General features: G+C 41.2%; 1 long non-coding RNA gene and 1 other non-coding gene across 2 annotated transcripts; one reads left to right on the forward strand and one right to left on the reverse strand.

Moving 5' to 3' along the window:
• The first annotated feature begins 18,834 nt into the window (after positions 1–18,834).
• On the forward strand, positions 18,835–18,941 carry LOC122129903. The gene has a single exon (XR_006151811.1). It is a non-coding gene; the product is annotated as a U6 spliceosomal RNA (small nuclear RNA).
• An 8,116-nt stretch (positions 18,942–27,057) lies between these two features.
• On the reverse strand, positions 27,058–40,797 carry LOC122129901. The gene is made up of 3 exons (XR_006151809.1): positions 39,621–40,797; positions 27,415–27,554; positions 27,058–27,278 (listed from the first exon to the last, which is right to left on the reverse strand). It is a non-coding gene; the product is annotated as an uncharacterized LOC122129901 (long non-coding RNA).
• Between the last annotated feature and the right edge of the window lie 21,187 nt (positions 40,798–61,984).

Below are 61,984 nucleotides of genomic sequence, written 5' to 3' on the forward strand. Positions count from 1 at the left end.
ACCATGCCACGAAATAGGTATGAGGAGTTATGCAGATACCTACCCTGTTCAAACCCAGGGATAGCAGACTCAGGTGACAAGCTTCAGAAAGTGAGACCATTACAGTTTTTTCCAATCATTTTCACACTTGGTTCAATACCATGTACACTTTCTCAAAACACTTAACACATCCAGCATATCAGTAGACTATTTGAACTAAATGGGATACTTTTCCATTGCTTAGATACAAAATGCAGTCAATGACCACTTCTTCTAAAATTCATGGATACCTGTCTCAGTCATTGTTCACCACCAGCAAAACGCTGTGCAACTACAGCATTTTTTCAGATATTTAGATGCTCTGTTCAAAACAGTTAACTTTCAGTTCAAAACCAGACACAATTTAGATGGAAAGATGCTGTATTTTCACAGACAAATTAAATTATACACTTGAAATGAGACAGATTTCGTTTTTTTTACTAATATTCATGAATGTATTTCGTTTCCATTTTTGTTTTGTTTGTTTGCAGCCTTGCTGCCAACTATACTGCAGTACAGCATTTGTGTTGAAATGTACATGTGTGTAAAATATAGATGTGTCACTGAAGACATTTTCCCACTATTACGGCTGCATATGAAATTCATGGGCCATCAACAAGACAAAGTTACCCAAAAAGGGAACTACAACAAACTTGTATCCAAAGTGACTTACAATATAATTTTTCATTGCCCAGGAATTGAACCCAGGTCAGCTACTTGTTAGCCAACAACACTAACCACTGTACCACTTGTCACACCTGTCAATCTTGCCACACAAAACTGATATCAACAAACCAACAGAAAAGTTTGTTCTTACGGTTTTTCCAATAATTTTTACTCGTCTCAACACATTCCCAAAACACTTAACACATCGAGCATACCAGTAGACTATGTGAAACAAACTGTGGATACTTGCCCCTATGCTTATATAGAAATGCAGTCAATGACCACTTCTTCCGAAATTCATGGATACCTGTCTCAGTCAAGGTTCTCTACCAAAACAAAACGCTGTGCAACTACAGCATTTTTTGCCGATGGTTAGATACTCTGTTCAAAACAGTTAACTTTCAGTTTAAAACCTAACTTACAGTAATCTAAATTACTGTACATGGAAATATGCTGTATTTGGACAGACAAATTAAGGTATATGCTTGAATAAGACAAAGTATTCTTATTTTAGCAGAAAGTTTAGTTAGCTAATTTTGTTGTTTTGGCTTGCAGACTTCTTACTATCTCTACAGAAGGCAAGCATAGATGTAGCTGTTCCTGAAGAGTTGTTTCCACTATTACAGTACTGCTCTATATGTAAGTCATAGGCTATCAGTGAAAGACAGTGATTGAAGAATGCAATTACAGTAAATGTACCCACTCAATAGTGACATCTATTGTGAGAAGCAAACTAACATATGAACACTGTCTTCAGATAGTTAGCTTGGATTGACGCATTTCCAAGATGCCATGCAAAGGAGAATGTTACCGTAAATGTGAAGTTCAAACATGTAAAAGTTTGACCCCAAATATAGGGGACAGAATGGATCAGCATTAGGGCTACAGTAGAATTCTAGTGGTATTACAGTACTTTGGTAGACTGTATCTTGTGTTGATGTATGTAAATATTGGAAATACTACAGTAAATACTTTTTGTTGTCCTGTAGTAAGCCTATATAGTGCAGTAACACGTGCAATTTTAGCAAATGACTGTAATGACACATATTGCAGCATTTTAGAATTGTTTGTTCACTGTAATATAACAATATTTACTGTAGTCCAAAGAAGTTTTTGCCTTTGTGTGTTTTTCCTCCTTTTTGCAATGCAAACCTACAGTAATCTATGCCAATCTAGAGGATACAGCAACATGTTATATATGCAATTGGCAATGCTTCAAGTTGTTAGTGTTTTTTAGGTCATTGTACTCTGAGAGAGAACATTTGCTAAAGTTACGGCAGCATGACTCACTTTTGGGTGAAGTATGAAGTGTTTTGGTGGTTGTAGTGCATTTTGCACCAAAGGTTAACTGATATGCTGAGGTGTGTGTCTGTTAAGCCCACTGTGTGAAGAGTTTTGGAAAAAGTGTACATGGTATTGACACAAGTTTAAAAGTGATGGGAAAAAACTGTAATGTGTGTCCTCCAGGAGAACGTCCTAAAACTTCTTCGACCATAGAAAAATCTCTCAGTAGGTGAGGCCATGATTAAATTTGACGCCATGTTACTTTGGAAACAGTATATGCCTAAGAAACATGTCAGATGGGGTATTAAGATCTGGTGTCTCTGTGACTCCCTGAATAGATACTGTTTAGCATTCAATGTATAAACAGGCAATGAGGGGTGTGTGGCAGATGATATTTGGTTTGGGATAGAGGGTAGTAATGGATCTTATGTCAGACTACCTATACAAACACCACCACTTGTATGCGGACAACTTTTGTCCTTCAATTCCTTTAGTGAGAAACCTACTCTGTCCTACTGAAGCTTCCTTACGCTCATCAGGCCTCTCACTGTTCCTCTCCCCCATGTCCTCACTCCTCTCTGCTGCCACAGCACCCTCACTCACTTCACTACTCTCAGATGAGCTGGAACACCCGACATCCTGACGCATAATTGCATAAAAGAAAAAACTATCCCATTATTGTAAGCCATCACAGTGGAAGTCATTAGTGTTTCCTCCATTTTTCTGTCAATTGTTTTCTGTCACATCATCGGCTCAATATCCCAGTGTGAACTACATACGGACTAGCTACTGCACATCTACTATAGATTTTATGTAGTATTGATGTCCTATACTATGGTCCTATATGAGCACTGATTTCATTGTGATTGGCTTTCTACAGCTTAACAGCTGTACCAGCTTAAAATTTAACATCACAACATACTAGTTGGTTGTCAAATAATCTGCTGAATGCCTTTCCAATATGAGGTTTTAAATATATTATAAATGGTTATCTTGCTATTGATTGTCTTTAGCTACTGTTGTTACCATGAGCTTACAGCTCAAAAAAGAATGGAGGGGTTTGAATAACTAGTAGAGACGAACGAAAAATAATTAGAAGTGAGAATAAAAAAAAAGTGACCCATTTTCAGTTTTATTTTTTAATATACATGTTATTTATCTGATCAGTTTAGTAAGTAATGAGGCTGATGCAGTCACTAGCTAGCTATCAACCAACTCCTGACTGGCTCGAACTCCTCAGACTTACGTTACCTCAGTCAATGTAGATAGCTAGCAAAATAGCTGGAAAACTAGTCATGGTTATTGAGATGACGATCCAAATTTTAAAATACATTTTCTTCTGACAAACAGAAAACACAACCGATTACCCATGTTGTCGTTATTTGTGCACAAAACAGCTCTCACCCATAGACGCAGGTGCTTGCTTCTTAGGTTGCGAAAGTCACAAATTGACCGTCATTTCCACAAGTGAGGTAACGTGAAAATAACGTCCCTCAAATACCAATAATGAAATGTTACATATCTCTGCAAATAAAAGTGTCATGGGTTTACAATCCATTCAAATTCCATTGATCTAGCTATGTCTTATCAATTTGGAGAACGATGAGGCTGGTGCTAGTTGTAAACCAACACTTCTCAGTGACCGCCATACGAAGACGTTACTGGAGAGTTAGCTAGTCAGAAAAAAACAGGAGGATACTAATATTACTATTTTTAATACGTTTTTTTTATTTTTATTTTTCAAACATGGTCGTCAATGTCATACAAACGCGATGAGTCGTCGTCTTTAGTGCACAAAAATACGGTCTCATCCAGTGAGAACAGATGCAGACGTCTCCGATTGCTAGCCTTTACTGCAAGAGACACTGTAATCCTGAGGCCATCTGTCAGTAGCGAAGTTTAGTTAACAAATACTTCAGAAAAGTCAATGACAGCATACCCAGTTTCCGGTTTCAAAATAAAAGTAAGATGTTCATGTATCCACTAGCGGAGTATTATTTCATGAATTAATGTTGTAGTATAAAAACTGTGTCTTTAAAAGTTGCGGCCGGCAGCGGCCGCTATGGTGAAATTCTAACATGCCGTCGGCGGCCGCTATGGTGATTAGAGGGTTAACGAGCCATGCCAAAGGAAGCAAAGAGCGCTGCTGCTAGCGAAGCTACAGCAACCCTATCACGGGCTTTCTCACCACAGCGAGAGTTCTGCTACGCCGAGCAGCACGTCTCTCTCGACGGCTACCAAGCAGGCGTCGATAACCGATTCTGTAACGAAAAATGAAGTCCTAACTGCGGAGGTAATGCGGGCACTGAAGGTGGCCAATTCGCATTATTCTTTTAAATCATCCGAAGATGCCAGCCTGTTCTTTCGACGAATGTTCCCCCATAGCCAGATTGTAACACAATTGAGTCATTCCATGCCAAACGTCCAAATTTAAAAACATCTCCCCACTCGACCATCTCAGATTTGGCTGAAAAAATTCAAGGATGTTCATCCTATATAATAGGTATAGTCCCAAATATTAGTTATCCCAATAGTTTTGTCACACAAAAAAATGTTTTAGTAACTAAGTTATGTGCATTTTCAGACGCTTTTTTAGCAGCGTTTTCTGAAGAGCCATTTTCGAATTGCTATAACTAGAAAAGTATTTAAGCTTAGCTAGCTCCTTCAAACTTTCTAGGCTTAAAATCAGCTACCATTACTTGAAGAATATGGACTTCCAAGGGTGTGGCTTGGGTATATCATAGTATTCGGGGTGCTTGAATTTGCACGAACATTTTACTCTACGCTCTGTGGCAGCATCTTTGAAGGAAGGATCTTTGTGGAAAGCTTAATGTTAAAGCTAGAGACTTGATATTATACACAGACCCCTTCCTATGTATGCTCTGTATAAAAAAAACCTCTCCCTATGTGATGAATGGTCTGGAAGATATTAAAGCTTGAAAATGGATGAAAACCCATTTTCTGCAATTTTTGGCATGCTATAGCAAAAAAATTAGAGCATCTACCAACATGAAACTAACTGTTTTGGAAAGATCAGATATTTGTCCTTAACATATAAAAAAAATTGTGATGGTGTTCTGCCTCATTTTCTCATTTTTTTAATTTTTTTATTTGGGATTTTTGTACACGCCCAGCATTCAATGGCCTATGGGAGCATATTCAAATGCTAACAAGTTAATGACACAGACACATGATTTGGGCTCATTTTAAGATAAATGACGACGACCGGAGTAAGGCACAGTGTAAGATCTGCACTGCTACGGTGTCGAGGGGCGGAAAGGAAAGTACTTTGTTTAACACAAGCAATTTGATTAAACATCTGAAGTAGGGATGGGCATAATTAATCGACGATCGATTAATTGATCATTAAGAATTTTCTCGATGAAATTATTTTTTCATCGATTAAAACTAATGCATGTTCTGTTGCGTAGTGTGCGTGTAATTTATTTATTTTAGGGCTGTCAAAGTTAACGCGTTATTCTATGAGATTATTGTGGCGGAGATTAATGCAATCAAATATTTGAACGCAGTTAACGCAACTTTGTTTACTTCCGGTGCGCGTTGACCCGTGGCACGAAACCGCCCCTTGTCTGCAGTCAGTTAGATAGAAGAGACCGAGACGGTAGTTGAAGATGGAGAGAGCTGAGGGATTGTTGGGCGGAAAGTTTCTGTTTAGGAGGCAAAATGACAGAACAATCGACAAAACTAAAGTTGTATGTAGCATTTGTCAAGCTGAATGTAGCTATCACAGAAGCAGCTCGTGTTTAAGTTATCACCTTAATGCAAAGCACCCGACAGAAAGCAGTCCCAGGTTAGATGGTCGCCAACCCACACTCCACGACTTCTCTAGGAAATTAACTAGACCAGTCCGTGAAAAGGTTACCAACGCTGTAGCAGTTTAGGTTGCGGGTGACTGTCGGCCCATCAACATAGTTGAAGACGGTGGGCTGACTGAGGTGATTCGAATTGCTTCAGGGGACAATTCTTACGATTTACCGTCGAGGGGCACCATTGTGTCTCGCATACATTCCTTGGCTGATGGCGAGAGAGCACGAACAAAATACAATTAAACAACAGTGTCTAAAATAATGAATGAAGTGATTACTCGTTAATTTATAAGATTTAGTCTTTAGAAGAAAACAAACTTTTAATCACGATGAATCTAGATGAATGAATTTCAAAATGTGAGATTAATTAGTTAGAGAGAAAAAAAAATGAAGGTCAGTTGTGTTTATGAGCACCGGCTTCTAGCTGTCGGCTCCGCTGCTTAAGAGTACAGCAGCGCATATTTTCAAGTGTAACCATTGAACGGATCCCGTTTAACTGCCACAAGAGTTGTCCATCTTGTAAGTTTAACTGCCACAAGAGTTGTTCATCTTGTAATAAATATCTCAATGAGGAAACACGCTGTGTTTTTTTCTATTTTCACTGCATTTTAATATAGCCTATAAATAGTGAATTTTAATATAAAAATATTAATGATTAATCGAAAATCGATCGTTAATTCTCCCGACGATCGATTAAGACAATTTAATCGAATGCCCATCCCTAATCTGAAGACACACCATAGTGCTAAGTACACAGAGTTCACTGATGCTAGTGGCGCAAGACCGAAGTAACCAATCTTAACTGACGTCTTGCAAAAGAAAAAAACTCGCACGCACACAGAGAGAGGTAGAGAGAAAGACTGTGCCACATAGGTTAAGTGATTGTTTGTGTACTTGAGCAGGAGATTCTTCTGATCCTTTTTTAACTGAAATGTGCTCTTGTGCTAATCCAGTAATAGTTCTGTTCACTTTTTGTTAAGCAGACTGTGTTGTTAACTATGCAGCAAATTGAATTGCCATCTGGTTATATTTTCATTTTGTCTAATGTGATGATATTGTCTGTTTGAAGGCTTTTTTTGTGTGTTAAAACCAGAAAGCTCTGTTTATTTTTGGCTTGGGATAGCCTTCTGTTAATTTTGTACTATAGGCTTGACATAATCTGCAGAGGATAAAATAAAATCTGCCTCCAAATTAATTGCACTTTCATGGAGACCAAATCTAAGAAGTATCGGTACTCGGTATCGGCAAGTACACAAATAAAAAATACTCGTACTCGTATCGGTTTGTAAAAAAGTGGTATCGGTGCATCCCTAGTCAAAATGTGTATGAACCCTGTTTCTTATATACCCCGTTGCAAAGATACCTTTTCTTATAAATCACGTGGCAGAGATATGTTTTCTGATAAATCACGTGGCAAACATGCCTTTTATTATAATCCCCGTTGCAAAGATACCTTTTCTTATAAATCACGTGGCAGCATAGGCGGAGATCCCGGGGGGGACGGGGGGGACGTGTCCCCCCCTACCATAAAGTTGTCCCCCCCAACAATCATTGAAAACTAAAAAAAAAAAAATATTTTTTGATTTTTTTTTTTAAATAAAAATACGACGACACAAGCGGTGCTAATTATAGACGTAAACAAAATTTGTTTTTTAAGTGTTGAAAAATCATGTTCCCCCTATTCCTCAAAGTGGTTTGGTTCACATGCTGTTTCCAACGGGCAGGGCTACCGGCAGCTCAGTGTTTCAGTTAATCAGCCCAGTAGCCTACACGGTCAGATTGTCAGACTGTTTCCTCCTCTGTCCCCTGTCGCTGCCGCTATGATACTCGATATGTAAAGAGATTTACCTCATTTTCGAACGCAGTAAGAACATGTAAAGAAGAAGTTTTTTTCTAAACTCCATTTACGAAGTTCCAATCGATATGCACAAGTATACATAAGCTTATTAATAGATTGGCATGACAACGTGAACGTTTGCAGATAACACACGCATGCCGGTAATTAACACAGTTAAGATAGCAGGGTTTTTCCTGGGTCAAAATGGGTCTTCGGTGCTCCAAAAAAAAATGTGCGCGCTGTGCGCGCAGTCTGTGTTACCATGTCACCTGGTAGCTTACATTTTACCATTTCATAAATAATGAGGATATGCTTCAGGAAATCATTTTGCTTCCACTTTAGATTCAAATAGATTGACAATAGTCCAAGCCCCATGGTGCTATCATGTATGGTTCAAAGATTATTAAGGTTTACCTCTTTACATATATATGCAAACTACTGAAATGTATATCAATAGAATCTAGAACTAACCAGTGGTCAGAAATGGAACACACAAATTATGAAAATCAAGTTTATCTATTATTACTATTCATTTTTATTATACAAACCTACATACCATTATTTTTGTTTTTATTATTAAAACTGTCCACAAATATGTTTAATAGTGTGTTTAACTTCTATTGGCCCACCAATGGAGGCTGCGTTGGAAATCAAACTTTTGTCAGCATTTTGAGTGGACATTTCATTTGCATTTGTACAGGTGTATTCGTGCACGTCTGGCTGGCCCTCGCAGCGGAACGACAGTTTACAACCGCACTGGTTTATCAATGATAATATTAATTCGAGATGCAACACTAATATATCCGCTCTCCTCCGAACGAGCTGAGCTTTCATTGATAAACCAATGCGGTTGTCTGCCTCTCCCGAGGACCCGCGGTCTACTGGTACTCGTTCAAATGGGTAAACAAATCAAATAATAGCCTACACCTGTGTAGGTCCTCAACATAGCAGATATTGTAATACATTGAAAGCCATGAATACTGAAAATGGAATGTTATGCTCAAAATCACCGCCGACTGATGAAGTCAGGATGCATACGCAAGTTGAGTGATTGGCAGCTTGCCGCTCTGTCCATTCGCGCACCTCACAGTTGCGTATTGTTCAGACAAGAAGACACGCTTATCAACTCGATTACTATTGATCAAAACAGAACGAGGTTTCGGCTGTAGCCTATACTTGAAACATACTATTGAGACCATATTCGAACATGCATTGCACGCGTGATGAAGGCGCATCCCACCACCTGAGTGAAATAATTCATATCTATAAATAACAGCTCACCTTTATTTTTTTAACCAGATTTGTAAACAGGTCGCGATCAATATTTTGCAGTACAATAGGCTACCTTGGTTAAAAATCGAATTACGGTAGATGCATGCTAGCATTGCGCTAAATAATTAGACAGCTAACATTAATTAGTGGTGTTAACATAAAGTCAGTTATTGTATATGGCATTAATATTATTCTAAAACACCTTCACTAGTTGTTTTAACCAGATTTGTAAGCAGGTTGTAAACAACAGTTTTGAAGCGCCTTGGTTTAAAACAGCTTAAAGCTAGCTACATTAAGTTGCTTGCTCAAATCTCAAATTCAAACCAACGTATTCTCTAAACTGGCAAGCTTGGAGCAGCCTCTTTTCAATGATTGGCTCAGGGGGTGGGAGGTGGGACAAGCTGCTGCCTTGAAATCGACGGTGAGGGCTCAAAACACCATTAAGCTGAATTGCGCCATGAATGACAGCTTTTTTTAATTTATTTTTTATCGCGGACTTTTTTTGGTGCCTTAGGCGCTCGGGATTTGTTGTAGGCGCTCGGGAAAACGGCTTAGGCGCGCGCCCAAATTTTCTCTATGCAGGAAAAACCCTGGATAGCTTGCTAGACAGTCTAGGACACTGTCCTGTCAGGGCAGGTTCATGCTAGACAGGACAGGTAGGCTAAACGTAGGTCTACATCTCAGTGCCTCTCCAGATTTGTTAAATTATCTGAAGTTAAATTAATGTCATCTTTTTCTGTGGTCCATCAACTACGCTGGTATTGCAATATGGAGTGACAGTGGCGTAGGAGGTAGAGAAGTCCTATTGTAATCAAAAGGTTGCTAGTTCGATTCCCTCTTGAGCTGTTTTATAACTTATTTTGAGCATCAAGTTCTCTTGAACTTTGGACATTATTTGTCTGTGAATAGATATTTCGTGTTAGTACATTTAATGCTGTTTAAATAATTCTAAAATGACTTCGAATTTCTGTTTGTAAATGTGATAAGAGAATTCGGTATTTAGCAGTTTATGCTAGCTCTCGTAAAAGCAATTTTTTCATGTCCCCCCCCCCCGGAATTACACTCTGAAATTTGACCATGTATTGTCCCCCCCCTACAATGAAATGGGATCTCCGCCCCTGCGTGGCAGAGATATGTTTTCTGATAAATCACGTGGCAAACATGCCTTTTCTTATAATCCCCGTTGCAAAGATACCTTTTCTTATAAATCACGTGGCAGAGATATGTTTTCTGATAAATCACGTGGCAAACATGCCGTCTCTGAAAAACCACATAGCAGACACACCTAGGCACTTTTGGGGGCTTCTGAGGGTTTTGACTGTCACAAGCCTCAGATAGGCGCTTCTAAAAGGCCATGCCAAGGACATAGCCTCCAGATGGGTGCCTCTGAGGGGTCATGGCGGGGTCACAGACTCCTCTAGACGCTTCGGCAATGCCACAAGACAGTTTTTTCCAGGTACAGTGTCTGGAAATTGTCTGAGACACCTGTTATCACAGGAAACTGTGCAATATGCACGCTGTTAAGATAGATGCACCAATTGTTCTCAATCTCGATGTAGTTAAGTCTGTTCTTCCCTGTTCTTGTTTACTTCATCAAAGAACAGGGTAGAACAAAGGGGGGCTAAATCTATAAAAAGGGGGCACAGGGACTTGATCTTCAGGTTATCTACTTGATCGCTCTTGCCATTTTGCTTAGAGTCTTTGAGATGCTCCATGGACCAGCTCAGCAGTAGTTAACTCCTCTGAATTAAACCGTTCAGTATATTCATACCTGTTTGCCTTGAGAAGTTTCTTGAGAACTCTTAGAATTTTCCACTACACTCTCCAAATTGAAAAAAATGTCACACAGTTCATGAAGACTATTTGTTCAGAAGGTTGCCGCTACCATAATTGTTCATATTTGTACGTCTTGTTATTTATATCATTTCATGGTTACACGGTTCACTGTTCATTTTCTGTCACGGATCATTATAACACGGTTCCATACATTGTCTATGCAAGGGGCATTCAATGTGCACAGACTATTCTATCACGGCTACCATGGCAATCCTTACTTGTGTGTGTAAAATAAATAAATGTTCTTACATTGTCATCAGGACTTTGACATCTCTGTTCTAACCGGACAACCTGTCGCGATTGGCACCTATTACAACGACCTTCCCGCCATAGATATAATTTGGGGATCCAGTCACGTATCACCCTCCTTTTCACTATTGTAGAGATTCTGCCCAGCACGGTGAGTTTTGCATCTTGTTAGAATTACTGTTGGCATATCTGTACTTGTAGAAGTCCTTTGTGCATGTTGATAATGCATGTTGGTTTAGGACATGTTATTCATTGTTGATTATGTCCCTCCGAGTGTCACCTCCCAGGGTCTCGTAGATGAGCCACGCCATGGCTTCCTCTCCCTACCCAGCTCCCGCGCCTGGGAAGACGGCCGCCCCGGCTCCCGCTCCTGCGAAGACGGCCACCCCAGCTCTAGCTCCTGCGAAGATGGCCACCACAGCCCCCCCTCCCGCTAAGACGACCGCTCCAGCTCCTGCGAAGACGGCCACTCCATCTTCAGCTCCTGCGAAGACGGCCGCCCCGAATCCTGTGAAGACGGCCATCCCAGCTCCAGCTCCAGCTCCAGCCCCAGCTCCTGCGAAGACGGCCGCCCCGACTCCTGTGAAGACGGCCATCCCAGCTCCAGCTCCAGCTCCAGCCCCAGCTCCTGCAATGACGGCTGCTCCAGCCCCAGCTCCTGTGAAGACGGCCGCCCCAGCTCCAGCTCCTGCGAAGATGGCCACCACAGCCCCCTCTCCCGCGAAGACGGCCACTCCATCTTCAGCTCCCGCGAAGACGGCCACTCCATCTTCAGCTCCCGCGAAGACGGCCACTCCATCTTCAGCTCCTGCGAAGACGGCCACTCCATCTTCAGCTCCCGCGAAGACGGCCACTCCATCTTCAGCTCCCGCGAAGACGGCCACTCCATCTTCAGCTCCCGCGAAGACGGCCACTCCATCTTCAGCTCCCGCGAAGACAGCCGCCCTGACTCCTGCGAAGACAGCCGCCCCAGCTCCTGCAATGACGGCCGCCCCAGCTCCTGCTCCTGTGAAGACAGCAGCCCCCGCTCCCGCTCCCGCGAAGACAGCAGCCCCAGCTCCTGCTCCTGTGAAGACGGCCGCCCCAGATTCAGCTCCCGCTCCCGCGAAGACAGCAGATCCAGCTCCTGTGAAGACAGCAGCCCCCGCTCCTGCTCCTGAGAAGACGGCCGCCCCAGATTCAGCTCCCGCTCCCGCAAAGACAGCAGACCCAGCTCCAGCTCCTGCAATGACAGCCGCCCCAGCTCCTTAGAAGACGTCCGCCCCAGCTCCAGCCCCAGCTCCTGCAATGACAGCCGCCCCAGCTCCAGCTCCCCCGAAGACAGCAGCCCCAGCTCCAGCTCCAGCTCCTGTGAAGACAGCAGCTCCAGCTCCTGTGAAGACGGCCGCCCCAGCTCCAGCTCCTGTGAAGACAGCAGCTCCAGCTCCTGTGAAGACAGCAGCTCCAGCTCCTGTGAAGACAGCAGCTCCAGCGCCTGTGAAGACAGCAGCCCCCGCTCCTGCTCCTGAGAAGATGGCCGCCCCAGATTCAGCTCCCGCTCCCGCAAAGACAGCAGACCCAGCTCCAGCTCCTGCAATGACAGCCGCCCCAGCTCCTTAGAAGACGTCCGCCCCAGCTCCAGCCCCAGCTCCTGCAATGACAGCCGCCCCAGCTCCAGCTCCCCCGAAGACAGCAGCCCCAGCTCCAGCTCCAGCTCCTGTGAAGACGGCCGCCCCAGCTCCAGCTCCTGCGAAGACGGCCGCCCCAGCTCCAGCTCCTGCGAAGACGGCCGCCCCAGCTCCAGCTCCTGCGAAGACAGCAACTCCAGCTCCTGCGAAGACAGCAACTCCAGCTCCTGCGAAGACGGCAACCCCAGCTCTTGCTGTACTCTTCCATAGGTAATGTTCTGTTTGAATTAATGATGTTGGTGTAATGAAATGAATGATGTCAATGAAACAATCTCCTCGATCCAAACCAGTCTGGATTCAAAAGCGGTCACTCCACCGAAACAGCCCTGTTGTCGGTGGCCGAGGCCTTAAAAACAGCTAGAGCAGCAGCTCAATCCTCGGCTCTCGTCCTGCTTGACTTATCAGCTGCGTTTGATACAGTCAACCACCGCATCCTTCTGTCCATACTGTCAAGTATGGGCATTTCTGGCAAGGCGCACTCCTGGTTTGAATCGTACCTCACTGGGCGCTCGTTCAACGTGTCATGGCAAGGTCAGCTGTCTGTACCTCACCGCCTCACCACAGGGGTGTCCCAAGGCTCGGTGATGGGACCACTTCTCTTTGCCATTTACACCACCTCGTTGGGCCCTATCATCCGCTCGCATGGTTTTTCCTATCACTGTTATGCCGATGATACTCAACTGTTTCTGTCTTTCCCTCCTGAGGACACCACTGTCTCGGCGCGTATCTCGGACTGTCTTGCTGATTTATCCACATGGATGAAAAATCACCACCTTCAGCTGAACCTGGCCAAAACGGAACTGATGGTCTTTCCAACCAAACAGGTCATCCACCACAACATCAATATCAATATTGACTCTTTATTTCTTGTTCCATCCAAAACAGCAAGAAACCTCTGCGTCATTATTGACGACCAACTGACCTTCACGGCCCACATCGCCTCTGTCTCCAGGTCGTGCCGCTTTGTGCTATACAACATCCGCAAAATCAGGCCGTACCTAACCCAGTATGCCACCCAGCTGCTGTTGCAAACCTTGGTGAGTTCCCGCCTTGACTACTGCAACGCCCTCCTAACGGGCCTGCCGGCTTGAGTGGTGAAACCGCTACAGATGATCCAGAACGCGGCGGCGCATCTGGTGTTCAACCAACCGAAGAGGGAACACGTCACCCCGCTACTCATTGAGCTCCACTGGCTGCCTGTAGCTGCTCACATTAAGTTCAAGTCACTTATGCTTGCCTACAGAGTGATTGCTGGTTCTGCTCCCACCTACCTAAATGCTCTTGTAAGGGCAAATGTTACACCCAGGATGCTGCGCTCGTCCAGTGAGCGTCGTTTGGCTCTGCCGTCTGTGCAAGCACGGCAATCCAGACTATTCTCATTTGTAGTTCCACGTTGGTGGAACGAACTGCCTAGCACTACCAGAGCAGGGGCGTCCCTCTCTGCCTTCAAGAAGCTTTTGAAGACCCAACTCTTCAGAGAGCACCTCCCTTCCTAAACTGGCACTTCGACTAGTGCTTAACTCGCACTTACAGCGGTTACATTCCTGCACTTTTCTTTTCTATTTCGTTTTTTTTATGTAAAGTAGTATTTATTGTTACACCAGGGTTCTAATGCTCGTAGCGTGACCGTTCCCTTGTACGTCGCTTTGGACAAAAGCGCCTGCTAAATGACTTACCGTATTTTCCGGACTATAAGCCGCTACTTTTTTCCCACGCTTTGAACCTCGCGGCTTAAACAACGATGCGGCTAATTTATGGATTATGATACCTGTGACTGTATACGGTGGCTTTGTGTTTACGGTGGCTTTGTGGAGCTAGGATGCTAGCATGGATGCAGCCGCATGGATGCTTAGCTCCACGCGATTTCTCAGTATCTCTCAATAACTTAACTAATGTCAAAATAACCACAGTCTACCAGCGTAGACAGAACACAACTCAAAACACTTTAGAAAATAAAATAAAAGTTTACAACAATACAAATCCAGTCTTCAAGTTCTTTAGCTCACTGGTTTCAAACTAGCGTCTGTCTTCAATCTAACGTTCTAGCTTCTGATTGACTCTTGCGACTGTGCGCTCTTAAAGCAACAGTGCACTTATCTAACTGGCAAAACTAACTATTGTATTAGTTTTGATATTCATTTTAGCCTGTGTAAAGTTAATTTGTTTCAATGTTGCGGTAGGCACCTGCGGCTTATAGACATGTGCGGTTTATTTATGTTAAAAATAATTATTTTTAAAAAATTCAGTGCGTGAGGCTTATATTCAGGTGCGCTCAATAGTCCGGAAATTACGGTAATGTAATGTAAATGTTCTGTACTCTTCTGTAGATAATGTTCTGTTGTGTGAATTAATGATGTTCTGTTGTTGTGATGCCGCTCTTCCTAAGCTCTGTTTTATTGTACCAATATTGTTCCGTTGTGGTAAGGTTTTCCATGGTGAATGTGACCCATAACTATTGTTGTTTTCATTATTTTTAAGGCCTGACTGAGTTCTTCTTCTTATTATTATTATTATTATTATTATTATTATTGGTACCATTTTAACTTTTGTATAATGTGTATTTCTTCTGACACATGACATCACCCCTGTGCTTTGGGCCTGTGGTGGTATGGGCCAATTAGGGAGAGTTCAGCTACCTGATAAAAGGGTTAGCTTGGGGTTAGATAATGTTCTGTTGTGTGAATTAATGATGTTCTGTACTCTCCCGTAGATAATGTTCTGTTGTGTAAATTAATGATGTTCTGTACTCTTCCGTAGATAATGTTCTGTTGTGTGAATTAATGATGTTGGTGTAATGAAATGAATGATGATCTGTACTCTTCTGTAGATAATGTTCTGTTGTGTGAATTAATGATGTTCTGTACTCTTCCGTAGATAATGTTCTGTTGTGTGAATTAATGATGTTGGTGTAATGAAATTAATGTTCTGTACTCTTCTGTAGATAATGTTCTGTTGTGTGAATTGATTGTGTTCTGTACTCTTCTGTAGATAATGTTCTGTTGTGTGAATTGATTGTGTTCTGTACTCTTCTGTAGATAATGTTCTGTTGTGTGAATTAATGATGTGCTGTACTCTTCCGTAGATAATGTTCTGTTGTGTGAATTAATGATGTTCTGTACTCTTCTGTAGATAATGTTCTGTTGTGTGAATTAATGATGTTGGTGTAATGAAATGAATGATGATCTGTACTCTTCTGTAGATAATGTTCTGTTGTGTGAATTAATGATGTTCTGTACTCTTCCGTAGATAATGTTCTGTTGTGTGAATTAATGATGTTCTGTTGTTGTGATGCCGCTCTTCCTAAGCTCTGTTTTATTGTACCAATATTGTTCCGTTGTGGTAAGGTTTTCCATGGTGAATGTAACCATAACTATTGTTTTCATTATTTTTAAGGCCTGACTGAGTTCTTCTTCTTCTTATTTATTATTGGTACCATTTAAACTTTTGTATAATGTGTATTTCTTCTGACACATGACATCACCCCTGTGCTTTGGGCCAATTAGGGAGAGTTCAGCTACCTGATAAAAGGGTTAGCTTGGGGTTAGATAATGTTCTGTTTTGTGAATTAATGATGTTGGTGTTATGAAATGAATGATGTTCTGTACTCTTCTGTAGATAATGTTCTGTTGTGTGAATTAATGATGTTCTGTACTCTTCCGTAGATAATGTTCTGTTGTGTGAATTAATGCTGTTGGTGTAATGAAATGAATGATGTTGTGTGAATTAATGATGTTCTGTACTCTTCCGTAGATAATATTATGTTGTGTGAATTAATGATGTTGGTGTAATGAAATGAATGATGTTCTGTACTCTTCTGTAGATAATGTTCTGTTGTGTGAATTAATGATGTTCTGTACTCTTCCGTAGATAATATTATGTTGTGTGAATTAATGATGTTGCTGTTAGAAATGAATCATCCGTACTCTTCTGTAGATAATGTTCTGTTGTGTGAATTAATGCTGTTGGTGTTATGAAATGAATGATGTTCTGTACTCTTCCGTAGATAATGTTCTGTTGTGTGAATTAATGATGTTCTGTTGTGATGGCGCTCTTCCTAAGCTCTGTTTTATTGTACCAATATTGTTCCGTTGTGGTAAGGTTTTCCATGGTGAATGTGACCCATAACTATTGTTGTTTTCATTATTTTTAAGGCCTGACTGAGTTCTTCTTCTCATTATTAATAATAATATTATTATTATTGGTACCATTTTAACTTTTGTATCATGTGTATTTCTTCTGACACATGACATCACCCCTGTGCTTTGGGCCTGTGGTGGTATGGGCCAATTAGGGAGAGTTCAGCTACCTGATAAAAGGGTTAGCTTGGGGTTAGATAATGTTCTGTTGTGTGAATTAATGATGTTCTGTACTCTTGCGTAGATAATGTTCAGTTATGTGAATTAATGATGTCCTGTACTCTTCTGATAATGTTCTGTTGTGAAAAGAGATGGAAAAGTTTGCTCAATTTTAATTCAATAATTTGGCAAGCAGTCAAGGGTCATAGTTACATTTCTAACTGTCATTGAAAGTGGGTGGGAACCTGGAAGAAGATATGTTATGTCATTGTAGGAAAGGTTTTTTTTTTCTTTTCTCAAAGATTTGTGTTGGAGCTGTTGATGGAGATACTGCCACAACAGAAGCAGTACCTGACCCAGTGGGAAAAGGCCACAAAGAGAATCGACTCCGGCCCTAATCATGGCTGCACCACAATACATGAAGATACCTGCGCAGACAACCTGGGCTTTTCAGATGGAATCAGCGATACTGGCAGGACGGGGTCACTCAAACTCAGCAGCCAAACGGATCCGTCCTGTCCTTTCATTCACACGGCTGTACAGTGTTGGTTTGCGCACGAGTGTCAGACAGACGGAAGTGCCATTGCGCCACCATCACCATGGTAACTAAGAGAGAAATAAACTCCATCCTGCTCTCTTGCCAGTTAGTGATGGTCGTGCAACAGTGCTTTTGATGATAAATCTGAAGTAGTTGTGTGTTGGTTTTTTAAAGGGGAAAAACTTGTGATTCCTGTCTTGTGTGATACAGTATGATGTCCTTGTGGCCAAGTATTGTAACAGGTTGTGTGTTACTTGACGACCCCTTTCCTAAAATATCTGCACTTACATATTTTTATATTTAGGCAAAAAACTACTAATTTGCTTCTTAATCAAATAGTTAATATATAGATGTGTTATATTTCAGGTGAGAAGACATGGGTTTTTAAAAATGCGTTTTTTGAATATCGCTTCAGAGTAAGCTACAGCCCTGGAGCGCCATCTGGCGGTGCATGTGCGTCACACATTTTATGAACTACGTTGATCAATTCGATACATTTACTGGTACTTCAGTTTGAAGTAGTCATTAGCATGTAAGGCAACAGAAAGTTAAAGTGACATGGAAGAAAGACCCGCGTATGAAGTTGAAGAAGAGTTAAAAAAATAGGCATAGTTTTGAAAATAAACGTTTCAAAGACTGCAGGGGAGGTAAGTAATGGAACGCGAGTGCCATCTGGCGGTGGATTTGTGCAGAGCTGAAGACGGAGTAGCAGTGTTCTCTTCATTTCGGACCGAAACGAAGATAAGGTATGCTAGATCGAAGGAGAATGATGTCCCTAGATATTATATTTACAACGGGGTATTACGAAAAGTGAAGATTAAGCGGTGATCGTAGACAGACGAAGTGGCTTAGATGACTTGTAGGCGATTAAACCGGAGAAACTGGATGCAAACTTTAAACGCACTTTTCATTAAAGGGTATATACATTCACTAGACAAAAAGTCTTACACAGGTGAAATACATAGTTGTCTCTACTACACTGACTGGAAAGTCATTTGAAAATATACTTGTTGGTGTGCTCGTTCCATGTCCGGGTTGTCGACTGGGTGGAGCTGGTCTATGCTATGAACCAATGACGACAGGAAAGCACGATATTTGTGTTACCCATAATGCAATGCACCGCTCTGCTAGACCGCATTTTTTACTATTTTAAAAGTATATGAGCATTTTAAAAGTTGTATTCAAACCATACCTAGATTAACGTGTTCATTGGCTTAGTTTACATTTTTTGTTTCACGAATGTGCTTGCTCGAGCGTATTTACGACAGAGAACAATGACACACCAGAGGTCCTGCGACCACGTCAGAGTAGTCCTATAAAAAGACCTCGAACATTGGTATAGTTTGTGCTCGCTTCGGCAGCACATATACTAAAATTGGAACGATACAGAGAAGATTAGCATGGCCCCTGCGCAAGGATGACACGCAAATTCGTGAAGCGTTCCATATTTTGAGGTTTTTTTGCCATTCTTCTCTGTTCTACTTTCTTTTGAAAACCGTTCTTCGAGGTTTTTTTGCCATTCTTCTCTGTCCTACTTTCTTTTGAAAACCGTTCTTCGAGGTTTTTTGCCATTCTTCTCTGTCCTACTTTCCTTTGAAAACACGTTCTTCGTGGTTGTAGTACGCCGACCAGCCGCCAGAGGACACTTTCGACCATTTGTAGCTGCAATACACCAGCCTGCCGCCTTTGACTATGGTTGTCTTTATTAATCGCTGTAGTACAATGACCTGCTGACAGATGGCAATATTGACCATGGTAATATCACCAGTTTTCTGGTCAGTTGAAAATTTAAATTATGTATTCGTGTTACTATATGAATGCTTTGTCATCAAAGTCATAATGAAGCCATAATTGTGTAGCAAAAGCATGAAACTCCATATTTGTCTGCAGCAGTCTTTTAAAATATAGTGGCATGAAGTCAGTCATCCTCACAAACTTCTACTGATGCATGATAGAGAGCATTTGACTGGTTGCATCAGTGTGGTGCGGGAGCTGCAAATATACCATCTAGGGACATCGTTCTCCTCCGATCTAGCACACCTTACCTTCGTTTCGGCCCGAAATGCTCCTCCATCTTCAGCTCTGCACAAATCTACCGCCAGATGGCACTCGCGTTCCGTTACTTACCTCCCCTGCAGTCTTTGAAACGTTTATTTTCAAAACTATGCCTATTTTTTTAAGTCTTCTTCAACTTCATACGCGGGTCTTTCTTCCATGTCACTTTAACTTTCTGTTGCCTTACATGCTAATGACTACTTCAATTCGATACATTTACTGGTATTTCAGTTTGATCAACGTAGTTCATAAAATGTGTGACGCACATGCACCGCCAGATGGCGCTCCAGGGCTGTAGCTTACTCTAAAGCGATATTTAAAAAACGCATTTTTAAAAACCCATGTCTTCTCACCTGAAATATAACACATCTATATATTAACTATTTGATTAAGAAGCAAATTAGTAGTTTTTTTGCCTAAATATAAAAATATGTAAGTGCAGATATTTTAGGAAAGGGGTCGTCAAGTAACACACAACCTGTTACAATACTTGGCCACAAGGACATCATACTGTATCACACAAGACAGGAATCACAAGTTTTTCCCCTTTAAAAAACCAACACACAACTACTTCAGATTTATCATCAAAAGCACTGTTGCACGACCATCACTAACTGGCAAGAGAGCAGGATGGAGTTTATTTCTCTCTTAGTTACCATGGTGATGGTGGCGCAATGGCACTTCCGTCTGTCTGACACTCGTGCGCAAACCAACACTGTACAGCCGTGTGAATGAAAGGACAGGACGGATCCGTTTGGCTGCTGAGTTTGAGTGACCCCGTCCTGCCAGTATCGCTGATTCCATCTGAAAAGCCCAGGTTGTCTGCGCAGGTATCTTCATGTATTGTGGTGCAGCCATGATTAGGGCCGGAGTCGATTCTCTTTGTGGCCTTTTCCCACTGGGTCAGGTACTGCTTCTGTTGTGGCAGTATCTCCATCAACAGCTCCAACACAAATCTTTTGAAAGAAAAAAAGAAAAAAAAAAAAAAAACCTTTCCTACAATGACATAACATATCTTCTTCCAGGTTCCCCCCCCACTTTCAATGACAGTTAGAAATGTAACTATGACCCTTGACTGCTTGCCAAATTATTGAATTAAAATTGAGCAAACTTTTCCATCTCTTTTCACAACAGAACATTATCAGAAGAGTACAGGACATCATTAATTCACACAACAGAACATTATCTAACCCCAAGCTAACCCTTTTATCAGGTAGCTGAACTCTCCCTAATTGGCCCATACCACCACAGGCCCAAAGCACAGGGGTGATGTGTATTTCTTCTGACACATGACATTATACAAAAGTTAAAATGGTACCAATAATAATATTATTATTATTATTATTATTATTATTAATGAGAAGAAGAACTCAGTCAGGCCTTCAAAATAATGAAAACAATAGTTATGGGTCACATTCACCATGGAAAACCTTACCACAACGGAACAATATTGGTACAATAAAACAGAGCTTAGGAAGAGCGCCATCACAACAGAACATCATTAATTCACACAACAGAACATTATCTACGGAAGAGTACAGAACATCATTAATTCACACAACAGAACATTATCTACGGAAGAGTACAGAACATTATTCATTTCATAACACCAACAGCATTAATTCACACAACAGAACATTATCTACAGAAGAGTACGGATGATTAATTTCTAACAGCAACATCATTAATTCACACAACATAATATTATCTACGGAAGAGTACAGAACATCATTAATTCACACAACATCATTCATTTCATTACACCAACATCATTAATTCACACAACAGAACATTATCTACAGAAGAGTACAGAACATTATTCATTTCATAACACCAACAGCATTAGATCACACAACAGAACATTATCTACAGAAGAGTACGGATGATTCATTTCTAACAGCAACATCATTAATTCACACAACAGAACATTATCTACGGAAGAGTACAGAACATCATTAATTCACACAACAGAACATTATCTACGGAAGAGTACAGAACATTATTCATTTCATAACACCAACAGCATTAATTCACACAACAGAACATTATCTACAGAAGAGTACGGATGATTCATTTCTAACAGCAACATCATTAATTCACACAACAGAACATTATCTACGGAAGAGTACAGAACATCATTAATTCACACAACAGAACATTATCTACGGAAGAGTACAGAACATCATTAATTCACACAACAGAACATTATCTACGGAAGAGTACAGAACATCATTAATTCACACAACAGAACATTATCTACGGAAGAGTACAGAACATCATTAATTCACACAACAGAACATTATCTAACCCCAAGCTAACCCTTTTATCAGGTAGCTGAACTCTCCCTAATTGGCCCAAAGCACAGGGGTGATGTCATGTGTCAGAAGAAATACACATTATACAAAAGTTTAAATGGTACCAATAATAAATAATAAGAAGAAGAACTCAGTCAGGCCTTAAAAATAATGAAAACAATAGTTATGGTTACATTCACCATGGAAAACCTTACCACAACGGAACAATATTGGTACAATAAAACAGAGCTTAGGAAGAGCGCCATCACAACAACAGAACATCATTAATTCACACAACAGAACATTATCTACGGAAGAGTACAGCACATCATTAATTCACACAACAGAACATGATCTGTACTCTTCTGTAGATAATGTTCTGTTGTGTGAATTAATGATGTTCTGTACTCTTCCGTAGATAATGTTCTGTTGTGTGAATTAATGATGTTCTGTACTCTCCCGTAGATAATGTTCTGTTGTGTGAATTAATGATGATCTGTACTCTTCCGTAGATAATGTTCTGTTGTGTGAATTAATGATGTTGGTGTAATGAAATGAATGATGATCTGTACTCTTCTGTAGATAATGTTCTGTTGTGTGAATTAATGATGTTCTGTACTCTTCCGTAGATAATGTTCTGTTGTGTGAATTAATGATGTTGGTGTAATGAAATGAATGATGATCTGTACTCTTCTGTAGATAATGTTCTGTTGTGTGAATTGATTGTGTTCTGTACTCTTCTGTAGATAATGTTCTGTTGTGTGAATTAATGATGTGCTGTACTCTTCCGTAGATAATGTTCTGTTGTGTGAATTAATGATGTTGGTGTAATGAAATGAATGATGATCTGTACTCTTCTGTAGATAATGTTCTGTTGTGTGAATTAATGATGTTCTGTACTCTTCCGTAGATAATGTTCTGTTGTGTGAATTAATGATGTTGGTGTAATGAAATGAATGATTATCTACAGAAGAGTACAGAACACAATCAATTCACACAACAGAACATTATCTACAGAAGAGTACAGATCATCATTCATTTCATTACACCAACATCATTAATTCACACAACAGAACATTATCTACGGAAGAGTACAGCACATCATTAATTCACACAACAGAACATTATCTACAGAAGAGTACAGAACACAATCAATTCACACAACAGAACATTATCTACAGAAGAGTACAGATCATCATTCATTTCATTACACCAACATCATTAATTCACACAACAGAACATTATCTACGGAAGAGTACAGAACATCATTAATTCACACAACAGAACATTATCTACAGAAGAGTACAGATCATCATTCATTTCATTACACCAACATCATTAATTCACACAACAGAACATTATCTACGGAAGAGTACAGATCATCATTAATTCACACAACAGAACATTATCTACGGGAGAGTACAGAACATCATTAATTCACACAACAGAACATTATCTAACCCCAAGCTAACCCTTTTATCAGGTAGCTGAACTCTCCCTAATTGGCCCATACCACCACAGGCCCAAAGCACAGGGGTGATGTCATGTGTCAGAAGAAATACACATGATACAAAAGTAAAAAAAAAATGAGGAGAAGAAGGAGAAGAAGAAGAAGAAGAAGAAGAAGAAGAAGAAGAAGAAGAAGAAGAACTCAGTCAGGCCTTCAAAATAATGAAAACAATAGTTATGGGTCACATTCACCATGGAAAACCTTACCACAACGGAACAATATTCGTACAATAAAACAGAGCTTAGGAAGAGCGGCATCACAACAACAGAACATCATTAATTCACACAACAGAACATTATCTACGGAAGAGTAGAGAACATCATTAATTCACACAACAGAACATTATCTACGCAAGAGTACAGAACATCATTAATTCACACAACAGAACATTATCTAACCCCAAGCTAACCCTTTTATCAGGTAGCTGAACTCTCCCTAATTGGCCCATACCACCACAGGCCCAAAGCACAGGGGTGATGTCATGTGTCAGAAGAAATACACATGATACAAAAGTAAAAAAAAAATGAGGAGAAGAAGAAGAAGAAGAAGAAGAAGAAGAAGAAGAAGAAGAACTCAGTCAGGCCTTCAAAATAATGAAAACAAGTTATGGTCACATTCACCATGGAAAACCTTACCACAACGGAACAATATTGGTACAATAAAACAGAGCTTAGGAAGAGCGCCATCACAACAGAACATCATTAATTCACACAACAGAACATTATCTACGGAAGAGTACAGAACATCATTAATTCACACAACAGAACATTATCTACGGAAGAGTACAGAACATCATTAATTCACACAACAGAACATTATCTACAGAAGAGTACAGAACATTTACATTACATTAAGTCATTTAGCAGGCGCTTTTGTCCAAAGCGACGTACAAGGGAACGGTCACGCTACGAGCATTAGAACCCTGGTGTAACAATAAATACTACTTTACATAAGAAAAACGAAATAGAAAAGAAAAGTGCAGGAATGTAACCGCTGTAAGTGCGAGTTAAGCACTAGTCGAAGTGCCAGTTTAGGAAGGGAGGTGCTCTCTGAAGAGTTGGGTCTTCAAAAGCTTCTTGAAGGCAGAGAGGGACGCCCCTGCTCTGGTAGTGCTAGGCAGTTCGTTCCACCAACGTGGAACTACAAATGAGAATAGTCTGGATTGCCGTGCTTGCACAGACGGCAGAGCCAAACGACGCTCACTGGACGAGCGCAGCATCCTGGGTGTAACATTTGCCCTTACAAGAGCATTTAGGTAGGTGGGAGCAGAACCAGCAATCACTCTGTAGGCAAGCATAAGTGACTTGAACTTAATGTGAGCAGCTACAGGCAGCCAGTGGAGCTCAATGAGTAGCGGGGTGACGTGTTCCCTCTTCGGTTGGTTGAACACCAGATGCGCCGCCGCGTTCTGGATCATCTGTAGCGGTTTCACCACTCAAGCCGGTAGGCCCGTTAGGAGGGCGTTGCAGTAGTCAAGGCGGGAACTCACCAAGGTTTGCAACAGCAGCTGGGTGGCATACTGGGTTAGGTACGGCCTGATTTTGCGGATGTTGTATAGCACAAAGCGGCACGACCTGGAGACAGAGGCGATGTGGGCCGTGAAGGTCAGTTGGTCGTCAATAATGACGCAGAGGTTTCTTGCTGTTTTGGATGGAACAAGAAATAAAGAGTCAATATTGATATTGATGTTGTGGTGGATGACCTGTTTGGTTGGAAAGACCATCAGTTCCGTTTTGGCCAGGTTCAGCTGAAGGTGGTGATTTTTCATCCATGTGGATTAATCAGCAAGACAGTCCGAGATACGCGCCGAGACAGTGGTGTCCTCAGGAGGGAAAGACAGAAACAGTTGAGTATCATCGGCATAACAGTGATAGGAAAAACCATGCGAGCGGATGATAGGGCCCAACGAGGTGGTGTAAATGGCAAAGAGAAGTGGTCCCATCACCGAGCCTTGGGACACCCCTGTGGTGAGGCGGTGAGGTACAGACAGCTGACCTTGCCATGACACGTTGAACGAGCGCCCAGTGAGGTACGATTCAAACCAGGAGTGCGCCTTGCCAGAAATGCCCATACTTGACAGTATGGACAGAAGGATGCGGTGGTTGACTGTATCAAACGCAGCTGATAAGTCAAGCAGGACGAGAGCCGAGGATTGAGCTGCTGCTCTAGCTGTTTTTAAGGCCTCGGCCACCGACAACAGGGCTGTTTCGGTGGAGTGACCGCTTTTGAATCCAGACTGGTTTGGATCGAGGAGATTGTTTCATTGACATCATTCATTTCATTACACCAACATCATTAATTCAAACAGAACATTACCTATGGAAGAGTACAGCAAGAGCTGGGGTTGCCGTCTTCGCAGGAGCTGGAGTTGCTGTCTTCGCAGGAGCTGGAGTTGCTGTCTTCGCAGGAGCTGGAGCTGGGGCGGCCGTCTTCGCAGGAGCTGGAGCTGGGGCGGCCGTCTTCACAGGAGCTGGAGCTGGGGCGGCCGTCTTCACAGGAGCTGGAGTCTTCACAGGAGCTGGAGCTGCTGTCTTCACAGGAGCTGGAGCTGGGGCGGCCGTCTTCACAGGAGCTGGAGCTGCTGTCTTCACAGGAGCTGGAGCTGGAGCTGGGGCTGCTGTGTTCGGGGGAGCTGGAGCTGGGGCGGCTGTCATTGCAGGAGCTGGGGCTGGAGCTGGGGCGGACGTCTTCTAAGGAGCTGGGGCGGCTGTCATTGCAGGAGCTGGAGCTGGGTCTGCTGTCTTTGCGGGAGCGGGAGCTGAATCTGGGGCGGCCGTCTTCTCAGGAGCAGGAGCGGGGGCTGCTGTCTTCACAGGAGCTGGAGCTGCTGTCTTCACAGGAGCTGGAGCTGGGGCGGCCGTCTTCACAGGAGCTGGAGCTGCTGTCTTCACAGGAGCTGGAGCTGGAGCTGGAGCTGGAGCTGGAGCTGGGGCTGCTGTCTTCGGGGGAGCTGGAGCTGGGGCGGCTGTCATTGCAGGAGCTGGGGCTGGAGCTGGGGCGGACGTCTTCTAAGGAGCTGGGGCGGCTGTCATTGCAGGAGCTGGAGCTGGGTCTGCTGTCTTTGCGGGAGCGGGAGCTGAATCTGGGGCGGCCGTCTTCTCAGGAGCAGGAGCTGCTGTCTTCACAGGAGCTGGATCTGCTGTCTTCGCGGGAGCGGGAGCTGAATCTGGGGCGGCCGTCTTCACAGGAGCAGGAGCTGGAGCTGGGGCTGCTGTCTTCGCGGGAGCGGGAGCGGGAGCGGGGGCTGCTGTCTTCACAGGAGCAGGAGCTGGGGCGGCCGTCATTGCAGGAGCTGGGGCGGCTGTCTTCGCAGGAGTCAGGGCGGCTGTCTTCGCGGGAGCTGAAGATGGAGTGGCCGTCTTCGCGGGAGCTGAAGATGGAGTGGCCGTCTTCGCGGGAGCTGAAGATGGAGTGGCCGTCTTCGCGGGAGCTGAAGATGGAGTGGCCGTCTTCGCGGGAGCTGAAGATGGAGTGGCCGTCTTCGCGGGAGAGGGGGCTGTGGTGGCCATCTTCGCAGGAGCTGGAGCTGGAGCTGGGGCGGCCGTCTTCACAGGAGCTGGGGCTGGAGCAGCCGTCATTGCAGGAGCTGGGGCTGGAGCTGGAGCTGGAGCTGGGATGCCCGTCTTCACAGGAGTCGGGGCGGCCGTCTTCGCAGGAGCTGGGGCTGGAGCTGGAGCTGGAGCTGGGATGCCCGTCTTCACAGGAGTCGGGGCGGCCGTCTTCGCAGGAGCTGAAGATGGAGTGGCCGTCTTCGCAGGAGCTGGAGCGGTCGTCTTAGCGGGAAGGGGGGCTGTGGTGGCCATCTTCGCAGGAGCTAGAGCTGGGGTGGCCGTCTTCGCAGGAGCGGGAGCGGGAGCCGGGGCGGCCGTCTTCCCAGGCGCGGGAGCTGGGTAGGGAGAGGAAGCCATGGCGTGGCTCATCTACGAGACCCTGGGAGGTGACACTCGGAGGGACAGAATCAACAATGAATAACATGTCCTAAACCAACATGCATTATCAACATGCACAAAGGACTTCTACAAGTACAGATATGCCAACAGTAATTCTAACAAGATGCAAAACTCACCGTGCTGGGCAGAATCTCTACAATAGTGAAAAGGAGGGTGATACGTGACTGGATCCCCAAATTATATCTATGGCGGGAAGGTCGTTGTAATAGGTGCCAATCGCGACAGGTTGTCCGGTTAGAACAGAGATGTCAAAGTCCTGATGACAATGTAAGAACATTTATTTATTTTACACACACAAGTAAGGATTGCCATGGTAGCTGTGATAGAATAGTCTGTGCACATTGAATGCCCCTTGCATAGACAATGTATGGAACCGTGTTATAATGATCCGTGACAGAAAATGAACAGTGAACCGTGTAACCATGAAATGATATAAATAACAAGACGTACAAATATGAACAATTATGGTAGCGGCAACCTTCTGAACAAATAGTCTTCATGAACTGTGTGACATTTTTTTCAATTTGGAGAGTGTAGTGGAAAATTCTAAGAGTTCTCAAGAAACTTCTCAAGGCAAACAGGTATGAATATACTGAACGGTTTAATTCAGAGGAGTTAACTACTGCTGAGCTGGTCCATGGAGCATCTCAAAGACTCTAAGAAAAATAGCAAGAGCGATCAAGTAGATAACCTGAAGATCAAGTCCCTGTGCCCCCTTTTTATAGATTTAGCCCCCCTTTGTTCTACCCTGCTCTTTGATGAAGTAAACAAGAACAGGGAAGAACAGACTTAACTACATCGAGATTGAGAACAATTGGTGCATCTATCTTAACAGCGTGCATATTGCACAGTTTCCTGTAATAACAGGTGTCTCAGTTTTTTCCAGGTACAGTGTCTGGAAATTGTCTGTCTTGTGGCATTGCCGAAGCGTCTAGAGGAGTCTGTGACCCCGCCATGACCCCTCAGAGGCACCCATCTGGAGGCTATGTCCTTGGCATGGCCTTTTAGAAGCGCCTATCTGAGGCTTGTGACAGTCAAAACCCTCAGAAGCCCCCAAAAGTGCCTAGGTGTGTCTGCTATGTGGTTTTTCAGAGACGGCATGTTTGCCACGTGATTTATCAGAAAACATATCTCTGCCACGTGATTTATAAGAAAAGGTATCTTTGCAACGGGGATTATAAGAAAAGGCATGTTTGCCACGTGATTTATCAGAAAACATATCTCTGCCACGCAGGGGCGGAGATCCCATTTCATTGTAGGGGGGGACAATACATGGTCAAATTTCAGAGTGTAATTCCGGGGGGGGGGACATGAAAAAATTGCTTTCACGAGAGCTAGCATAAACTCCTAAATACCGAATTCTCTTATCACATTTACAAACAGAAATTCGAAGTCATTTTAGAATTATCTAAACAGCATTAAATGTACTAACACGAAATATCTATTCACAGACAAATAATGTCCAAAGTTCAAGAGAACTTGATGCTCAAAATAAGTTATAAAACAGCTCAAGAGGGAATCGAACTAGCAACCTTTTGATTACAATACGACTTCTCTACCTCCTACGCCACTGTCACTCCATATTGCAATACCAGCATAGTTGATGGACCACAGAAATAGATGACATTAATTTAACTTCAGATAATTTAACAAATCTGGAGAGGCACTGAGATGTAGACCTACGTTTAGCCTACCTGTCCTGTCTAGCATGAACCTGCCCTGACAGGACAGTGTCCTAGACTGTCTAGCAAGCTATCTTAACTGTGTTAATTACCGGCATGCGTGTGTTATCTGCAAACGTTCACGTTGTCATGCCAATCCATTAATAAGCTTATGTATACTTGTGCATATCGATTGGAACTTCGTAAATGGAGTTTAGAAAAAAACTTCTTCTTTACATGTTCTTACTGCGTTCGAAAATGAGGTATATCTCTTTACATATCGAGTATCATAGCGGCAGCGACAGGGGACAGAGGAGGAAACAGTCTGACAATCTGACCGTGTAGGCTACTGGGCTGATTAACTGAAACACGGAGCTGCCGGTAGCCCTGCCCGTTGGAAACAGCATGTGAACCAAACCACTTTGAGGAATAGGGGGAACATGATTTTTCAACACTTAAAAAACACATTTTTTTTACGTCTATAATTAGCACCGCTTGTGTCGTCGTATTTTTATTTAAAAAAAAAAAAATATATATATATTTTTTGTTTTTGTTTTCAATGATTGTTGGGGGGGACAACTTTATGGTAGGGGGGGACCCCCCCGGGATCTCCGCCTATGCTGCCACGTGATTTATAAGAAAAGGTATCTTTGCAACGGGGATTATAAGAAAAGGCATGTTTGCCACGTGATTTATCAGAAAACATATCTCTGCCACGTGATTTATAAGAAAAGGTATCTTTGCAACGGGGTATATAAGAAACAGGGTTCATACACATTTTGACTAGGGATGCACCGATACCACTTTTTTACAAACCGATACGAGTACCGATACCGATACTTCTTAGATTTGGTCTCCATGAAAGTGCAATTAATTTGGAGGCAGATTTTATTTAATCCTCTGCAGATTATGTCAAGCCTATAGTACAAAATTAACAGAAGGCTATCCCAAGCCAAAAATAAACAGAGCTTTCTGGTTTTAACACACAAAAAAAGCCTTCAAACAGACAATACATTAGACAAAATGAAAATATAACCAGATGGCAATTCAATTTGCTGCATAGTTAACAACACAGTCTGCTTAACAAAAAGTGAACAGAACTATTACTGGATTAGCACAAGAGCACATTTCAGTTAAAAAAGGATCAGAAGAATCTCACAAACAATCACTTAACCTATGTGGCACAGTCTTTCTCTCTACCTCTCTCTGTGTGCGTGCGCGTTTTTTTCTTTTGCAAGACGTCAGTTAAGATTGGTTACTTCGGTCTTGCGCCACTAGCATCAGTGAACTCTGTGTACTTAGCACTATGGTGTGTCTTCAGATGTTTAATCAAATTGCTTGTGTTAAACAAAGTACTTTCCTTTCCGCCCCTCGACACCGTAGCAGTGCAGATCTTACACTGTGCCTTACTCCGGTCGTCGTCATTTATCTTAAAATGAGCCCAAATCGCCTAAATTTTGCGAAACCTGTATACTGAAATACTTTGACACTATGACAAACTTTCCTAACAGTCAAACATCAAGCAAATGCAACACAAGACGGCAAATAAGCTACTTACTAGTCTGGCAGAGAGTGGTAGGACGGGTAGGACAATAAATCACATTTTGTTAGCATTTGAATATGCTCCCATAGGCCATTGAATGCTGGGCGTGTACAAAAATCCCAAATTAAAAAATTAAAAAAATGAGAAAATGAGGCAGAACACCATCACAATTTTTTGTATATGTTAATGACAAATATCTGATCTTTCCAAAACAGTTAGTTTCATGTTGGTAGATGCTCTCATTTTTTTGCTATAGCATGCCAAAAATTGCAGAAAATGGGTTTTCATCCATTTTCAAGCTTTAATATCTTCCAGACCATTCATCGCATAGGGAGAGGTTTTTTTTATACAGAGCATACATAGGAAGGGGTCTGTGTATAATATCAAGTCTCTAGCTTTAACATTAAGCTTTCCACAAAGATCCTTCCTTCAAAGATGCTGCCACAGAGCGTAGAGTAAAATGTTCGTGCAAATTCAAGCACCCCGAATACTATGATATACCCAAGCCACACCCTTGGAAGTCCATATTCTTCAAGTAATGGTAGCTGATTTTAAGCCTAGAAAGTTTGAAGGAGCTAGCTAAGCTTAAATACTTTTCTAGTTATAGCAATTCGAAAATGGCTCTTCAGAAAACGCTGCTAAAAAAGCGTCTGAAAATGCACATAACTTAGTTGCTAAAACATTTTTTTGTGTGACAAAACTATTGGGATAACTAATATTTGGGACTATACCTATTATATAGGATGAACATCCTTGAATTTTGTGGGGAGATGTTTTTAAATTTGGACGTTTGGCATGGAATGACTCAATTGTGTTACAATCTGGCTATGGGGGAACATTCGTCGAAAGAACAGGCTGGCATCTTCGGATGATTTAAAAGAATAATGCGAATTGGCCACCTTCAGTGCCCGCATTACCTCCGCAGTTAGGACTTCATTTTTCGTTACAGAATCGATTATCGACGCCTGCTTGGTAGCCGTCGAGAGAGACGTGCTGCTCGGCGTAGCAGAACTCTCGCTGTGGTGAGAAAGCCGGTGATAGGGTTGCTGTAGCGTCGCTAGCAGCAGCGCTCTTTGCTTCCTTTAGAGGGTTAACGAGCCATGCCAATCACCATAGCGGCCGCCGACGGCATGTTAGAATTTCACCATAGCGGCCGCTGCCGGCCGCAACTTTTAAAGACACAGTTTTTATACTACAACATTCATTCATGAAATAATACTCCGCTAGTGGATACATGAACATCTTACTTTTATTTTGAAACCGGAAACTGGGTATGCTGTCATTGACTTTTCTGAAGTATTTGTTAACTAAACTTCGCTACTGACAGATGGCCTGAGGATTACAGTGTCTCTTGCAGTAAAGGCTAGCAATCGGAGACGTCTGCATCTGTTCTCACTGGATGAGACCGTATTTTTGTGCACTAAAGACGACGACTCATCGCGTTTGTATGACATTGACGACCATGTTTGAAAAATAAAAATAAAAAAAACATAATAAAAATAGTAATATTAGTATCCTCCTGTTTTTTTCTGACTAGCTAACTCTCCAGTAACGTCTTCGTATGGCGGTCACTGAGAAGTGTTGGTTTACAACTAGCACCAGCCTCATCGTTCTCCAAATTGATAAGACATAGCTAGATCAATGGAATTTGAATGGATTGTAAACCCATGACACTTTTATTTGCAGAGATATGTAACATTTCATTATTGGTATTTGAGGGACGTTATTTTCACGTTACCTCACTTGTGGAAATGACGGTCAATTTGTGACTTTCGCAACCTAAGAAGCAAGCACCTGCGTCTATGGGTGAGAGCTATTTTGTGCACAAATAACGACGACATGGGTAATCGGTTGTGTTTTCTGTTTGTCAGAAGAAAATGTATTTTAAAATTTGGATCGTCATCTCAATTTCCATGACTAGTTTTCCAGCTATTTTGCTAGCTATCTACATTGACTGAGGTAACGTAAGTCTGAGGAGTTCGAGCCAGTCAGGAGTTGGTTGATAGCTAGCTAGTGACTGCATCAGCCTCATTACTTACTAAACTGATCAGATAAATAACATGTATAGTAAAAAATAAAACTGAAAATGGGTCACTTTTTTTTTTATTCTCACTTCTAATTATTTTTCGTTCGTCTCTACTAGTTATTCAAACCCCTCCATTCTTTTTTGAGCTGTAAGCTCATGGTAACAACAGTAGCTAAAGACAATCAATAGCAAGATAACCATTTATAATATATTTAAAACCTCATATTGGAAAGGCATTCAGCAGATTATTCGACAACCAGCTAGTATGTTGTGATGTTAAATGTTAAGCTGGTACAGCTGTTAAGCTGTAGAAAGCCAATCACAATGAAATCAGTGCTCATATAGGACCATAGTATAGGACATCAATACTACATAAAATCTATAGTAGATGTGCAGTAGCTAGTCCGTATGTAGTTCACACTGGGATATTGAGCCGATGATGTGACAGAAAACAATTGACAGAAAAATGGAGGAAACACTAATGACTTCCACTGTGATGGCTTACAATAATGGGATAGTTTTTTCTTTTATGCAATTATGCGTCAGGATGTCGGGTGTTCCAGCTCATCTGAGAGTAGTGAAGTGAGTGAGGGTGCTGTGGCAGCAGAGAGGAGTGAGGACATGGGGGAGAGGAACAGTGAGAGGCCTGATGAGCGTAAGGAGGCTTCAGTAGGACAGAGTAGGTTTCTCACTAAAGGAATTGAAGGACAAAAGTTGTCCGCATACAAGTGGTGGTGTTTGTATAGGTAGTCTGACATAAGATCCATTACTACCCTCTATCCCAAACCAAATATCATCTGCCACACACCCCTCATTGCCTGTTTATACATTGAATGCTAAACAGTATCTATTCAGGGAGTCACAGAGACACCAGATCTTAATACCCCATCTGACATGTTTCTTAGGCATATACTGTTTCCAAAGTAACATGGCGTCAAATTTAATCATGGCCTCACCTACTGAGAGATTTTTCTATGGTCGAAGAAGTTTTAGGACGTTCTCCTGGAGGACACACATTACAGTTTTTTCCCATCACTTTTAAACTTGTGTCAATACCATGTACACTTTTTCCAAAACTCTTCACACAGTGGGCTTAACAGACACACACCTCAGCATATCAGTTAACCTTTGGTGCAAAATGCACTACAACCACCAAAACACTTCATACTTCACCCAAAAGTGAGTCATGCTGCCGTAACTTTAGCAAATGTTCTCTCTCAGAGTACAATGACCTAAAAAACACTAACAACTTGAAGCATTGCCAATTGCATATATAACATGTTGCTGTATCCTCTAGATTGGCATAGATTACTGTAGGTTTGCATTGCAAAAAGGAGGAAAAACACACAAAGGCAAAAACTTCTTTGGACTACAGTAAATATTGTTATATTACAGTGAACAAACAATTCTAAAATGCTGCAATATGTGTCATTACAGTCATTTGCTAAAATTGCACGTGTTACTGCACTATATAGGCTTACTACAGGACAACAAAAAGTATTTACTGTAGTATTTCCAATATTTACATACATCAACACAAGATACAGTCTACCAAAGTACTGTAATACCACTAGAATTCTACTGTAGCCCTAATGCTGATCCATTCTGTCCCCTATATTTGGGGTCAAACTTTTACATGTTTGAACTTCACATTTACGGTAACATTCTCCTTTGCATGGCATCTTGGAAATGCGTCAATCCAAGCTAACTATCTGAAGACAGTGTTCATATGTTAGTTTGCTTCTCACAATAGATGTCACTATTGAGTGGGTACATTTACTGTAATTGCATTCTTCAATCACTGTCTTTCACTGATAGCCTATGACTTACATATAGAGCAGTACTGTAATAGTGGAAACAACTATTCAGGAACAGCTACATCTATGCTTGCCTTCTGTAGAGATAGTAAGAAGTCTGCAAGCCAAAACAACAAAATTAGCTAACTAAACTTTCTGCTAAAATAAGAATACTTTGTCTTATTCAAGCATATACCTTAATTTGTCTGTCCAAATACAGCATATTTCCATGTACAGTAATTTAGATTACTGTAAGTTAGGTTTTAAACTGAAAGTTAACTGTTTTGAACAGAGTATCTAACCATCGGCAAAAAATGCTGTAGTTGCACAGCGTTTTGTTTTGGTAGAGAACCTTGACTGAGACAGGTATCCATGAATTTCGGAAGAAGTGGTCATTGACTGCATTTGTATATAAGCATAGGGGCAAGTATCCACAGTTTGTTTCACATAGTCTACTGGTATGCTCGATGTGTTAAGCGTTTTGGGAATGTGTTGAGACGAGTAAAAATTATTGGAAAAACCGTAAGAACAAACTTTTCTGTTGGTTTGTTGATATCAGTTTTGTGTGGCAAGATTGACAGGTGTGACAAGTGGTACAGTGGTTAGTGTTGTTGGCTAACAAGTAGCTGACCTGGGTTCAATTCCTGGGCAATGAAAAATTATATTGTAAGTCACTTTGGATACAAGTTTGTTGTAGTTCCCTTTTTGGGTAACTTTGTCTTGTTGATGGCCCATGAATTTCATATGCAGCCGTAATAGTGGGAAAATGTCTTCAGTGACACTTACATCTATATTTTACACACATGTACATTTCAACACAAATGCTGTACTGCAGTATAGTTGGCAGCAAGGCTGCAAACAAACAAAACAAAGATGGAAACGAAATACATTTAATGTGTTAATATTTAAATATTAAGTTTAATATGTATTTATTTATTTACAAAATATAAAACAAATACTAATTAAATACATTAAGATGATATTAAATGTAATAAATAGGTCTGCAGTACGGTTCAAAACTTATGTATTTGAACTTTAGGGTGTATGTAAAGCTATGTATTTTATATTTGTAGATGTCACTAATACATATTTGATATAATATTAACAAACAATGTATGCCCTTTCAAACAAAACAAACTTGTAATTGTAATTTTTCTTTTGTTTTCTAACTGTAACTGTTTGTTTACAGAATAACAAAAAATACAGGAATTCTCTGGTTTTCGCAGTAATATGCTGCAGTGTTCTAGAATTCTATTGGGGTATAGAGGGTTAATGGTTAATGCCGCCTCTCCCATGTTTGAAATGTCGAATGTTTTACCACCACACAACCTACATTTTGCTCGTCACGGGTCTTCGTCTGTTTTAACCCATGACATGTACTTTTCCATTTGTAGCCAAGCATGGTTAAATCTACACTGTAAAAAAACTGCCATCGTTTTTACGGGAAAAAACTGGCAGCTGAGTTGCCAGAACAATCCTGTAAAAAATACATCCACCTGTAAACCTCTTTACAGAGCAGCATGTAAATTTAACATTTTAAACCTGTATATTCAACATTGGATTTCAGCAATATTTACATCACTGTTATGTTATATTGGACAAGTTTGTTCAGTAAATGTAACATTTTAAACCTGTATATTCAACATTGAACTTTAGCTATATTTACATCACTGCTATGCTACACTGTAAAAAAAAATCCTGTTGTTTTTACTGGAAAAAACTGGCAGCTGTGGTTGCCAGAACAAACCTGTAAAAAATACATCCAGAACCAGTAAATTTAACATTGAATTTATGCTGATTTTGCGTGACCATTATGCTATAAAAACTATTATTTCAGTAAAATATACATCCAGTTGTTGTCTATTGTACATCAAATTCCATTCAATTTCACTGAGAAATACCAAGCAAACAACATTATTTAACTGCTTAAGTCTCATTATAACACTGTTATTCAACTGATTTTTCATGTAGATTCCCCTTAAAAGTTCTTTATAATATAATGTATTTGAACGTATTAATTAGTTTGGACCAGGGTCGCACCGGTTGCGGTGTGGTCGCACTTGTGCCTGTGGTTCTTGGGGGCCCGTAGCTGGGGCCAACAGACATATTGATGTCCCCCCTTAAACTGCGTCTGACAGAAGTCTCTGACTCCAATTTCCGCCACTCAAACACGGTTGTGTTCAGTGAAGAACTGGTATTTCATTTCGGAGTGGGTCTAATGCTATCGAATCCCTTGAAAAGGTAAACTTATCTCCATCATGGTAGGTATTATTTATGGGAAAAATAGTAGCAATCTATAACAAAATGATATGCTTATCTTACATACACTATAGAAACTATTAAAAAATTATTCAATGAAATGAATAAGTTCTTATTTTCTTTGGTATTTCTGTCATATTCAGATTTGCAATGATTGCTGGGTAATATGTATGTTGTTGTCCAATGTCAAGAGTCTATTTGCTATATACTATATATGCACTTGAAAAGGCAAACTTATCTCCATCATGGTAGGTAGGATAGGAGTTGTGCACCAAACGTTATTCCTATGTCCCTGTTGCAGTGGTCAGACAGACGTTTTGCCTGGTCATTTAGCTCATCATTGCCTGCGAGCTAATGACCACTACAACAGGGACATAGCAATAAAGTTTGGTGCACAATAACTCCTATCATTCAGGGCCTGCCTTAGAGCCGAGATTGCTCATCAGTCCGCAGTCTCTCAATTTGCCAAGATGCTGATTATGGATTATCACTCTGTGTGCACTGCCCTGCTATTGTTTCTGAGAGTGGCAACAGCCAAACTTTTCTGTTTGAAAGGCATCGTTTCGGCTTGCAGGTGTGCTGTGCCTCTGGCTGTGCAGTCAACTTGTCGGTCTTGGCGTTCAGATTTTCCGCCTAAACTAGCTATATCGTATCGTCACATGATCAAATAGAGACTTTTTCATTGGACAACAACATACATATTACCCAGCAATCATTGCAAATCTGAATATGACAAAAATACCAAAGAAAATATGAACTTATTAATTTCATTGAATCGTGTTTTAATAGTTTCTATAGTGTATGTAAGATAAGCATATCATTTTGTTATAGATTGTTACTATTTTTCCCACAAATAATACCTACCATGATGGAGACAAGTTTACCTTTTCAAGTGCCTAGATAGCATTACACACTCTCTGAAATGTATTACCAGTTCTTCTCTAAACACATCCGTAGTTGAGCTGTGGAAATTGGAGTCATAGGCAGTTTAAGGGGATGGCATCAATTTAGACATAAATATATCAATAGGCAACAGCTAAGGGCCCCCAAGAACCACAGGCCCAGGTGCGACCGCGTCTGCTGCACCCCCTATAGTTGAGGCCCTGGCCCAAACTGTTATAAATACATTATATAATAAAGAACTTTTAAGGGGAATCTACATGACAAATCAGTTGAATAACAGTGTTATAAGGAGACTTAAGCAGATCAATAATGTTGTTTGCTTGGTATTTCTCAGTGAAATTGAATGGGATTTGATGTACAATAGACAACAACTGGATGTACATTTTACTGAAATAATTGGTTTTATAGCATAATGGTCATGCAAAATCAGCATAAATCCAATGTTAAATGTACTGGTTTACAATGTAATATTATACATTATAAAGTGTAAAAGGTACATATTGTTCTGTGAAGATGATTACGGTTTGGCCGTATTTTTTACAGAATTATTCTGGCAACCACAGCTGCCAGTTTTTTCCAGTAAAAATCACATGATTTTTTTTACAATGTATCATAGCAGTGATGTAAATATAGCTAAAGTTCAATGTTGAATATACATGTTTAAAATGTAAAATGTACATGCTGCTCTGTAAAGAGGTTTACAGGTGGATGTATTTTTTACAGGATTGTTTTGGCAACTCAGCTGCCAGTTTTTTCCCGTAAAAACAACAGCATTTTTTTTACAGTGTATGTCATTTCTACAAAGAAATATGCATAATCTTACTTTAAAATTAACAGTTGTATTTCGTTTAGTATTTTAACACCACCATGTTGTAATTTAAACTGCATTGCTTCTTGTATTACAGTTTTGCTTCGTGTAAATTACAGCCATATGTCATTTCTACAAAGAAATATGCATAATCTTACTTTAAAATTAACAGTTATATTTCGTTTAGTATTTTACCCAAAAATGTTGTGAAATAAGCAATACTCTATTGTATTTCTATTTACAGTTTTATTATGTCATGATTTTACGGCATTTCGGTGTTCATTTTATGCACCTTTTTTACAGTGTACACTTCCCTGGCATTATCCCGTCCGCTTCCCTGAGTTACTGTTGCTATGGCCACCGAACTATTTCAGTTAGTATGAGAGCGTATCAATCAATCAATGTATTTATTTGATCAAGAGGGACAGTGTACATTCATGAACATTAAAATGTAAATGCACCCAATTATAGCCAAAAGGCTAGTTTCCATTGGCAGTCCCACTGCCAGAGTGAAAAAGGCTATACAACCTAACAATTAAAAAAAGGCTAACGTATTATCAAAATAACATTGACAATATATCAAAAATAAAATTAAATCCCAATATACAAGCTCCACTTAGTCCTTAAGCATGGGTAGAACGGAAAGAACAAACTGGTAAACTAAAATAATTCGACTGCTTACCCACTAATCACATTTTTGGTTATAATGGAAATAACCATTTTAAAATTCCATGACTTTTCCAGGTTTTTCATGACCGTACGAATCGAAGAAAATGCATGTCTGCCACGTGATTTCTCGGAAAAGGTGTCTTTGCAACGGGGTTTATAAGAAAACGCATGTCTGCCACGTGATTTCTCGGAAAAGGGCCCTTCTGCCGTATGGCAGCCTTCTCGTTTAACTGCAACCTCTATTTGTCGAGATGTCCATGTTCCAGTACCAGCAATAAACACATTATTTAACAATACAGTCATAACTAGATTAAAAATACGACAAGAGTTCTGGCTGTCTAAGCTTGGGTCTAAAGATAGGGTCCATATCTGATTGATATCTGAGCTCAACAGGCAATCAATTTGCACTCCTCCTTTCCATGCTCCTGAAGCAACACTAGCTAAAATGGTTTATGGCTCAGTCCTGTGCCACCCACTGCTGACATTTCCTTTAGTCATTGCAACACGATTGAGTGTATATAATATTCAAAAATTAAAATATCTATTATGCCATTAACAATCAACAATGTCTCAATGAAATTTAGAGAGACGAGGCCTCTCCTCCTATAGAAAACACGGGCTACAATGGGGAAAAGGCAGAAAGGGATAGGCACTTACCCCTGAACACCAACTGGGAGGACGTCCTATGTCCCAAGGCCACACATGTCGAGTTCAGTGTCCAGTTTCAAGAACTCCACTCGAGTCAGTTCCATGCACTGAGTCAGCACTGAACTGAAGCATGAAGCGTGCTGAAGCTTTCCCCTGGTCACCAGTGCTGCTATCCGGGTGGCGGTGCTCGCTCAACGGCCACTTAGTGGAACCAGAAGCGTGTCCGGAAAACCTGTGGCGCTAACTGAGCAGAAGCTAAACTAACTTGAATATTGACCAACTTAACTACATGACGAAAATGTTACCACTAGGTTAATTAACTGTGGACAAACTGCTGAATGCTATTACTACTGTGCTAGCAGACAGACCGCGAGCTAGCAGTAGGCTAGGTTATAATCCCCGTTGGGAGAGCTAAACTTCAAAGAACGCCACTAATACAAATTGCAAATACCCACGCGCTTTCTAAATGTCTGATACTCCAGCGTCTACTTGACGTTACTCACTGAAGGTGGTTTCTCTGTATAGCCCCTTAGTAGGCTACTTCTTCCATGTGCGCAAGTGTTTTTCCCTACTCCTCTTTCATGTGTCGCACCACTTTTCTCGTTCTCCTCATGTCTCTCACCCAATAAGCCTGGTTGTTGGCAGGGGCGGTTTGTCATTGTCCAATCAGGCTAGTCATGCTTCGAATGGTTTTGGGCGAAATGAAAATTGCCCCAGACCTCTAGACTCTCATGTTAAATCCATTTGTTTTACAAAACAGGGCTCTCAATGCAATGGCTGTCAAGATGGCTAACGTTTAGTGCAACAACTCAATTCGCTCTAAGAAAGAAACTCCTTTTAGTCGGCGTACTAATGAAGATACATTGAATGAAAGCAAGCTAGATACACAAGCACTTTAATCACATGTTTTCGAATAGAAATCGAACGTTTAAATTTAACCTTGACATAGCTGACTTTGCCAAACACGTATTGCTTTTGCAATGTTGATGAATGAAAAGTCAAGCGTTTACTAATTTACATGAATGACAGCAAGCTAGATACACAAGTACTTTAAATAACATTTTTTAACGCGATTTAACCGTGATCGAACGTTTAAATTCAATCTTGACATAGCTGACTTTGCCAAATTACATGAATGACAGCAGGCTAGCTAGACAAGCACTCTGGTTATATTCTACACGCATTTCACCGCGATCGAAAGTTTAAATTAAACCTTGCTAACCAGAGCTTGTTAAATTACATGAAGGCTAGCTAGACAAATACTCTGATATTATTTTGTAATGCAGTTTTACCGCCATCGAAACTATGAATTAAACCCAATTGAAAAAATGTAACCTTGATTTAGCTGACAAAATGTAACCTTAAAACGTTTACACAGTTTGCTAATACAATAAACCTACACAATACATTTAGCATAGATTACACTTTTTTGTTCTCCTAACACAGAATGTGACGAACACATCATTTTAGCTTACCTTTTCCGATTTTTTAAAGAGTGTCAAACATGGAGTGACTGATAGCTGTGATTGAGAGCAGGGGGGATAATGGAGGGGGAGGGGAGGGCTCTAGCCAGCCAACAGGCAAAGCAGTCAATGGCAGCAGATATGCAAATGAGATAGAATCCATACAGACACCTCAGGAATCCATACAGATGGGCTCAAAACAGTACAGAACCATTCCAGAAAGCAATTGGCAGCCGAGAAATTCAAACACTCTTAGATACCTTTCTGGAAACCACATATGCTCACACTAAAGAAGGTGTTTGATTTGGCAGTAAATAATATAAATAGCATTTTTGAAAAAGACAGCAGAGAAAGCACAACTAAAGAAGAAGAAAAAAATAAATCCTAAATTTAAAAAGGAGGACATTTGGTTCGACCTAGAGTGCCAAAACATGAGAAAAGAATTAAGAAATCTATCTAACCATAAACACAGAGACCCCAAACAATATGAACATACGCCTTCTTTACTGTGAAAGGCTCAAAAAATATAAACATACACTCAGATCCAAAAAAGCACAATATACCAAAAAGCACCTACAAGTAATAGAGCAGTCAATTAATTCAAATAACTTCTGGACCAACTGGAACAACCTGAAACAAAAGAGGCCAGAAGAATTGGCTATCCAAAATGGAGAAATATGGACAAACCATTTCCAAACACTATTTCAGAACATAAATTTGACCACAAATTTGGAGCAACACCACATACATCAAAAGCTCATACAATTAGAATATACTATTAAGGACAATCAAAATCCCATAGACCTCTCCATTACTGAAATGGAGCTAAAAAACTAAATAAGAAAGATAAAAGATAAAAAATCACCAGGGTTAGACTGTGTTCTAACTGAGATGCTAAAATGCCTGAGCACAAAATTCCAAACTGGCATCTTAAAACTATTTAACTTAGTTCTGAGTGTAGGTTACTACCCTGACATCTGGAATCAAGGACTCATAACGCCAATTTTCAAATCTGGTGACAAATTCGACCCTAGTAATTACAGAGGAATTTGTGTGAACAGTAACCTGGGGAAGCTATTTTGTAGTATAATAAATTCTAGAGTCCTAAACTTCCTTACGGAGCACAATACCCTGAGCAAATGTCAAATTGGATTCTTACCAAATTACCGCACCTCTGATCATATTTTCACCCTACACACCCTAATTGAGAGACATGTGATTCAAAACAAAACTAAAATATATGCATGCTTTATTGATTTTAAACAAGCATTTGATTCTATTTGGCACACAGGTTTATTTTACAAAGTTTTAGAAAGTGGTGTAGGGGAAAAACCTATGACCTGATCAAATCTATGTATTCAAGAAGTGAGTGCGCAATAAAGATTGGAAGCAAAAGAACCAAATTCCTCTCCCAGGGGCGTGGGGTGAGACAAGGCTGCTGCTTAATCCCAACCCTATTTAACCTTTATATAAACGAATTGGCAAAAACCATAGAAAAATCAACAGCACCTGGTGTCACCCTACACGACTCGGAGACCAAACTCCTGCTCTATGCCGATGACCTGGTTCTGCTGTCACCCACTGAACAGGGATTACAGCAAAATCTGGATCTGCTAGAGCAGTACTGCCAGACCTGGGCCCTGGCAGTAAACCTAAACAAAACTAAAATAATGATATTCGAAAAAAGATCCAGATCTCAGGTACAAAAACACAATTTTACAATAGGGCCACACTCAATTGAACACACAAATAACTACAGATATTTAGGCTTAATAATAAATTCAAATGGAAAGTTCAATCTTGCAGTGAATGATTTGAGAGAAAAGCACGCAGGGCTTTCTATGCCATAAAACGACAAATCCCTGTAGAAATTCCAATCCGAATCTGGCTCAAACTATTCGAATCAGTAATTGAGCCAATTGCCCTTTATGGCAGTGAGGTGTGGGGTCCACTTACAAATCAGGAATTCAACAAATGGGAAAAACATCCAATTGAGACCTTGCATGCAGAGTTCTGCAAAAGCATTTTAAAAGTCCACAGATGTGCCATACACAATGCATGCAGGGCAGAATTAGGCCAATATCCATTGATTACAAAAATACAGAAAAGGGCAATCAAATTCTGGAAAGCACTTAAAAAGCAGTGACCCCCACTCCCATCATTATAAAGCCCTGCAATACCAAGAGTTGAGCAAAGATACATGTCCCCTCACTCAGCTGGTCCTGAGCCTGAGCTCTCCAGATCCCCACACACACACTAACACCCTACTAACACCTCAGGACCAGTACAGAAAGGCACCTGAAATTAGGATAAACCAAATTGGAAAAACAATTAAGCAAAATTACATAAGCCATTGGAAAACACAAACAAAAACACAAAGTAAGATGCAATTATATTTGGCCCTAAACAGAAATTATGATTTAGCACCCTATTTGACCCTGATCACAGACAAAAATCTGAGAACCACGTTGACAAAGTACAGACTCAGTGAACACAGCCTGGCCATAGAGGTGGGTAGGCACAGACAAACCTGGCTGCCCAAGGAAAACAGACTGTGCCCCCATTGCGAACAAGGAACAGTAGAGACAGAGCTGCACTTCCTGACACAGTGCACAAAATACGAGGACATAAGACTAAATTATTTTAAAAAGATTAGTGAGGCCCTCCCTGAGTTCCTGCTTGCGAGCAGTGAGGAGAGGCTTTCATACCTCACCGGAGAAATAGAGGAATGCCTTGTCCTTGCTGCACAATATGTATCTTCCTGCCATAAACGGAGGGAGAGCCCATAAAATAATTAAATTCATGTATGTTCATGTCTGTTGTTGTTGTTGTTGTTGTTAATCCCCTGATAATTATTATGTATTTGTATTATTGTTCCCACTTCTCCCTTTACCCTTCTGATGTACCCTGTGTAAAGATATATGTATTGTTTATGTAATCGCTTTTATGTATCAAACCCAAATGCTTTGGCAATACTGTACATCGTTATGGTCATGCCAATAAAGCTTTTGAATTTGAATTTGAATTTGAATTTGAATTTGGATAGACAAATGCTTTTCGCTAGAGTAGCGGAAGTAGTAAATGGAACAATTTCAACCTCCCTTGTTTCATTTTGTTTCATTTTGCTACTTCCGGTGCTACATCCGGTGTTTCAATTCTGTAACTCAGTTCCATTCTACATATCTGCTGTGGTTGAGAGTGAGAGAAAAGGGAGGGGGTGGCTCTGTGCATGGATGGTGCACGTTCTACTCGGTTTCCAAGCCTGCGCTGATGTGGCGATTTTGAACCTCGAAACCCCAGAAAAATTGTGTTGCTTTTGAGGGGAGACCCAATTGGAAAAGTATGTGAAAAATCAGCTCTGCAGAACGCGTCTATCTATGTTTCCTGAATGTTTGTGGTTAAAACGGAACGCCACACCTGTAGAAAGACAGATATGAGACCAATAGCGGGAATCTCTGTTGTTTCCGGCACACAGGCACATGGCTACTTTAAAATTCAAAACAAAGGCAGGCACCCGGCTAGACAAAACACGCTGTGAATCGGGAAAGAAAGAACAAGGAAGTCATACTTTTTGGGGAACCCAACAACCTTTTATTAATTTAAAACACACAAATGAACTAAAACGAATGTAATAAATAAATGAAAATGAAAAATAAAAGTATACATACATACAAAAAACTTGTCTTCCTATTTCTTCCTTCTTTCAGCCAGCCACAGCTCCACAGTTATGCCACCAAACTGGCTGTGGCCATAGTCCTTCTGCTGTTGCTGGCCACACAGCTGGCAGATACGGGGCTTGTTGGGCTTCCTCTCCGTTTTCGCTCCCCCCCCCCCCCCCCCATCTCCTTTATTCTCTCCACCTTGAAGCCGGTTCCAGGCCGTGGTTCGGGGAACCTTTGCGGCGGCGGAACCTCTGGTCCTTGCCGGTCCAGCAGCCACTGCTGAACCGTTCCCGCCCTCCAGGGCCTTCTTCCAGGGGGCAGAAGAATTGCCCCCTGAAAAAGCCGTGTCCACCCTGGAGGGTTCGGGCTCCGTCGCAGATGAAGCAGGCTCCCCAGGCCTGTTCTGGCTGCCCCCTTCAGCCTGCTCAAGATGGAGGGCCTCCCTGTCCCTCTCCTATGCCTTCCGCCGCCGGTAGAGGGTCACCCTGCTCGGCAGACTGGCGGACGAGCAGGGAGGCGATGGAGGCAAGGGTGATGAGGAGGGAAGCTCCTGCTGCTCCCGCTCCTGCTGCTGCTGCTGCTCCTGCTGCTTCCGCTCATGCTGCTCCCGCTCATGCTGCTCCTGCTGCTCCTGCTGCTTCCGCTCATGCTGCTCCTGCTCCTGCAGCCACTGCTCAGCCGTACGCCCTCCAGGGTTGTCTTCAAGGGCGCAGAAAAACTGGCCCTTGAAGAGTGCATGGCGGCCCTGGAGGGTTCCGGCCTCACCGCAGATGTAGCAGGTGGTGGGGGTGCTGCTCTCGTCCTGGGAGCCTACATACTCAAATACAGAAATGTTTTAGTCTTCTAGACATAAAGACCAATCTAGTACAGTCTGCACATATTGCATTTGTTACATACATTCTGCTAGAGGCTCACTTGGTTCAGCAGCTTCCATTCTTGGACCTCTCTTTTTACCTTTTTTTTTTACTTTCTTTTACACAACTTTAAGAGTCAATTTGTTTTCAAAAAATAAAAAGTATTTATTAAAAGATATTTACATATATATATATACACAGACACACACACACACATTATAACTATTTACACTAACTATTTACAAAACTAAGGGGGAGGAGGGGGGGTTGAGCCGTCCGCGGGCAGGCGGAGTTGGAGTGGCTGGTCTGGCTGCTCGGGCCGCTGCAGCGGAGTCCGCGGGGCAGACAGGGGCTCTGCTGGTGGGCCCCGGTATCGCCATGGTGATGGTGTCCCTCATCATCGCCTTCGATCTTTGATCGTGCCTGATAAAAAAATAAATGCACATTAGATATCGTGACAACACACATATCCTGCCAACTATATGAAACAGACGTGAGAAACAGGATCAGGTCTTACCATTGCATAAGGGTCCGCTGATTTATTTCAAAAAGCTGGATGTGGTGTGCTCGCCATGAGGACAGGGCTGTTCAGGACATTGTCCCTGATGAGCTTGTAGTCCTGCATGACGGCACCCCAGCGATTGACGCGGACCCCGGCGATCGTAGTCCCCTCGTGGTGCTTGCGGCACAGCTCCAGCAGGATGCCTCCACTAGCCTGCTGGCCTTGGGAGACTGTGCCGCTCCCGCCCATGGCCCAGGACGGCACTGTACACAGAGCGAGAGAGAGAGAGACACACACACGTTAGGGCGGGTCGGGTGACAGAGCGAGAACCCAAAAAAAACATGGAAATGTCATGCTTACCCGCTTCACACTGTCCACTCCTGGTATGTGAGGGTGCCGGTGGCTCGTCTTGAAGCGGCCTTGGACGAGCCGGTCCTGGTGGCGGGGGGGGGAAGGTCACCGCTGCCTTGTCCCGATCCGACAGTTTCTGCCAGAGAGCTATGATGTCTCTGGCCTGCCGGTGGGGTACGAAGGCGCGGTCACGCAAGTCCACGAGGGCGTGGGCCAGGGGCACGAACGAGCTGGTAACCGCCGTGACCGTCTGGCCCGACTATGTCTGCAAGAAGCACAGAGACAGCTCATGAAGCCACACCACACTGTGACCCTAACAGGGGAAATGAAAACGGGCATTCCTCTACTCACGTCATCCCCCGCCTCAGCCGGAGGTGCGTGGGTTGGTCCCGACTGGGTTGTAGAGGCCTCTGTGACGGCGGCGGTGGCGGGCGCACCGCGGGGCTCTGGTGGTCGGAGGAGGAGAGCGTGGTGGTGTGAGAGGAGACGAATCTCCTCTGGCTCCTCCTCCTCCTCCTCAAAGCCCTCGTCGCCGTCGTCCCAGTCCTCCTCGGCCTCTCCAGTCCCATCCGGAGTGTCGGGATCCCAATCCTGCTGCAGCACAGCGCCCGTCTGGGAGAACAGGTACTCTACCCCGATGAGCTCCCCTGCACAACACACACGCACAGAGATGTTACAGCTGATTGACATGACAAGACTGCACAAGGCGGCAGCGAAGTCATGTTGCTGAGCTCAGACAACTTACCCGTGTACTCCGTGGGCTTGGTGTAATCTTCAACCAGCGTGCGCCCCAGGAACTCCTGGGTCAGCTGGTTGAAGCTGTGCTGCAGCTGGGCACTGAAGCAACGCTGCGCTGCGGCGCTGTCGCACCCGGCACCCGAAGCTTGCGGAGCACAGAAAGGTACTCGATCGACCGCGCCATCCACTCCCTGGTGTGCTGCTCCACCAGGAAGGAACGAAGGCGAGACGCACTGTTGCCCAAAGTGCGCTCCTTTATAATCCCAATCACCACCCTGTCGCAGGACAACCTGGGTAGAGAGAAGGAATCAGCGGTTACAAGAGAGAAAACATAATTTGCTGCATTGCTGTTTCAAAACATCTCAAAATATCTTACTTGTACGTGAGAACAGCTGGAAACTGCTCACGGTGCGCTATGTCCAGCTGATCTAAGATGCCCTGCGACCAGCTCACCACCTTAAATGAAATTAAATTTAAACCTTGCCTTACCTGAGCTTGTTGACCTTACATGAATGACAGCATGCAACCTACACAAAATACTATGATAGTATGTTTTAACGCATCTTAACGCAGCCTTTGAAACCTAACTTACTAAATTAAACCTGAGTTTGCTAATACATTTACACAGTTTGCTAATACAATACACGTACAAAATACATTCTGTTAGTGTATTGTATCGTTTTCCTTCATACATAGCACAGAATTTAACGAACAAACGATTTCAATATATCATTTACGATTAATAGCTCTAATCCAACGTGTCTAAGAAATTCGCTAACGGTTCAGTTTGTTTATACATTTACATTTTACTAATACCATACACTAACAGAATATATTTAGCAAAGATGAAACTTTATTTTCCCCTTCATAATACAGAATTTAACGAACAAACTATTTCGATGTACCTTTCCCGATTAATTACCTTTAATCCAACCTGTCTATGAAATTCTCTCGTCAAACCCTTGAGTTTGCTCATACATTTACACAGTTCGCTAATACAATACCCTTACACAATACATTTGGCATAGATTAAACTTTTTCGTTCAGAATTTAACGAACGACTTCAGCCGGGGGGAAAAGGTGGGGGCTGCTCTAGCCAATCACAGCAGAGATGAATGTTCCGCTGGACAGGAAGTTCACAGATGAGACAGATGAGAATAGAATAGAATAGACTTTATTTGTCATTGTGCATTGGATACACAACGAAATTTGTTTGTGCAACCACTAAAAAAAGTGCAGTTGTGCTAGGTGGAGGGTATGAGGGTTGTGTGATTGTTTAGTTCTGTGATGGCCCTGGGGATGAAGCTGTTCTGCAGTCTGGAGGTGCGGGCTGTAGTGGCCCGGTAGCGCCTGCCAGAGGGAAGCAGGGTGAAGAGAAGGAGACAGAGGTATAGAGATGCTCTAGCCAATCACAGCAGAGATGAATGTTTATTTATTCTCAACACAGTGTCGACTCTCATTATTGAAACCAATACGTTTGTGGTTAAAATGGAACGTCACACCTGTTGATGGGACAGAGATGAGACCAATAGCGGAATCTCTGTTGTTTCCGGCACACAGGCACATGGCTACTTTAAAATTGAAAACAAAGGCAGGCACCCGGCTAGACAAACACGCTGTGAATCGGGAAAGAAAGAACAAGGAAGTCATACTTTTTGGGAAAAACCAACAACATTAAAATAATTAAAACACACCAATTAACCAAAACAAATGTAATAAAATAAATGAAAATAAAAAAATAAAAGTATACATCAAAAAAACATGTTTATGTCCTCCTCTTTTCAGCCAGCCACAGCTCCACAGTTATGCCACTGTGAAGAGCACAAAAGTGCTCTCCACCAAACTGGCTGTGGCCATAGTCCTTTTGCTGTGGCTGGCCACACAGCTGGCAGACACAGGGCTTGACCCCCCCCCCCCTATCTCCTTAACTCTCTCCACCTTGAGCCGGTTCCAGGCTGTGGTTCGGGGAACCTTTGGCGGTGGCGGAACCTCTGGTCCTTGCTGGTCCAACAGCCACTGCTGAACCGTCCGCCCTCCAGGGCTGAAAAAAGCGTGGCCACCCTGGAGGGTTCGGGCTCTGCCGCAGATGAAGCAGGCTCCCCCAGGCCTGTTCAGGGCTGCCTCCTTCAGCCTGCTCAAGATGGAGGGGTCTCCCTGTCCCTCTCCTCTGCCTTCCGCCGCCGGTAGAGGGTCACCCTGTGCGGCCAGACTGGTGGACGAGCAGGAGGCGATGGAGGCAAGGGTGGTGTTCTTAAGGGTAGATGTTATTGTTGTTGTTTTATTCCTTGTTGTTTTCAGGCACTCAGTGGCTCAGCAACTGAAATAAAAGGGATTTGTTGGATATATTACGTCTGTATTATAAGGTAACCTTTAGGTTTTAACTGTTTTGTTTAAGGTTTTATATGTAACCTATTCTTAATGACATACTCAAATTTTTTCATCTTATATGGTCATGTGAAGGAGACATGAACTCACTGAAATCAGTCAGTATGCAAGCTAGTTTGCTTTTCTTAGTGCCAACTCTGCTATTGCTGTTGTTAGCAAAGCAAGGCTGGTTTTCAGTGGATTAGCTCACCAGTTATAGACAAAACTCCATAAAAGTAGGTGGTATAAGTCCACCAACACCATGTGTTTGATACCCAGGGAGTACACATCCTGTCAGGGGAAAATTATATATCTGCACGACACTGCAAGGTGCTTTGGATAAAAGTGTCTGATAATTGTAAATATTTCCTAAATAATGAAAACATTTAAAAATAATTCCCTTAATACTACACAAAAAATAATGCTCCTCCTTTAACTTAACACTTAAACTCACATTACTGGGTTTGAATGTCGGTTTTATACTGTATGTTAAATCTGATGTAGTGTGATGTAATTTCCTCCTGTAGTCTCTGCCCTCCCCCAGTGAGACTGAAATGGAGACAGACAGTCAGGTGATTCTCCACAGCCTCCTGCACACACCCGACAACTGTAGCAGATCAGTGGTAGATAAAGGAGTTAGTCTGAGCTGGGTGGATGAGGGAGGGAAAAACCTGCAGAACAATAACAATCTCCAGATCAGAACCACACCTCCCTGCTCCATCACACTGACTGAGGAGCTCAGAGGTCCAAACCCTGTTCATACTTGGACATGCTAGCTGACTGCAAGGAGGCAGGTTCAGACTTCTGTCTACCACACCATCACAGTGAAAGGTTAGAGATGATAAGATGAGTTTGATATTAAATTACTGCTGTTTGCATGATAAACTGAACCTGATTTTTTAAGTTGTCTTAAAGTAACACTATGCAACAATTTGACACTTTTTGAGGTATGGTTTTATAGACAACTAGTTTTGGTACCATCCTCAAATTCATTTTGATAGCATATGGTCATGTGAAGGACTGATCAACACCTGTGTCTTTCCCACTAGCCATCCAGGATATGCACTATGTAGTTTTGTGTTTCCTGGCTGGAACACCTTGCAAAAATGAAGAAAGCTTTCACAGCATGACATTGCCAGCTATACTACCAAATGGCAATCTTCTATCAGTGTCAACTGGGCTGTTGGTGGTTTTTGCAAGGTTTTTGCATGCCTTTTAGGTAGTTAGCCTGCTAGTTTTAGAACAGAACTCCTTATTGCTGCTTTAAGTAGCCGATGTTCTCTGCATAACTACTGCTCAGTTTTCATGAAGTGAATTTGTGTCTGTTTATACCAGGCTACTTATGCTCATCATCCTAAAGACACCCGGTGTTTAAAGCATGATCTTCTTCCATGTGAAATTGTCTTGTAGTTTTTTGACTGTCTTGCATTGAATGCCACTGCTTTGCATTTTGCATTGAGTTGTGTAGTACACCCTACAACGGTTATTCAGATTCACACTGTTTCATCAATAGGAGTGAATCTAATTATGTTGATGAGTTACATTTGTACATTGTTTACTCAAACAGGTGTTCAACCCACAACTTCCTCTACCTTTGTATTGAAATCCTCTCCCAGAATGAATCCTTTCACCACTGCTTCCTCAAACTCAGGCCCATCAGGTACAGCATGAAGACCATGATCCCCTCAGTCTCTAAAAATGATGCTACAATTGCTACTGCTTCAAATTATGCAATGTGCTACTCAGTTGTAAAAGTAATTATTTTATTGAGCTGTGTTTGATCCAAAATACCTCAAGGCTACACTCACAAGAAGAGTCATAAGCTTAGTGGACACTAACTGGCATGGTGTCTCTTGACAGAATAGGTCTCTGTGCTGACATATTTATCACAGTCTTATGACAGATGGTTTAAGTAAATTGTTTAATACAGGTGATATCTTTTTTTATCCAGCAACAAAGTCCTCTCTCCACCGACTGACTCAGAAACAGGTAGAGCAGGAAGACCATGACATCCTCAGTTTAAATAATGATGCTACTGTTCATCAAACTTTGTGTTTATTGTTTACTGTGCTACACACTTCTCTGTTCACAGTATACCTGCACATTCATTCAACACACACTTCAATCCAAAGTGATTTACTGTAAACACTTTTGGAATTGTCTTCAGTTATTTACATGTTATGCCATCTTAGCAGTAAATCAGGAATCTGAGCTCCGGACAAGTGTAGCACCTCTTGTTGAGCTGCTTGATGCAATTTCAATGTGAAAGTCCCCTTTAGGGATTGAATGTATTTTTGGTCTCAAACATTCAAAGTATGAACATAACTAAAGCTCTTTCTCCTTCCCTCCCTCCTTCTCCCCATCACTCACTCTCCCTCCTCCTTCTCCCTATCACTCTCTCTCCCTCCCTCCTCCCCATCACTTTATCTCTCTCCCTCCCTCCTTCTCCCCATCACTCTCTCTCCCTCCCTCCCTTCTTCTCCCCATCTCTCTCTCTCTCTCTCTCTCTCTGAATCTCTATCCCTCCCTGTGTTCTATCCTTTCCTTCCCTCAGTTTCCTCAGATGTTCCTCTGGTTGCTGTAGTTGTTGTCTCTGTCAGTCTGTTGGCTGCTGCATTGATGATAATTGTGATGATATGCAAGAAAAGGACAAGTGAGTGTGTAACATGCAACACTATGAACAACTAGCACCTTTATGGTGACAATAACTTTATGGTGACAATACTATAGTTCCAAATTCATCATTTAATCTTGTTCATATTTCAGATGCTGGAGGAGAGCCAAGAGACAAATCAGTAAGTAAAATGTATTTTCACAGAAGCTGTCGTTCTACAGGGTTTTATATATTTCACATTTATATACGACACTGGTTTTACATATCACATAATTATATCAAATTATATCATATTGTAGAGAGAAGTAAACTCTATGTGAAATCACATAGAGATAATCTGACACATTGTTTTTCACAGACTCAAAGCAGGAGCAGTGCCATAGTCACGCAGTCTGTTCAGCCACCAAACTCCTCAGCTAATGTAAGGATATATTCTCATGATATACGTCCATCTGAGGCCAAGAACTGATGTAGGAGTAACATCTGGATAACTTTTAGTCGTAATCATGGTAGTAGAACAGAGGAATAGTCTGAACACTGGTTTACTATTCTTCACTATTTCCCACCTTTACTCCAAACTAATAAAAACGAGTCTCTCTTCTATACAGATGGAGGAAGGAGCTGACCTGCACTATGCAGCCTTTCAGCACCTCAACCCAACCCAAGCTGGGCCTTCTGCAGTGAGTCACTGGTCATCATGTTTGGTCATCTTCTTGTTTATGCTCCTCAGTGTGGGATGATACCTTTGTTTGTTTGTTTGTTTGTTTGTTTCCAGAAGCAGTCTGAGGACACCGTGACCTACAGCACCCTCATGCAGTTATCTGGTGGTCAAGACCAGAACAGCAGCAGACCTGCTGGCAGACCAGCGGACCCCAATACTATGTATGCTACTGTTCAGAAGAATAACAAGATACAGAATTAACAGTCGTATGAATACGCATACACGTACACAAACACACACAGACACGCAAACACACATACTTAAACACACACAAACAGACACACACAGACATACACACACACATGTATGCAGTCATAAAAGCACCCAGTGAGACTGTATGCTTATTCTACAGTTGCTTGTGGTTGCATGTAGTTGTATGAAAGCTCTCTCACAGCTCTTGCTCTGGTTAGCACTCCTGACCCTTTTAGACTGGGAGTGTGAAATGTGTGCCTATTTTTCTTCCACAAACACACACACACACATCAGCCACATGTACCCAAAGTGTCACTGATAAGGCTTGCTCCTTATAGATGCTCATCAATGACAGAAAACAGACAGTACATACCAGATAACTGTCAAACAGTGTAGTATTATTTAGGAGACATCATAACATATCAGAAAGGTATTGTGAGCAACATGTGTCTGTTAAGTTCCTGTGAGTTTTACTTTGCTTATTTGTAGCTCCTAGTGTAAGTTCTGAGTTTTTAGTTATCTATTGTTTCATATACTTTTTGTAGATCAACCGTAACATAAACACTCACATATACAGTATATATATACATATATATATATAAATGTTTGGTTTTAGAGTGTTTAAATCAAATTTGCCATGGTACATGTATTTTGCTCCGCTTTAAACAATTTTGGAATAAAGCCATTTCTTAAGGAACTATATTATTCTTTGTGTCATATTCTCATAATTCTTATAATGTCATGCATTGACTGTCTTGCTTAGTGTCAAGCACAGTTAACCTGGACTCTATTATGTGTCCTTTTTTCACTTAAGAATATAGGTCCTTGTTTTCCGTAAAAAAGGTGTTGTTGTTTCAATGGTTGATTTTATATATATATATATATATATATATATATTTTAACCATCAAAACAACAACAAAGGCATACAGCTGGATACCCTTATAGACATAGCAGATTACAACATAAGTGGCAGACGAATGGTGACACAATGCGCCTCACAGAAGGAAAAATGTGTGTGTGTGGGGGGGTTACAAACACGTAAAGATTAATTTATAAAAGTGGTTAGATTATAGTGTTTTCTGATATATTTACAGCACTGTGTGTGTTTAGGTAGTCTGAAAGATTAGAATGTGGGTAGGCTTAAATTCTCAATTAACAACCACTTCCCTAAAACTGATAGGCCTATTAAATATTTTAATTCATGGGTTTCCCCTTGCTGACCTTATTTTTGTTGATAGCAGTATGCTTTTCCATCAGTTAAAATGATAAGTCAGTAGGTCAAGTAGTATTTGCCCTTTTACAGTTTGTAGTCTAATTTATACATTCTCTTAACCATTTAGATTGAAGAATGGCTCATGTTAAACTCTGAATCATGATAGCTGAAAATGACTTCAGGAAACTGGATCTCTTAAGGATGCCAGAGGATGTTGAGGACCTTCATCAGACGTAGACTTTAAGGACTTTGTGAATTTGACATCTATAAATGATGTTAAAGACAGAAGCACTATCAAGTTAGTTACTTGATGTGAAAGACAGAAGCACTATCAAGTTTGTGTACTTGATGTGAAAGACAGAAGCACTATCAAGTTCGTGTACTTGATGTGAAAGACAGAAGCACTATCAAGTTAGTGTACTTGCCAAGTTGTCTGAATTCTTCATCTTCAGAGTGAGGAGGATCCTCAGTGGAAGGCCCATGTTCTCCTTGCATTGCACCCACCTCATTCTCTCCTGGAGGAGCATCAGTGTAATCCTACCAAGAACTGAATCCTTAATCTGAAGCATTTAGACTAGAGCACATCTATGGCCACGATAATTTCCTATTCCTCGTTTACCGTATGATGTTGAAGTACAACTACAGCGTGGAAATCTGGCCTTCTTTGAAACAGGCATGGTTTTAAAGGTGTCAGAGCAAAGATGTTGAAAACTTTCTCATACAGAAAAAAAATGATCATACAGGAAGATTCAGTGGTTCAGTGATTCAGTGGTTCAGATTCAGTGGTTGCTAAAACACTGAAAAACTTTTATAGATGCACCATTGAGAGCATCCTCTCAGGCTGCATCACTGCCTGGTATGGTAGCTGCTCCGCTGCCGATCGCAAGGCCCTGCAGAGGGTGGTGAAGACAGCGGAGCGTATCATCGGCGGCCATCTCCCTTCCGTGCAGGGCATCTACAACAGTAGATGCCTGAGAAAAGCACGGAACATTGTCAAGGACCACAGCCACCCAGGCTATGGTCTATTCACACTGCTGCCGTCTGGTAGACGCTACCGGACTACCAGACTCACAAACACCCTGGAAACTGCCCTTCTTGTATTTCAAACTGTTGTTACTTGTTATCTGGTATATGTTATTTTGGTATATGTTATTTGTGTTACCTGTTGTATGCCGTCTACTGCGTAGATGTTGGCTGCCAAGTCGTAAGAATTTAGCTGCGCTGAAGAAATTTGGTGTATGCGATAATAAACACTTTGACTTTGACTTTCTGGAGACAACAGCTACGCCCTTAAACTCTGCGAGCAAGGTTTACAACCATATACATTTACATGCTGTTGTAGTTATGCCTGAGCTGTCTTATTTGCATATATGCTCTGATTGGCTGCCTTACAGGTTAGAGCACACACACACCCCTCCCCCCTCTATTTCCTTCGGCTGAAGTGAGGAGTTTCAATCAGTGTTAACGAATTTCTTAGACACAGCGCATCTGACTTTTTGATCGGAAAAGGTAGGTTGAAATGATTTCAAAGTCAAAGTCAAAGTAGCTTTATTGTCAATTACTTTGCATGTTAAGACATACAAAGGAATCGAAAAAACGTTTCCCACTCTCCCACGTGAAACATATAAAGTGCACACGCACAACAACAGATAGGACAAGACATGTCCTACATATAGATATAGTTATAAACATACAGATACATGTACAGCAGCATAAGTTTACTTTAAAGTGAGGTTATGGTAGTGCAAAAAAAGGCAGCAAAAAGACATCCTGTGAGATGTATTTGTTACATTGGCAGTGCAAGTATAACAGTAAGTGGTTATGGTAAACATAAGTGATTAAAGTGCAAGAGACAGTTTTGTTGCAGAGTCCTGAGTGATTTTTTTTTAGGGGGGGGGGGGGGATTTCAGCCTCCTGTCAGACTGACGGATATGGGTGAGGGGAGAGAATTTAGCTTCCTGACAGCTTGGTGTATGAAGCTATTTCTGAGTCTGGTGGTGCGGCAACGGAGGCTCCTATACCTTCTTCCAGAGGGTAGGAGGCTGAACAGACTGTGTGCGGGGTGGCTGGTGTCACTCGCAATCGAGGTAGCTTTCCGGGTGAGGTGGGTGGTGTATATGTCTTGCAGGGAAGGGAGTGGGAGTGGGGCACCAATGATCTTACCAGCTGTGTTCACTATGCGTTGCAGTGCTTTCCTGCTGTGTTCAGTACAGCTACTGCCCCACACAGTGATGCAGCTGGACAGGATGCTTTCAATGGTGCCCCGGTAGAATGCGTTCAGGATGGGTATGGGAGCTTTCACTCGCTTGAGCTTGCGGAGGAAGTAGAGGCGCCGCTGGGCTTTCTTCGCCAGTGCAGAGTTGGTGGCCCAGGAGAGGTCCTCACTGATGTGCACCCCCAGGAATTTGGTGCTGCTCACTCGCTCCACAGCAGCACCATCGATGGTCAGTGGTGGGTGTTCAGTGTGGCTTTTCCTGAAGTCAACCACAATCTCCTTTGTTTTGCTGACATTCAGCAGGAGGTTGTTGGCTCTGCACCACGTGGTCAAAAGGTTGACCTCCTTCCTGTAGTGCAGTGGTTCTCAAAGTGGGGGGCGCGAACACTCTCCAGGGGGGGGCGCGATGTCACAGACGGGAAAAAAAAAAAAAACGACCGCTGACCTGTCACTGGTTAGTGAAAGCTCCCTCAGTGGCGAAATGCAAGGGGCTGGACTGACCTGATCCACCAATCAAAACGGAGTCTTATCATTTGAACGCGAGTTGCACCCAAGCTTCCGAGTATAAAAAAAAAAAACCGCAGGCGCTCACCCTGAGACAACACTCTGCAGTTTGTTCAATTTCTCTTGTTTCCTCTATCATTCAGATATTCATTGCTTTATAAACAGTCTTTTTAAAGACTCATTCCTTCCTTAGTAATACCTTACTGCACTTGCAGTAGGTCTATTCGTAGCCTATTCTAAGGAGTAATTTGCTCCACAGTCTTTTGAAAAAGCTCGAAGCTAGCTACCTTCTTCCAACTGCAGCTAGCCCTTTTCTCCTTAACATCTACCTTTACATTTTTTGATCATCCACCGTGTTGCAACAAATAAAACACCAGCACTTGAATACTATTTTGTGCTGTCCCTGTCTACATTGTGTACAGTTCGTTTTGTTAGGAATCATTGCCTAGCACAGCCTTATCCATTATTCGTGTGCAAGTTGTTCACAACCACACATACAAGAACACGACGTTGAAATTAGAACTTTATTACCTTCACATACATTGTATCAGCAAACAAACACAACTATGGACACGTTTCTGATTCGTAAAAGTCAGAAAGAGAAGCCTGTGGACTTCTTTAAACATAAACGTGATGGCCTCCAGCAACAACGAACCACCATCTCCAAGCAGTGTCTGGAGGCATCTTATGTAGTTGCTCATAGAATTGCTAAGCTTGGCAAACCCCATACAATTGCCGAAACACTGATTTTGCCGGCCGCGCAAGACGTGTAGAATAATGACAGGAGCTAAACTCAGCTCAATACCTATGTCAATATCTCGCTGAATATCAGAAATCAGTTTGGGTCCTACAAAGAGGACTACCGTTCATTCGCCTGAGTTCGGGATCCATTTCTCTGCTCAGCAGACGAGCTGCCAATAGACATGAAAGAGCAGCTGAAGAGTGACAGTAGACTTAAGCATCTCGCCTCTTTCGTCATTCTGGGTAGCAATGATCAGCTTTGCGACATAGCCTTAAAAATGCTCCTCATTTTTGCGTCGACATATTTGTGCGAGGCAGGCTTTTCAAGACTGACTGCGCTCAAAACTAAATACCGCAACCGCACACAGATCGAGGATGACCTGAGGATATGTTGTTTGTCAAACATTGCCCCAAGATTTGAGGACCTTTGCAGTGCAAAGCAGGCTCATGTCTCACATTGACAGACCTGTAGTTTTTTTTTTTGTAAAGATCACAAGAGGCCCATAATAATAACAGTATCCTAATGAAAGCACTTATTATTATTATGATAATATGATAATAATAATTATAATACAATAATAATAATAATTGGTCGATAATCATTAATTATAATAATAACATAATGATGGGGATACTAATGAATAGCCTACTAATAGGCCTACTATTACTGATAATAATAATAACAATAATAATAATAATAAATAGTTATAATAATTGTCTGTTTGGGCCTAACAATAACAATAGCCTAACCTTGACATGTCAGGCCTATCAATAACAGTATGCTATCTACGGTATCTATCTATCTATATATGGTGGTGTAGTTGAGGGCGGTGGCGGCGGCGGCGCTGGGGATGGGGGGGCCCCAACTACCCCTAACCAGCTTTGGGGGGCCCAGCTTGCAAAAGTTTGAGAACCCCCTGGTTTAGATACATGATAATAAGATGTTTAATGTTTAGATACATGTAGTATATGATGATAAGATCTTTCATGTTTAGATACATGATGATAAGATGTTTAATATTTAGATACATGTAGTATATGATCATAAGATGTTTCATGTTTAGATACATGATTATAAGATGTTTATTGTTTAAATACATGTAGTATATGATGATAACATGTTTAATGTTATGATACATGTAGTATATGATGATGAGATGTTTCATGTTTAGATACATGATGATGAGATGTTTAATGTTTGTAGTATATGATGATAACATGTTTAATGTTTTGATACATGTAGTATATGATAAGATGTTTCATGTTTAGATACATGATGATAAGATGTTTAATGTTTAGATACATGTAGTATATGATGATAACATGTTTAATGTGATGATGATAACATGATTATAAGATGTTTAATGTTTAGATACATGTAGTATATGATAAGATGTTTCATGTTTAGATACATGAGTCAAGCTGCTGTTCCATCACATTTCAAGACCTTCATCATCATACCTGTGCCAAAGAAACCGGCTCCATCCTGCTTCAATGACTATCGCCCTGTGGCACTGACCCCCATCATAATGAAGTGCTTTGAACGGCTAGTCATGTCTCACATCAAGTCCATCCTCCCCCCCACCCTGGACCCCTTTCAGTTCGCATACCGAACGTTCCACAGAGGACGCAATCTGCTCTGCTCTCCACCCAGCCCTCACCCACCTGGAAAAAGCAGACTCACATGTGAGAATGCTTTTTGTGAAGTCCGTATGCGTTACACGCTGGTTTGCCCCTAGCTGACTACGTACTCCGGTAAGAGAGTAGCCACAACCTTCAGGTGTAGTAGGTTTATTGGTGTTTAACCTCCAGCGGGTTAACCGAGTGCATTTGGTGCTTGCAAGAGAATAATCATACATTAAAAGAAGTATTTGTACATGTTTGTGTGGTTTCTGTAGAATAAACAAAATACAGAATGTAACATAAATATACATAATATATACAATATACTACACTATTCAAAAGTTAGACTTGCAAGAATATTTCCAGATATAAACCCTGTGTGTGACCGATGCAAACAGGCCCCTGCGACCAACGGCCATATGTTATGGTCTTGCCCAAAACTTACGGAGTTCTGGGATTCCTATTTCAAAACAATTTCCCAAATATATAACTATCATATTCAGCCATCATCTGCAACTGCCATCTTTGGTATCACACTGTGTTCAGAAGAATCCAATCCACCAGCAAACCTACAACGGGTCATTGCTTTCTCCTCATTATTGGCTAAGCGTGCCATTCTTTTTAAATGGAAAGATCCAAAGCCTCCAACACATAGTCAATGGATAAGACCCATGATGCAAAACATAAAACTAGAAAAAATAAGATGTACACTGAATGGCTCAATGAAGAAATTTCATAAAACATGGGATCCTTTTATACAACATGTAAATATGTTACCTGGCCTAGAACTGTAAATATATATTGTATTATATCTTGTCACTGTAGTATATCTTGTCACTATTGATCTGCCCTACTCATATACCGAAATATAGGGTTATGAATATATGAAATATATATATGAGAAATATATAATAATAATAATAATAATAAATAGTATATAATAATATTATATGAAATATTATATATACATGATGATATTTGAATATAAATAATAATAACAATATATAATAATAATAATAATAATAATAATATATGAAATACTGGGATGCTGTTTTGTTTTGTCTTGTTTTTTTTTCTTTTTTTTGTGTTCTTGTTCCCTTAGGTATGTCTGTCATTTGTCATGTGAGGTGTCAATTGTTGTTGTAATATAATTTTATATCATATAACTTCTAAAATGTATTGTCTGTAAAGTGGTAAAAAATCACAATAAATAAAGTGTTTAAAAAAAAAAAAAAACATCTTATCATCATGTATCTAAACATTAAACATCTTATCATCATGTATCTAAACATTAAACATCTTATCATCATATACTACATTTATCTAAACATTAAACATCTTATCATCATGTATCTAAACATGAAACATAAAACATCTTATCATGTATCTAAACATTAAACATCTTATCATCATATACTACATGTATCTAAACATTAAACATCTTATAATCATGTATCTAAACATTAAATATGTTATCATCATATACTACATGTATCTAAACATTAAACATCTTATAATCATGTATCTAAACATTAAACATGTTATCATCATATACTACATGTATCTAAACATTAAACATCTTATCATCATGTATCTAAACATTAAACATCTTATCATCATGTATCAAAACATTAAACATCTTATCATCATATACTACATTTATCTAAACATTAAACATCTCATCATCATGTATCTAAACATTAAACATCTTATCAACATGTATCTAATCATCATCATGTATCTAAACATTAAACATCTTGTTATCATATATCTAAACATTAAACATCTTATCATCATATACTACATTAAACATCTTATTATCATGTATCTAAACATTAAACATCTTATCATCATATACTACATGTATCTAAACATTAAACATCTTATTATCATGTATCTAAACATTAAACATCTTATCATCATATACTACATGTATCTAAACATTAAACATCTTATCAACATGTATCTAATCTTATATATAATCTTATTATGTATCTAAACATTAAACATCTTATTATCATGTATCTAAACATTAAACATCTTATCATCATATACTACATGTATCTAAACATTAAACATGTTATCATCATATACTACATGTATCTAAATATTAAACATCTTATCATCATGTATCTAAACATGAAACAGCTTATCATCATATACTACATGTATCAAAACATGAAACATCTTATCTTCATATACTACATGTATCTAAACATTAAACATCTTATCATCATGTATCTAAACATTAAACATGTTATCATCATATACTACATGTATCTAAACATTAAACATCTTATAATCATGTTATCATCATCTATGATATATGATAACAACATCTTGTTATCATATATCTAAACATTAAACATCTTATCATCATATACTACATTAAACATCTTATTATCATGTATCTAAACATTAAACATCTTATCATCATATACTACATGTATCTACATTAAACATCTATTATCATGTATCTAAACATTAAACATCTTTCATCATATACTACATGTATCTAAACATTAAACATCTTATCAACATGTATCTAATCTATATATTCTTATTAGTATCTAAACAAAACATCTTATCAACATGTTATCATAATCTTATATATA

The sequence above is a fragment of the Clupea harengus genome, unplaced genomic scaffold, assembly GCF_900700415.2.
Source record: "Clupea harengus unplaced genomic scaffold, Ch_v2.0.2, whole genome shotgun sequence".
Taxonomy (NCBI): domain Eukaryota; kingdom Metazoa; phylum Chordata; class Actinopteri; order Clupeiformes; family Clupeidae; genus Clupea; species Clupea harengus.